The 65,328-nt window shown below is 44.2% G+C and overlaps 1 protein-coding gene across 4 annotated transcripts; it reads left to right on the plus strand.

The window, feature by feature from the left end:
• The first annotated feature begins 8,254 nt into the window (after window positions 1–8,254).
• On the plus strand, window positions 8,255–60,460 carry TSPAN2 (tetraspanin 2). Of its 4 annotated transcripts, XR_002889317.3 has the most exons (9): window positions 8,266–8,760; window positions 19,513–19,615; window positions 44,904–45,001; window positions 45,492–45,566; window positions 46,195–46,293; window positions 48,491–48,562; window positions 49,579–49,662; window positions 51,935–52,130; window positions 55,185–57,045. XR_002889317.3 is itself a non-coding variant. In XM_024108286.3 (8 exons), exons 1-8 carry the CDS (start codon window positions 8,692–8,694, stop codon window positions 55,281–55,283), a joined length of 699 nt encoding a protein of 232 aa, XP_023964054.2. In that variant the 5' UTR covers window positions 8,255–8,691; the 3' UTR covers window positions 55,284–57,045. The 4 variants fall into 4 exon arrangements, 3 of the variants coding, with proteins under 3 accessions (XP_023964054.2, XP_008169896.2, XP_008169895.2); XM_024108286.3 differs by lacking the exon at window positions 51,935–52,130 and having other exon boundaries at window positions 8,255–8,760; XM_008171674.4 differs by lacking the exons at window positions 51,935–52,130; window positions 55,185–57,045 and adding an exon at window positions 58,802–60,460 and having other exon boundaries at window positions 8,257–8,760.
• Window positions 60,461–65,328: the final 4,868 nt, after the last annotated feature.

Raw genomic sequence — 65,328 nt, forward strand, 5'->3', positions numbered from 1 at the left:
TGTTCCAAGATTTGCTGCTGGTTTAGGTGTCCAAAGGGGCATTCAGTTCCCTTGAAGGGCTTATTCTACTGCCTAATCCATCTAACTGTCAGGAAGATTTTCTTAATATTCAAACTAATTTACCTTTTATAAATTAAATGCCTATTTGGTAGAATCATGATAAGCATATATTGAGGCTTTCTAAACAAATGATTATTTTTTACATGATACATTATTGGGGTAAATGCCATTTCTGTGGACACTATTAGCCAGGATGGGTAAGGAATGTTGTCCCTAGGCTCTGTTTGTCAGAGGGTGGAGATGGACGGCAGGAGAGAGATCACTTGATCATTACCTGTTAGATTCACTCCCTCTGGGGCACCTGGCATTGGCCATTGTCGGTAGACAGGATACTGGGCTAGATGGACCTTTGGTCTGACACAGTACTGCCGTTCTTATGTTCTTACATAACATAATGGACCTGGTAGGCCAAAAGAATTTAGCAAAGAGGAAGGCAATGTTGTTCTCTACCGTGATACTGAAAGCATACATTCTTCAACATCAAAACACTGCTCTTCATGATGCAAAGCTGTGATGAGGAGCTCATTAATAAACAGTTTTGGACTCAGTCACACACATCTTCAGAAGTGCCTGATCTGGAGATGAAATGAGGCCGTATGCAATAAATATCCTTAATCCTGCGAAGATCAGTCAGAGTGATTGTATCACGTACATTCACTGACCCTTTTTTCCATTGCATCACATTCAAACTTCTTGTTCTCAAAGTCCTTCATAACTGCCTCTCCTTAGTTATCCATTCTTGTCTTGTTACATTAACCCCACACCCTCTCCTCTCTACCAGCGGTGTCAGCCTCATTGGCCCATTGTCTGCTTTTCCCAAAAGTGTCTTCATAGTTTCTTCCCATGCCATCCTTTACATATGGAATGCCTTTTCTGAATTAATCTACATGGCCACTACTTGTTCCCTCAAATTTTTCCTCAAGACCCATTTCTGCCTTGATGCTTATGGGAACTCTGCTAACTATGGCTAGGGTAAGAGGCAATCCACAATCGCTTATATTTATTATGATTCAGAGCCATCAAGTTGTGCACAAAGCTAGCCTGTATAGCTGTGTGTTACTCTCATCCTCCCTCCTCCTTCCGTACTGTTGGTTGTATCACTCACTCGTCACGGCTTGTCTTAAATTAGGTCCTGATCCGAAGCTCACTGTAGTCAATGAGAGTCTTTCTCTTGACTTCAGTGGCCACTAGATCAGGATGTTAGACTGTAAGTTCTTGGGGGCTGGGGCTGTGTCTTCCTGTTTGTCCTGATTGGGGCATCCTAAATTATATATATGTCCTAAATTATAACAACATAAACTTGATCTAAAAACATGCCTCTACGCTCAACCTTGTGCATCCACTTAAAACATGCCTCTAAAATCAACCTTTGTGCATCCACTTATCAAGTTGGCAAAATTTGACATTCAAAAGAAGCCCTTACAGAAGACAGACATACTGTAGTGCTGGGAGGTGCCTCTCTAGGGTGCACAGTATCAGAGCTTAACAAATAAATAAGTACGAACAATAATGTCCTTTGTACAGACTGCATCTTTCTAGTGGCAGGACATGCTCCCTCTTGCTCTATTAGACCTTTCACGAGACAGGTGTCTAGTCTTCCTTCTGCAAGGAAAAACTTGGGAAAATTAGAGAAAGAGAGGCAGTTATTGTAGCAGCAAACACAATAAAGAACAGAGCTGCTGTGAGTTCAGACTGTAAGATAGAGACATTAGCTTTTTTTCATTGCTCGCCTGAGCAATCCACCAGGTGTGTTGCTATGAAACACTGGGCCCTAGGACTGTTTTCCAACATCGGCTTCTTCTCAGCATATTCATAGCTTAGAGGCACCTCTCTGCTCAAGCCAAGTAACTACAACTCAGATGAGAAGTGTGGTGTAATTGCTAACATCCAAAGTATCAAAGCCAAAGACTTAGTTATAGTCACTGAAAAGGAGTTTCCTATTATGACTCAAAAAGTTCATCCCTGACTTGTAACAATGAATAAAGACACAAAGCACTCTGGGTATGTTTAAATTTAGTGTTGTCGATCAGACTGCAATGGAATCTGTTCTATAAATATCAGATAAAGGAACTTGTCGAATGCATGTGTTAACTGTAAACAATCTACAGCCAGAGGAAAATGAGGCTTTCCTCCTCGAGGAAATCATGAACTTTATCATTTCATCTGGATGTTTCTCTTCCTCAGCCTGTGTTTGAGTGGGATGGGTATGATCTCTCTCTCAGAATACAGGAAACTAGCCCAAGCAAACCTTTGGCAAACAATGGAACAAGGAAGAAAATGAAAACAGAGCCAGTTGTTGGTAGTGTCCTTTTCATTAGTGAGATGGGTATGAGCCCTGCATCAGAACAGAATTACCACTCATCCTGCAGCAACAAAAACTGTGGCTGCACAGGATTAAAATTCTCCAGGGCAATGGAATTGGGCCCACAAAATCAGAGCTGAATGTGGCCCCACCTTTCCATCTTGTATAGCATGCAGCAGTGTTACTAGGTGCTGAATCTTTGGGTTTGTCTACACTTGCCAGAGGATCAACTTTGCGGCGATTGGTGCATCAGCAGTCAATTTAGTGAGTCTAGTGAAGACCTGCTAAATCAACTGCCGATCACTCTCCCGTCGACTTCTGTACTCCATCTGATTGAGAAGAATAAGGGCAGTCGATGGGAGAGCGTCTCCTGTCGACGTCACGTATTGTGGACCCTGTGGTAAGTAGATATAACCTATGTTGATATGAGTTACGCTGTTCACATAACTCAAATTGCGTAGCTTAGATCGACTTTTCCCTTTAGTGTAGACAAGGCCTAGGTCTAAACAAGAAAGACGTGACATTTCCATTAGTTCCCATCAGGACTGGTAGTACAAAGGAGACGCTGGTTTTACCCAGCAGAAGCTCCCGTCTGCTCAGGTCCTTCCTTGCTCATATATAGGGCCCTACCAAATTCATGGTCATGAAAAACATGTCATGGACCATGAAATCTGGTCTTCCCCTGTGAAAACTGGTCTTTTGTGTGCTTTTACCTTATACTATACAGATTTCACAGGGGAGACCAGCATTTCTCAAACTGGGGGTCCTGACCCAAAAGGGAATTGCAGGGGGGGGGGTCACAAGGTTATTTTAGGCCGCAATATATTAGCCACCACTCTCCAGCTGCCCAGCTCTGAAGGCAGTACCGCCTCCAGCAGCAACACAGAAGTAAGGGTAGCAGTACCACAACGCCCCCTACAATAACCTTGCAAGTTGCAACCCCACACACACAACTCTTTTTTGGGTCAGGACCCCTACAATTTCAACACTGTGAAATTTCAGATTTAAATAGCTGAAATCATGAATTTACGATTTTTAAAATCCTATGACCATGAAATTGACCAAAATGGACCATGAATTGAGTAGGGCCCTACTCATATGTGCTGTTTGTGCCACTCCTTGAGGCAGCAGCTGAGTATTCTTCCAGAGTTGAGAACCCTGAGTTGGGGTAGGGCTGGCATAGCCTCTCCTATCCCCTTCCTCTGGTGTTCTGGGTTAGGCTGGGGTCTTGTCAGAAGTGAGGGGGGGCAATGTAATGTGCTCCAGTGACCCTTGACAGCACAATAGCCTCTTGTTAGCTGATATTTGCTGACACAAGTTACGAAGCTACGCGAACTTGTGCCAAGGGCGGGTACAGCCTCCAGGATTGGGAAGTCCAAAAGATGGTGTGAAGCACTCGTGCCTCCCACACAAGGCATGCACCACAGAGCCACCTATGGTCCCCTCTCCAGCATGCATCGTAAAGATACCTCGGGCTCCAGAGGCACATTTGGGGATCTAGCCCTCGGCCACAAGCTTTAACCTGAGGAGAGAATTTTATTTTAGCCATTACTTCTCTCAGCCCAATATCAGTGCCAAAGGGATGTTCCTGGACCGCGGGTGAGCTGATAACCGAGGGATTCGGGAGTCTATGGAGCTGGGAACATTTTATTATTTGTAGTGCACAGCATGATGCAGAGGTGCTAGCACAGGCAGTAGCTCGTATGTTACTGTTTCAGAACTGTGCTGAAGAGCTGGCTGGAATGAGACCTGCCTTTGTTGCAATATATTTACCACATAAGCCTTTCACCACTGTCTTGGTCACAAGTTAAATGAGTTTGCTGGCTCTCATCCTATCCCTACCTGTGCGCATCACAAAACCATCAGACAATGTGGTGCATCTGGCAGAAGGCCAGGACAGAAACAGCTGGAGGGTTGAAACATGGGAAAAGCAGTGCAGGGCAGATTGGGTTCCAGAACTGAAATACGAAAGGGGGACTGCAGGTCAGGATCTACGTGTGATGGCAAAGCTGTGGGGGGATACAAGGATTGGCGTAAAGGATTTATATGGAATGGGACAAGTATCTTTTCTTTTTGCAAAGGGAGAGGAGATGAAAATACAAGATTCATCCCAAATAAAAATTCAAGAAAAACTCCAAAAGGAGCCGTATGACAGCTGCAGGACCCTCCCCCACTGGCAGTAACACCACAATGCTTGCCTGATAGCTGTAGTAAAGTGTAAACTACAGAGGCTTTGATTTAAAGGCATTGACTCTTTAATCCAGGTCCTTCTCCTATATCACAGAGCCCCTCTTTAATGTGTTCAATTTTTCAGTATTGTTCCATTAAATTTGCAGATATTGCACAAAATAAATTAAGCTTTTATTCATACTTCAGATGCTATTTTATTAATCCTCTCACCCAGCCTGCGCTTCAAGGAGAAAATCCAAGCCCCAGTGGGAAACTTCTGGGTAGGAAAGTGGACATTGAGTTCTAAGCATCAACATTACAATCACCACACAAGACTGTATGCAGCACGCAGTGAGAACTGTGTTAGTAGCTGGCAGCTGCCTTGATAGCTTTACTCTTGATGCCTATTAAGGTAAAGTGTAACTGACTTAGTTCATGGAAAGTTTTCAGCACAACCTTCTTTCACAATACTTTTTTAGAGAAACAAGTATTAGTCTTTTTGCTGTGCACGACTTAATTCTTTCACGAAGCTGAAACATGGAGCATTTATCACCAGAATGATTTTATATTTATGTTTTCATTTATGCATTGCTTAAGCAGACAGAATCATCTTGTATAACTGAGTCTTTTTTATTATCTGAAAGGCTTCTGCTTCTCTACATCAGAATCTTAAAGGAAATGAATGATGATAAGCTGAATTAAGGCAGCAAATCACTTAAGCACATGCTTAATTTTGAGCATGAGTAGTCCCGTAGGCTTCAATGGGGCTATTCACATGCTCAAAATTAAGCCCATGCTGAAGTGCTTTGCTGGATCAGGTCATAAGATATGTCTGGGGTCAGACACAATCAAAAAGAAGGAAAGTTGTGAGTAAGACTGAAACTTCCTCCTTAATTGCCTTGTTTTTAATAGTGACAGAAACTCTCCTGGACCAACCCTGCCATGGGTCACTTCTTGGTCACTTAGAGCAGCAGAGGGAGGTCATGTGCTTTTTTTCTTTTTGTGTCACAAACTATATTGGATGTTTTAATGAGATTTTGTTTTAATTCTGTGTCTGCTTCATTGCTAATGAAACAGCAGATCCCTGATCAAATGTCTGCAGTCACAATTCAAATCAGAGGAAGGGTTTCCCTAGATAGTTGCCAGGGTCTAAAGTAGCCAAAATAAACACTGAAAAATAGTAAAAACAGAAACCAAACCCCAGAATCCATCCCTAGGTTGTCATGTCACAAAACAGGTTTATTGCATTCAGTACACACACAAGTAAACAGGCCCTTGTTTCCCCCATTATCTCTCATTTGTACATAAGTTCCATATCTCTCTGTCTTGAGAAGCTACACTACATTAACCTCTCGAGGGATCTCAGCAGGGAGGCATCTCAGAAATGGAGGCACTAAATGCAAAAGCAAACTAGATGGGTGAAGTCTCCCTATAAAACTATTTTATTACAACATGAAATGGAAAATAAACACTTGACACATTAAATGTTTGGATAAAATGTTTAATATTAAGGATCCTATTCTCAAAAACGTCTGCCTCACCTTGTGGCCTCTGGCAGATGTCCACAAAGCAGTCTCAGTCTCTGACATGTTCCTTCTCAAAGCTGCTGTGGGTGACGGAATGGCTGCTGAAAAGCCTGTCAGAGCCACATGGAAGAGACTTGAACAATATACCATACATGCACTGTAATCAGAGGAGAACCACACATGTATTACACTTAGGAAGGAATAAGCAATTGCACAAAAATACAAAAATGGGAAATGACTGCCTTGGAAGGAATACTGCAGAAAAGGATCTGGAGTTATAATGGATCACCACAAACAGCATCAAGAATGTAATACTGCTCAAAAAAAGCACTTCATTCTGGGCTGTATTAGCAGGAGTGTTGTAAGCTAATCAGAAGTAATTATTCTACTCTACTCACTGATAAGGCCTCAGCTAGAGTACTGTGTCCAGCTCTGTGCACCACACTGTGGGAAAGATGTGGACAAACTGGAGAAAGTCCAGAAGAGAGCAACAAAAATGATTGACGTTCTAGAAAACGTGACTCATGAGGAAAGATTGAAAAAAATGGGTTTGTTTAGTCTGGAGAAGACAAGACTGAGGGGAGACATGATAACAGTCTTCAAGTATATAAAGGGAAGGGTGATAAATTGTTCTCCTTATCCAATGAGGCCAGGGCAAGAAGTAATGGATTTAAATTGCAGCAAGGGAGATTGAGGACAGACATTAGGAAAAATTTCCTGTCAGGGTAGTTAAACACTGGAACAAATTACCTAAGAAGGTTGTGGAATCTCCATCATTGGAGGTTTTTAAGACTAGGTTAGACAAACACCTGTCAAGGATAGTCAAGATCAGAAGTTCTCAAACTAGGGGTAGGCCCCCCTGGGGGGGCACGGAATGTATTCTGGGAGGGCATAAGACGCTTTAGGGGAAAAAACCTTATTCTCCCTTTTTACCCACAGCAATGAATAACTAGCAAAGTGAATTCCTCCGAACGTATGAGGTCCTCAGCGCTGTGTATTTTGATGGATTTCTGCTAAGCTTGTGTAGCATTATTCAAAGTTGTTGCCATCTATATTTTGATGCAGTTGCTATGACGAAGTGTGCAAATTTACTTGTAAGCATCGACCACAATCGCAGTTTTGCTTTTGTTCTTATTATAATTGATAATTGGCTCCGTTTGAATCAATGCCTTATTGTTTTTAATATTTAGTAACAGCTGCATGTTGATTTTTTTAATTGGTATATTTACTTATGTGGCAGGTGGGGGCATTAACTCCTACAGTTGCAAAGAAGGAAGGGTGAGAACCACTGGTCTAGATCGGGGTAGGCAACTTATGGCACGCGTGCCGCTGATTTTCAGTGACCCTCACACTACCTGGGTCCTGGCCACCGGTCCGGGGGACTCTGCATTTTAATTTAATTTTAAATGAAGCTTCTTAAACATTTTAAAAACCTTATTTACTTTACATACAACAATAGTGTAGTTATATATTATAGACTTATAGAAAAAGACCTTCTAAAAACATTAAGTGTATGACTGGCACGCAAAACCTTAAATCAGAGTGAATAAATGAAAACTCGGCACATCACTTCTGAAAGGTTGCCGACCCCTGGTCTAGATAATAGTTTGAGACTGGACTAGATGACCTACTGAGGTCCCTTCCAGTCCCACATTTCTATGACTCTATGTCATGGCCCATTAAGGCTCCATCCCTATATAAGCCTCTTCTTTCCCCCTTACTATGTGTACAACTCCTGGATCCTTGACACTGAACGTTGCATTTTCATGCAAATCCCAGAAAGCAAAAGTCTGAGCAGCTAGGATTGGGAAAGTATCTTTAACATTTCCCCCTTTAGAAATGTTCTGTTCTTGAGTTTCATGGAGTGAACTCCCCCAGCAACAAAGCACAACCACCCCCCTCACCATCTCTGCTCCAAGTGCGGGGCACCCTTCTCCGCGTAGGGTGACCAGATGTCCCAATTTTATAGGGACAGTCCCACTTTCTGAGTCTTTTTCTTTTATAGCCTTCTATTACCCCCCACCCCCGTCCCGATTTTTCACACTTGCTGTCTGGTCACCCTATCTCCGCGTGCCCTCTCTGCTAGGAACACAGAGCAGCGTATGGCTTAAAAACAAAACGCCCTCCCTGCCTAACCACCATCTGGGGCGCACACACTGCTCCCCCGGAGGTCAGACGGCATTAAGGACATGCACAAGCTCCGGCCACCGCCAGGATATGTCAGGGAGGCGCTGGGAGCCTGCAGTGAAGGAGGAAGGCGCAGCAGCCTAGAGAGAACCGGGGAGAAGGAAGGGGGCTGCTCAGGGAGTCCCTGGGAGCGTCCCCCAGCTGCCCGCCCGGACAGGCCAGTGGCTGAGAGGATGCAGATGGGAAGCTAGAGCCTTTTCTTTGCAATCCGGCCCAGGGCGGCCCCGGCTGCGGGCCAGGCTGGCTGCAGCCGCCGCGCACCGACAGGGGGGAGTCGCGGCAAAGCCCTAACCAGCCCCAGCACCGCCGCCGGCTGCACGGCACCAGGGGCGGGGTCTGCTCCTGCCCGCCCCCGCCGGGCCAGGCCCCCTCCTCCTTCCCCTGCACCTGCCTCCCGCCGCGCCCCGACTCGCCGGCAGCTCCCGGGGCGCGGAGCCGGAGCCCACCATGGGCCACCTGCGGGGCGGGATGCGCTGCATCAAGTTCCTGCTCTTCGCCTTCAACTTCGTCTTCTGGGTCAGTGGGGCCGGGCCGGGGGCCGCGCTGCCGCCAGAGCCTGGGGCTGCTCCGCGCTCCCCTGATGGCCACAGCAGGTTGGGGTGGGGGGCCCCTGCGGAGCTGGGGGGGGCGGGTCTCTGTGGGGCGGGAGCTGGGAGGCTGCGGCGGGGCTCGTGCTGCTCACCCTGCGGGCAGGACTGGCACCCCCCTCGGCTCGTCTGCTTCTCACAAACCCCCTGACCCGGGGAACCCCTTCCCGAGCTGCTCCCCCCCAACACCCCCTTCTCCAGGGACACCTACAAGCCATCAGCCAGGCGGGGAGGGGGTCGCTGGGATTTGCCCGCTGGAGCCTGCTGGATCGCTGACCTCCAGGTAGTTAATCAGAATGAAAAGGGAATGTACATTTGACTGTTATATGTTCTACTTGGTTTGGGGGGGGATCCCTTTCCTCCACCCTTCACATGGTTTTCACTGCCCCAGTCCCCAGGAGCAGATGCCACAGCTGTGCACCCATTGGGACACGTTTCAGCTTGGCCTTACCCTGGATTTTGGTTTGGTGCTTGCAATTTTGCAGGCACAAATAATTATGGATGCTGTTTACAGGTATTTAGGCATCTACAGATCAGGAGGAAATCTTGCCCATTCTATTTAAAGCATGCACCTGCACAGTAACATATTTGTAGGTATGTTCATTGGGGGGTGCTAAAATATTGTCTTTTAGAATGCAGTCTTCCTTCATAGAAACAACCCTTAATTTCAGCATCCCCACAATCACATGCTGAGGGAGTAGTCACCAAGCCCTAGGTGCAGTTTTGGGTACACAGGTTAACTAATAGGCTTGCATAGTGTCTTTGGCAGTTTGGCTTAAGCTTCTCAAACTCTGCTCTTGATCTTGTAAACATTCTGTTCTGTGAGGCTCATTAGCAAGAATATTTCTTCAGGAGTGATGTTAATCGCTGAACTCCAAAAAAAAAAAAAAAAAAGCCAAATTAATTTCTGATACTCTTTGCTTTTGACATAAAGCGCACACACTCTGCTCCTCCAGTTCTAAATACCTACCAGTGTTACCAGCAGCTAGAACAAAATATCTAGTGATCTGTAGTGAAAGAGTATATGTGGGGTTTTGCCCAACCATACAGCAATAGAAATAAATAACTTCATCTATACAGTAACGCCTCGCTTAACCTTGTAGTTATGTTCCTGAAAAATGCGACTTTAAGCAAAAGGATGTTAAGCGAATCCAATTTCCCCATAAGAATTAATGTAAAGGGGGGGGGGGTGTTAGGTTCCAGGGAAATTTTTTCACCGGACAAAAGACATACATATATACATGCACACACTGTAGAAGTTTTGAACAATTTAATACTGTACACAGCGATGATGATTGTGAAGCTTGGTTGAGGTGGTGAAGTCAGAGGGTGGAAGAGGGTGGGATATTTCCCAGGGAATGCCTCACTGCTGAATGATGAACTAGCTTTTGGCTGAGCCCTCAGGGGTTAACCCATTGTTGTTAATGTAGCCTCACACTCTACAAGGCAGCAGGAATGGAGGGAGGGGAGACAGCATGGCAGACAGAGACACATACCCTGTGTGTGTGTGAGAGAGAGAGAGAGATGGGCATTGTTCCTTTAAGTACGCTGGCTGCACTCTAAGTACATTGCCTTGTTAAGTAGATCAGCAAGTTGAGACAGCAGCTGCTCCCAGGAAGCTCCCTCCATCCTGAGCCTTGTCATATTCCCCCCAGCCCCCTGGAGATGGGATAAGCGGGGTGCAGGAGCAGTGGAGAGGGGGACACCCTGACATTAGCCCCCCCCCTTTCCTCCCTCCCCCTCACAGCAAGCAGGAGGCTCCCAGGAGCAGCACAGGGCAGTGGTGGGAGCGACAACTGAACTGCTGGACAACTGGTAGCCTGCAGGGTGGTTGCTGCACAGGGAACTTAGGGGAGTGGGGAGCTGATAGGGGGGCTGCCGGTCCACCCTGGTTCCAAGCCCCCACCAGCTAGCTGCAAAGGGCTGCCCTTCCTGCAAGCAGTGGACAAAGTAGGCGGCTGCGACGTTATAAGGGAGCATTGCACAACCTTAAACAAGCATGTTCCCTAATTGATCAGCAACGTAACAATGAAACAACATTAACCGGGACGACTTTAAGTGAGGAGTTACTGTCCATATTGGTTTAACAAAAATCATAGGAGCTGTTTATTCCTTGGAATCTGGAAATTGGTATTTTCCCAGTACTGTGCTGGTATCTGGGCTTGGGCAGTGCTGATAATCATGAATCGAAAGGGAAACAAAACCATCCATTGTTGGAAACCATGGTTCTAAATCTGGAAATATTTCCATAATTATGTAAAATTGCTTATTTGGATGTTTTGTCCAGTGTAGTTCTCATGTGGAGCTTTATTAAGCCTCCATGTTAGACTGTGAGAGCGTGGACCTGTGGCCTTCCAGCTGATACACCTTGTCTTGGTGATGTGGTAATAGGAGATGCTCTTGTTTTACACATAACCAAGACAGGAAAGAAGGATAAGTATCTCACTCAGTTGCAACAGTCACAGGATATGTTTGTTTCAGCACTGTGACTTTGCTGTAACATTGTGGGAAGCAAACTTCTTGGCAGTGCACATATATATCAAAAGAAAGCTATATAATTTATGTATTACTTCAAATTTAACTTTTAAAATACAGTATGCCTATCCAGTGCTCTGGGCTTCTTCTTTTTTGTTGTTGTTGTTTTTGTTTTTTATAAACCTTAGGAAACGCCTCATCACGGAATAAAAAATTCTTGATACAAAGAGAGGCAGAACTCAGCTGAGACAGCATTTTTCTTTAAAAATATAAAATGGACATAGTTAACTTTCAGAGGTGCCCAGTTCCCCCCAGTCAAAGAGTAAATCCACAAGCCAAGACATCACACGCATTCCAGCACCAAGCTCTCGTGATCTGAGCCTATGAACCTGTCATCTGCTGCTTTTTCAGGTTCACCTTATGCAGTGATGAGCTCCCAAAATCCTAATAACCGGTTCCCTACCGGGTCCTCGGCGGCAATTCAGCGGCGGGTCCTTCACCCGGAGTGAGTGAAGACACACACACACACCCCGCCGCCGAAGACCCGGTAGGGAGCTGTGCGGTGAGTACAAGCCCCACGTGCCTGTCTCTTTCCCCCCCGCCCCCCCATCCGACCCCAACCCACTTCCTGCCCCTGACTGCCCCCCTCAGAACCTGCAACCCATCAACCCCCCCGCTCCTTGTCCCCTGACCACCCCCTCCCGAGACCCTCCACCCTAACTGCCCCCCAGGACCCCACCCCCTACCCAACTCACCCTGCTCCCTGTCCCCTGACTGCCCCGACCCCATCCACCACCACCTCGACAGCCCCCCGGAACTCCCATGCCTACCCAACCCCCCCCCGTTCCCCATCCCCTGACCGCCCCCCCAGAACCTCCACCCCCTCCAACTGCTCCCTGCCCCTTATCCAACCCCTCCTCCCAGCCCCAGCCCCCTTACCATGCTGCTCAAAGCTGCAGGAGCTGCAGAGCTGCCCAGAGCGCTGGCGCCAGAGGTGCGGCGTGCTGGGGCTCGGGGAGGGGAGCGGGGGAGGGGCCGGGGGAGCCTACACAGTTGGGAGCTCAGGCGGGCCGGACAGGACGGTCCCACGGGCCGGAGTTTGCCCACCCACTGGCCCCTTTACAACTGGTTCTACACCGGCTTGTAAATTTAACAACCGGTTCTTGCGAACCGGCTCCAGCTCACCACTGACCTTATGAGACAAATGCTTTCCATCACAGTGTGGTCAGTTCATTGAACAACATCCTGATATGGTGATGAAACATCATTCCATTGCAGCACCATACTGATATGGGATGATGTTGCACCAGCCCTCAAAACTTGAGACCCTCTAATGATCACTGGAAGGAAAGAATAGCACAGTCTGAATTCTCGGGGCCTGCTCAAAATTAGAAGGCCCAGCTATGAGCAGGCTCCTTCAGTGTACAGATATGTGTACATACCTACCGTGTTTGCTCACTAGGGGTGACTAGGCATTCAGGGACTTCTCTACATGCACACACAAACACGCTCCGTGTATCATCGATGAGAGTAATTGGGCTTCCCATACATACATTCCATTTCATATAGGTACTTTTTAGTGCCCTCATCACCATAGTATGTGAGTGCCTTCCAGTAATGCATTAGATGGTGAGACTAGTATCCGTCATCTGTGCTTCATTCCATCTCCCCATCACACAGCACAAAGAATAAATAATAATAATGTGTGTCAGGGCAGAGCCCAGGAGCCCCCGGCATGGACCAGGACCCCATCGAGCTAGGTGCTGTACAAACACAGAACAAAAAAAGGTCCCTGCCCCAAGGAGCTTACTGCCTAAGTAAAGACAGGAGACAACAGGTGGATACAGACAGATGTGAATAAAAGGAAACAATGAGACAGTATTGGTCAGTATGACAGGCAGTGGTCTCAGCACATCTGCATGAGAGCAACCTGATGCTCTTCAGATGCACACTCAGTTCACACCATATGCTGCCAGTTGAGTTTTGGTCACTTCCGATAGTAATCAAAACATCAGATGGTTCATCTAAAGTTATAGAAGATAAATATGTTCCCTTAATACTTGTGTGTACTTTAAACATCACTGGCTTTTTAAGTGCTTTATTCAGTGGCTTGTAAGTTTCTAGCAAAATTATCTTTTGGGCTGAATTTTCTCATTTTTCTTTTCAGTGGTTCTTTTAAAATTATTATGCAGGTATTTTGGAATGGAGTGAGGGGGATTTCTGCTCTTTTAAAGATAAAATCCTACTCATGCCTTTCTCTGCCGGTATAACTCAAAGCCAGTTTGGATTAAAGTTGCCATCTATGTCATCCTGTGCACCCACATAGCACAAGTGCAGATGTTCTAGAGATGCAATAGATACATAGATTAGATAGAGAGGGGTGTGGGTTTGCTAAGTCTGCAAAAAAACAAAAACAGCTTCAAAGATAAAGAAGTTACAAACAGGTGAAAACACCACCCACTGGTACATGAGGGATGCTATGTCATTTGCCTACCAGAAAAGGCAGGGCAGTTTTCCACATACAGTCAAACATTGCAAGAGACTTAAAGTACCCCAAAGTACTGCCAAACATACTAATAAAATTCTGCTCCCCATGTATTACTAAGACCTTCTGTTTAGCAACAGATCATTGTCAGTCACTGGAGTGGTCTTTTCAGGCTGGGTATGTACAGGGTCCTCGAGAGTCTTTGCATACACCAGACGTGGCAAGAGTTCCCCTGTCTTTGAGATGGCCGTGTAAGGAGCACGGTTGGGTTTGGAGTCTTTCTGGATGTCAGTGCTCTAGAGGTCATGGAGTGGGACTCTGAAGCAAACGTGCAATGTAACAATGCATGTTGGGGCTTGCTGTTAGTGCCGCTTCCAAGGCTGAGGTTTTATTTGCGCAGAAGTCAGGAAATACAAGGAGCTGGTTCCCACAAATGTACTTCAGCTGCGAGGGGGCTTAGTTATTGTTGCTGTGGGAGCCGTCACCTTGAATCCCTGCCTTTAGTGTGTTTAATATCTTATCCTTATTGCATCAGCCTAGTTTTTGCCTTTAATATAATTTTCTTAGCAGGAGTTTGTGCAGGGTGCCAGTGCACAATTTAAGACACACAGTGTGGTATCTATCATAGTTTTAACAACAGGGCCAGTTCTGGTGATGTCTAGTTGAATACGAGCTAAAGGAAACTCTGTAATAATACAGCTATTAGTGATAGTATTAGGCTGAAAGGCCCTTTCCCAGGGCACCCTTTGACCTCTCAGCCAGAATCACACCTGTTGCTCATTGCCACAGTGTCCAATAGCCCAGGAGCCACACCTCTCTCTCACTCCCCCAGTGCCCAGGTCCTGCCCTGCTTGGGGGCTGCACCTGTCACTTATCCTAGGTACATCCTGGCCTGTTGGCTGTGCAGGGAGCCAGTAACCCATTTCCTTTCTCTGTGCTAATCCTCCTTGGAGCTGCCACTTGAGCAGAAGGAGGTTATAATGTTGGTTAGTGCTAGGATTGCTTTGATATTTACAAACACAAGATGGCTTAGATTTTCCACCGCTGGAAAGCAGGGAGAGGAATCAAAGTCTGGTAACCAACACCATGGCTTAACAACTTCTGACAGCCTCTGGAGATGTTGGCTATACACACAGGACCTCAGCTCCCATAATTGCAAAACAATACAGCAGGGTTTAATGGTGGTGTTAATAGGGATGTAACTACCATGTAAAAAGCTAACCGTTTAAACAAAATATTTTTAGCTGTTTAACGGTTAACTAATTAAAGCAGCGGTGGCTGGGCCTGATCCGGTCGCTGGGGTTGGGGCCGCTCCGGCTGGCGCGGGGCTGCTGGGGCCAGCCAGCCGGCCTGGGGGTTAACGGTTAAGGCGCATTAACTGGTAAGACTAATGTTAACATTTTACATCCCTAGTTGTTATCAACAGTGTAGTTACAGCTCTTTGCCAGATATCCAAGCTCTCAGGGAGAGCTGCTCTGGATAAAATTGCCTGAGGTAATATTTATTTTCCAGTTTGATTAGTGATAATATAAAAGGATTTCTTTGCCATCAGCAATTTCTGTCTCTTGTAGGCAGATGATTTCCTAGAATTATACCATTAGCGTGACCTGCATGTTGTAAAAGTGTTCAGTACGACAGGGCAGGGCCATTGGGTACCTAGAGAAGTGATTTTAGGAAGCCGTTGTATATTTGTAGCCTTTAATGTGAGAAGTGTTTGTCCATTTAAAAAAAAAAATAGTCACAGAGGCTGTTCCAGCTCCGCATTTCATATCTCCTCACATCCACTATGTTTCTCAGCTGGAAACAAGAAGGAGAACCAGCACCAGGTCACCCGACAGCTCTCTGTGGACCCAAGTTTGGGAACCTCGGACACAGGACACTTCAATTGCACTTTGAATAATTAAATGAAAGTTACTTTCTGCTGAGAATGTATGTGATATTGTAACACTGACCCTATATAAAACCCATTCATAGCTCCCTGCCTCTGTACACTAGGGGAGAGAATGCTAAATAGGACACAATTCTCTATGTTCTCGCCTTCTGCTAACTCTCCAAGTCTGCAGAGCTTTCTTGTGACTGAAGTTCTAGCCAGTATGAAACATGCCATTGTCAGTACAGAAAATATTTGATCTCATTCAATCAGCCTTCTGCCTCTTTAGCAGTTCAGTGGGGCTTGCCCAGAGCTACCTCCATCAGTACCTAGTAGAAAATGTGTATATATAATACTTTGGATTCAGAATACTTGTAATTTTCCCCATGAATTTATGTTGTAAATAACCCCTCCTAGGTTATTCTGACAGAAGGGCTGTAACCTGTTAGTCAGCTGATCGGTATGTATCCTTGTACCTTCTCCTCTGGTACTGCTTAAAAGCCTTCTGGAAACACAGACTTGCTCTGATCACTGCTTTGTGTCCTGAGCAGGGAGATTCAGACTAAATATGGTCAGAAGGGTGCAGACTATGCAACCCAAGCTTGTTAAACAACTAAAGGATAATAAAGGCATTTTCTTTCATAGTATCGCTTTTTGGGGGGCAGTCTTGCTATCACTGTATTTACGTCTCACACCTAACAGTCCCCCTTCGGTGAGGTTTCCCATAAAGGAAGGAAAGAAGAAATCTGTTGTGACTGATGGAGCCACACTGGCAACTAAATGATACAGCTTTGGCTGGCAGGCACGCTTAAAGGGAATATCTGAGTTTGCCTGTAGTAGCTCTCCTATTGAAATTGCTTCTCAGTTAAGAGCCTTTACAGTCGTACTCAATGAAAGACATGCAACCCAGTCTGACTGGATGAATGTTTCCTAGGCAAGTCTGGGGTCCCTTCAGCCAGCTATGGGTCACTTAGGAAAAGTTGATTCCACAGAGACATTTCTACCATATTTGCAGTTTCATACTTTGCAGTTTTCCTGAAGTATATTTAACTACTGAAAGTCTAGCAGGCCCAATTCATGGCATAAATGACACCGAAAACACACATTTCCAGGGCAATACATTAACATCTTAATAGAATTATTTAAAAGGACACACATACTTTTTAAATAGCTTTTCACTCTTTCCCCCTTCTTTTGCATACTCTGTCAGAAGCTGACAGTTTCAACCTTTTCTTTTAGGCAAATGTAGGTGGGGTATTTTCCCTTTTACCTTGTAGGTTTTGAATAAGGTTAAACTGAACACAGCTCCTTTTTTGTTTAAGTGCCACAGTTCCGATGTGCACAGTGCACTGGGAGTGCTGTTACCCAGCTGCAGCTGTGAATCCAACAGGACCAGTACAAAGCTTTGTGTTATGTGATTTCATGAAAATAATGGCTATTGTGTCTTGTTTAATGTATTGAGAAAGAAGACAGGTTTCAATCTCTCTGTTCCTGATTGGCTGGGAAGTTGCTTTACATGCACACAGCTCTGACACTATCAAAACTTGGCTGAACCTAGAAGGCACATGTAGCCCAAGTAAACCTGAATTTCCCAATAACGCCTACTGGTGACCCTAATAATCCTAAGGCTAGCCCATGAGTCTGGCTCTGGAGTCTCTAGCAGTATGATCGGGGCACTGGGGGACGCTTGGCTTGTGTACAGTGATGAAGTTCACTCCAGTCCATTTGCTTAGGGAAGGCTGTCACTGTGTAGGTAGAGTTAAGCCAGGCCCCAGAGCCAGGCCAACAGTTTGCTTTCTTGCCCTGTTGCTCCCTTTCAGCCCATCCCCTCAAGTGCTGCTTTCAGTCTGTGCTGAATTCACTTGCACCAGTACTGAACAGGTGCCCAGTAGGACGAGAGAGACCCAGACAGACCCATCTTTGGCATCTACTGTCCGTTAGATGCCAAAGATGTGATGAAGCAGTGGGCTCCCCCACCCTCCTCCAGGTTGGGCAGCGGCTGCAGATTTTGGCGCTGGACTCTGTCAACAGCGTTTGTTCTGTTCTGTGTTGGCTTCATCTTTACCTAAATTAGCTTTGTGGGATGAAAGCTGTTGGTATTGGCCCTGAGCTCTGGTTTGCAGGATCATTCTGAAGCAGCCTCCAGTCCCCACATTGGTGGAACCCTGGCAGAATTTCCCTTAACAGCCAGGCTGATGTCTATGGTTTTCATGGTCCTCTTTGAAGTGTCTGGATTTGATCCATGCTGATGTGACCGGTTCAGACGGATAACCTAGAAGGTATTTTTGCCCCTATCTACCATAGGAGTGTCCTTTGCGGAGCACCAGGAAATCGGCCATTTCTGCATTGACAGTGCACTTAAATGCTCTGCACTCAATTCCTCTAGGGGAGGATTGGGTCTGATTCTGCAAAGTGCTGAACACCTATACCCCAATAACATTAGTGGGAGCCGGGGGACTCCTCAGCTCCCAGAAGAGGCTTAGCACTTTGCAGAACTGGGCTCATTATCTAAACATTTCTCCTGAGCTGACATCCCATTGCACTGGGTTTGTATTTGTATCAAATGGGATTCTTCTTGATGTTTGAAAAAACGGATACCTTCTTTGCTAGACACGCGTATGGTCAGCGTGTCCCTAACTCCCTGCTGGGGCTCTCAGTTCAGTAGTGAAGACTGTCCTGTACTAAAAGGCCACTATTACTCCCTGCAGCACTAGGGTTGTCCTTGGTGGCCTCCCCTCCAAGGGCTGCTCAGGCCTAGCCCTGCTTAACTTCAGCACATTCCCCCCAGTGAAGTATAATCCTTTTTCTGAATCTTTTTTTCCTGGTTTGAACGTGCCCCTAATCAGAATCTGGCGTGTCTCATGTGGACAATGCCATTTAGCAGCTGGACCTCCTGAAACAGAGAGACTGTCGTTTATAACCGAGGTGCGGGAGGAGTGTGTGCCCTGACCTCATCTTCCTCAGAGATTCAGAGCAACCACTGTATCCGTGCTCCGCCTGACCATGCAGCAGGGCCAGCGACACACTGGCAGGGGACTCGCCCGGCTCTAGTGTCTATTTATTCAGCTTCACAACGGCCACAAGATTTTGGTTGAAAAACAGTCAGTGAAGTTATTCCTCTCCCAGTAGCTCTGTCTGTGTGATGCCAGCGTGGGCCGGCACCACCATCTCAGCTCCTGGACATGCACCAATTCCAGAGACCTCAGACTTATGTTCTGGGCTTAGAGTAAGCTGGGTTGGCCTGCCTTCAAATTCCGTCGGTTGGGTAACTGTGGTGGTCAGGAGCAGAATGGGGAGTGGCTGTGGGGCTAGGAGGGAATGAAGACAGAAGAGAGGAAAATGAGATTTTCCCATTAGGGAACTTTCCAATCGGTGTTTGTACACCACCAGGATACACCCAAGTAACAGCACATTGGGCGAATTCTCCAAATTCTGCCTGTTTGGACTTGCGGGAACTAGCTGTGGCAGCCTGAGCACTGGCGCCCTTCCCCTATGCCTCTGTTTGGGCCCTATCATTTTGTGTGGCACTCAGAACCTACAAGGCTGTTTGGGGCCATTTTGATGAATGAATGAGGTTGGTTCTTTATAATGTTTGAAAGTCATGTTTGAAATGGGTTGAAAAGCACTGTGGTGTTAAAGAATCAGAGGAGAGGATAAGGCCAGTTGTTCTGTAACAGAAATTCATTGGTATCCAATATTGGGAGGGGCCTGCTGAGTTCTGCAACTTTATAATCCTGCAGTTTTGGAGTTTCCAGGAAGCACAAGGAGTCACCCGTTGCAACTCTTTGGCATGTTCCAGCTCTTTCCGGCCCTTTGCAGTTCAGTTATTAACTGGCCTGTTTGCTTTCCAGCTGGCAGGGTTGGCTGTCGTTGCCTTTGGACTATGGCTGCGATTTGGTGGGGTCCTGGGAGACTTAACTTCGGAGGAAAAATCCCCAGAGTACTTCTACATGGGTAAGTTAAGGCGCTTAGACTTTGGCTGTATCTCCAACCTCAGTTTCACCAGCAGGTACGATCCCAAACACTACTTTACGTGATACATATAAAAATGGTGCTTAAAAGGTCTGACAGGTGAATGGCACGAACCTTGTCTCCTGCCCTTCCATGCCACATCAAGTGACAGCCTCTCTCAATTCTCTCCTAGGCAACAAATTTTGCAGACCTGAATTAATTCCTAAATATGATTTCATAGTTGAATTTTTCTGTAATGCTGGTGCTTATGAAACAGAAACTGGGAAGATGTAATTTTTCCAGAGTTCCAGATGTGCTTTTCAAGCACTGTTGGGGTGTTCTAGGGGCTCCAGATGTTACATGTATATTATGTGCCTAATTGGTTATTGTGCATTGGCTGCCTGTGGTTTCATACTTCCCATTTCTTCATCCATCCATTGTCAATTGTGAGACGTCTCCCATGCCCTTGATTTGTTTCCCCTTTCCTCTCTGATCACATTAGGAGAAGTCAGATTCAGTCTATTTTAAGCCTTAAGCGGGTTCATTCAATGTAATCTGATTTTCACAGTCATTTCATCCTTGTCCAATGCCAAGTGCAGAACAGCAGCTGAGGAGCTCCAGAGAGAGAGAAAATCCTGGCTGCTAGTGTAAGAGTATTAAATATGTATCACTGGAGGAGTTGAATGCCTGCCAGAAGTGAAAGCTGACCCAGAGGCAGTGCACGGCACCAGTTATTTCTACCCTGGAATCTTAGTCCAAGTTTAACCCTTTCTCCAGTTACTGTTAAATGTCCATTGTACAGTTAAGAATTGACCCTAACCCCAGTCTCTTGGTGGGTCAAATGACACTATATCTGTCATTTAGAAGTTACTTGACCGTAGTGCTCCTGCAAGTGAGGGCCTCAAGGTTTTGCCTACAGGCATCTTGCAAACTTCACTTGCTCAACTCTCCTAATGCACATCCATCCTGGCCTGTAGAACTCTTGCTACTCCAGTCCTGGGCCCCATTCATCTCAGTTCTGATCCATAGCAATTCTGTCTTAAACAATGCAGCCAGAGGCTCACAGCTCACTATGCAATAGTTTAGAAACAGGAAGGGAGGAATACTGTGTCCTGTTAAAACCGAAGTGGACATTTAAGGAGGCAGACTGCAATTATTCAGATTGGAATTTGGCCAGGACACCAGGTCAACACCCCTTCACTGCAAAATGTCCCACAGGATTTTAATGAATTGATCTCTCCTACAAAAGATGTTAGCTCCAGCAGAACATACTCTTTGCAGCATGCTGGGGCATCATTCTGAGCCCGTTGTGAAATGATACCTGGTGAATTGCCCACACCATGTCCTGGAGGTCTTCCCCTCCCCATGTGTTTCTGAAAGGCCTAAGAGACCTGAGGAGAGACAAAGTTATTCTGTTCATCACAATCAATTACTGCTGGTTCATTTATAGCCAGGATGAAATGGATAGATGGCTAAACCCTGACAAACAGCCTGTGATATGCATTAAGGGATGCAGTGATGTTCACAACCTCTTAATATCAGAGGGGTAGCCGTGTTAGTCTGTATCCACAAAAACAATGAGGAGTCCAGTGGCACCTGAAAGACTAACAGATTTATTTGGGCATAAGCTCCCTTGGGTTAAAAACCCACTTCAGATGCGTGGAGTGAAAATTACAGATACAGGCATAAATATATATTGACACAAGAAGTAGAGTGCCTGGCTCACTACAAAGGCAATTTTCCCTCTCTTGGTATTGACACTTCCTCATCAATTATTGGGAGTGAACCACATCCACCCTGACTAAATTGGCCTTCAACATTGGTTCTCCACTTGTAAGGTAACTCCCTTCCCTTCATGTGCCAAAATAAACCTCTTAATGTAGATTCCATCATCCTTGCTATGCAAAAAGTCGTTTCCTCTGGCGAATGCCTAGTGGGATCTCTGAAAAGTTTAAGCTGCTGCTGTAGCCTTAAATGGAAATGCCGAGTGTTTAGATTTTGATCTTTTGAACAGAGGCTTTGAGAATGTCCTTGTAAAAGTTCAGCCGTATCTCCTGATCCAAAACTGGATTTAATTTCTGCCATGCTAATTTTCTTTGTCTGGGTATCTGTAGAACCCTTACACTGCAGAATCTATCTGCTAAGAGGGGAAGTTGAGGAACAGGACAGAAATGTACTGGGAAACCCTTTGAACCTACATTATTGACTACACAGTGTCCAGTCAAATCCCAGCTGAATAGTACTGTGGCCTTTGGGCAGTTTGGCAGGACTGTGCTATTAGCAAAGATGTTAGCACCTTCTACATCATGAAGAGCTAGGAAGAGAGTCAGTGTTTCTCTGTGCAGCAGGTTGTTCTGTTCAGGTGCTTGAACCTCACCCATTGCTGAGGGTGCCCCAAGCACTTGACTCTCATGACTGTCAGGTATGAGTCACCGCACCCATTTTGTCCACTGGGGCCTATTCAGAGAGATTCCAGGAGTCTCATTTTTCCAGGGAGTGCACAGGAGCTGTGTATGTATCTTCTGTTCCAGACAAACTAGCCCCTTCGGGCTGACAGCCAGGATTTTACAGCACCGAGTCCTAGTGCAGTGTGTGTTTGTGCTATGGAAGGGACTGCCGCTCAAGGGCACTGCTGTCATCAATGTGACAGGGAGATATAAATATGTTTGGTTATATTAAAAATCTTTCCTCCAGCCTGTTTATAATGGCAGCTCTGCAGCCACTTTCTCCAAGCCTCAGGATCCAGATCCTCACGTGTAATCATATCCACTCAGAGGCAGTGCTGGGGCCTGCATTAGAGCTGCTTTCAGAGTCTGCTTTGTAGCTATGTTGGAGGTAGCTTTTGCACCATTCTGTCCTTTTGGCATGCTCCACGTGGCTGGGAAAGGTGAGCAGCAAGGAACAGCTTAGCAATATGCACACTTGACATAGGGGAGACTCTAGAGAACCAGGAAGAGAAAACAATCTATTCTACTGAAAAGGATAAGAAGACCAAGAGGAAAGCATTAGAGCAGTGAGTATAACATCTGCTGTGGGACATCCTGGGAGAGTTCCTGGGGACCCCAGTCTGATCAGCATAGGACTGTTCTACACTCCTTGTTTGTACCACTAAAACTATATCAGTTTAGAAAGAGGGATGGCTAAAGCGGTGCAACTCGCTAGTGTGGACAGTCATACTGGCATAAAGGTGCTTCAAAATGAACTATACTGATAAAAGGACCTTTACACTTGTATAACTGCATCCACACTAGGGAGCTACACTGCTTTCAACCATTTCCAAACCAGTTTATAGAAGTAAAAAAATGGGGTGTAGACCAGCTCATAAACTTGGTCATGGGATTCATGTTGAACTTGGCTGCGTGAGGCTTGTTCTCTGAGGAGATATCTGCCACAGAAGAGAAGGGTTGTGCAGAGGGAGTGATACACTTAGTTTTAGGGCACTGGCTGTAATCTCCTTCTGGAGGAGCATGGATTGAAGGACGTGGTTAAAACCGGGCAGATGGGATGTAGTTAACAGGCCGAATGGACTGTGCTGTGGTGGGTTCTAAGGCCACTCAGACTGGCCTTCAACATTGGTTCTCCACTTGTAAGGTAACTCCCTTCTCTTCATGTGCTAAAGGGAGACACATTCTGCTCATATGGTACCTGATTTGAACTGGTTTCCCTCTCACACTTATTTATGGTGGGTTTTTTTCCTGCATCTGAAATATTTTTTACTTTAACATGATTGATAATTATATAATTATACCCCTGTATTTTCCATTTGGCTGGCATGAACCACCCCAATAGCTTTGTCCCTCACCAGCAATCAGGCATCTTCTTTGCCACCTGGATTTAGTTCTGGCTGCACTTGCCAAGCAGTCCAGCCAACTTTTCCACTCACTGAAATATTCCTCTTAGTTGGAGACCGACTGGGAATTTTGACATAGGCCGATTTCTGTGTCAGAGGCTCAGGGCCATCTCTGGTTTGGCTTTTTGTTGGTGTTTCAGGTTCCTCATTACAGTTCACAAGAGCAGGATTGGCAGGAAGGGTATATTTTAGCACCATAGTAATCAAATCCTTTGACCCCTGCAGTCTCTCACCCCATATCAGTGGGTGTGACACATGCTGAAATTGAGGTTAAGGTTCCAACTGTTTATAAATGTATACACCGAGCAAGAGGAGGCAGCCATCCTAAGCCTTAGCGAACTGCACACACTGCCTAAACTGAGGTTCTCACACCTGATAGCAGAAATGCCAGTGCCTCTGTTTTACACCATTTAACAGCATGTGTTTTATGTCTCTGCTGTAAGCAGTGAGATATAATGGCAGCATTTGCTCCAGCTGTGATTATGCTCTCAAACAGTGATTTTTTTCCCATTAGATTTCATGATGAATCTTCAAAGTCTCTTTCCTTTAATTATCTTCTTTCTGGGATATGGTTACAGTGCTGGGCTGCTACTATGTAGACACATCTCGTTTGTGATGTCTGCGCTGGTCGAAGGGAACAAAGATCTGCAGGAAGAGGGAACTCCTTTTGATTGTTTCTTTCCTGAGACCATCATGCCAAGAAATCTGAAATTAAGTGGCTTGCTTTCTTTGGGAAGGAAAGTGAGCCTGGTTCATGTGCCACACTCTAAAGGGGATAGTGACACCTGGGTGAACCCAACATTTTAGTTGAGTGCATTTCATTGTCTCTGTTTGGTAATTTCCCATTCCTGAATGAACTTCTCATGCTGGTAGGGATGTTACCTGTGGGGCCGCTGCTTTTAAATTTAAAATGCTAAAGCCCAAAATGAAGACAATATGATCCTGTCAAACAGGACGTTAAGTTTGTGATGTGAGAACTGACATGGGGAAGCTTCTATAGCAGGGAGTTAAGCAACAATATGTGACACTCCAGCACAAGGGCTCCCAGACCAGCCCTCTCATCCGCCCGCAGAGTCAAGTTAGAATTCCCTGTGTGGCGCTCTGAGGAATCTCTCTTCCCTGTGGCAGTTGGGGTGTTCAGCCTCACGGGTCCTAGACTTTCCCAGGTGGGGGCTGGGAACAGAGCCTTCTCCTAGGCTCTGGACGTCACTTCTCCACTTGTCTGTTAGAACTTGAGTCTGTTGGTGTTTATGGGACAGTTCAAGACCCAGCCCTTTCCTCCAGCATTGGCTGGGCAGAAGGGGAAGGTCTGTGTTCTGGCCCCACAGAGCAGGCTGAAGGGCACTCACTGTATATCTCCTAGCAAGTAAAATATTAAACCACAGCATTGTCAGTTTCAGTTTATATTTTACTGTATGTAGCCAGTCCATGTTGCCTTGAAATGTACTAGGAAAACTGATCTGTGTGAATGAATCAGCCTACATGATAGCTCCCTGCAGCACACTTGGCTCAGAAGCGCAGCACTCCCTTCACATTACAAGTTCTTCACCACTTTATTACGTTGTACTTTCTCCACCCCAGTTATATAATCTGATGGTTTGTGGGGGCTAGAGTGGCTGTGGTTGGAAATACAGTGAAGGCTGGGGCTCTCCTTTCAGATCACTGAGGAGGCTGAACGATCCTGCTAGCTTTGAGTGGCTATAACGAGACAGTGCATGCTTTAGGATATGAAGTCATGTCTGCAGCAGAAGGATATTAGCAGCTTTTCTCCATAGTGGTGGGTGCCCACGCAAACAGGAGCAGCCCAGCAGTATGACACCATATGAACTGCAGCTGTCTACTCCTGTGCTCAGACCATTTTCAGTGCCACCTAGATGTGTGTTTTGGGTCAGGCACCATATCCTGAGTCAGCACTTTAAAAAGTCCTGTTCAGTCTCTTCCGAATCCACAAGCCCATCAAATTCCAGCAGGCCTTTAAAATTAGAACTGGAGGCAAAAGCAGCGTCTGCACAGAAAGGCACAATTCCACACCTGACACCTTCTGCCCAGGGACTGGGAATTGCTGGTGGCAATAATGCCATTGCACATCAACCCTTACCTTGCAGATACTTTTAACCCCCACCTTAGATTCAGGTGGTAAAGTCGACTCTCTCTTCTCCTGCAGTCAGAGGAAGGTTTGTATAGAAAGGACCCTGAGTGGAAAATGAAAGCTACTGTACTGAAAGCCATTAAAGGAAAAACTGATTCAAAACTGAAACTGTTAGAAGCTCCTCACCTTGCACTGGCTTTTATCACCTTCCGAGAGCTCCTGAGAGCCAGGACCCTTCCTGTGCTGGCATGGGGAGATCAGGTAACCATGAAATAAGAGTTCAGACAACAAAAAGCTGTTTAAACACATTGATCATAGAATCATGGAACTGTAGGGCTGGAAGATCAAGTCCACCCCGCATGTGATGGGGCAGGACCAAGTAAACCTAGACCATCGCTGACCGATGTTTGTCTAATGTGTTCTTAAAAACCTCCTGTGATGAGGATTTTGCAACCACCCTTGGAACCTATTCTAGAGCTTAATACCTTTTATAGTTGGAAATTTCTTCCTAATCTCTAATTTAAATCTCCCTTGCTGCAGATTAAGCCCCATTACTTCATATCCTTCCTCCAGTAGATCTGGAGAACAATTGATCCCCATCCTTTTTATAACAGCCCTTAACATATTTGAAGACTGTTCTCAGATCCCCTCTCAGCCTTCTGTCCTCAAGGCTAAACATGTCCAATCTTTTTAACCTTTCTTCAGAGGTCAGGTTTTCTAAACCTTGGATCACTTTTGTTGCTGTCCTCTGGACTGTATCAATTTATTCACCTTTTTGCCAGGAATTGTATGCAGTACTCCAGCTGAGGCTTCCCCAGTGCCAAGGGGAGTGAGACAATTACCTCCTCTGTCTTACATGGGATATTCCAGTTAATACACCCCAGAATGATGATAGTCCTCTTTTTGCAACTGTATCACCTACTCGACTCATTCAATTTATGATCCACTCTAATCCCCAGGTCCTTTTCACCAATACTGCTAGACAGTTATTCCCTATTTTGTAGTTGTGCATTTGATTTTTTCCTTCTAAGTGTCGTACTTTGCACTTACCTTTTATTGAATTTTGTCTTGTTGATTTCAGACCTATTCTCCAATTTGTCAAGGTCATTTTGAATTCTAATCCTGTTCTCCAAAGTGCTTGCAACCACTTCCAGTTCGGTATCATCTGCCAATTTTATAAGCATACTGTCCACTCCATTATCCAAGTCATTAAGGAAAATATTGAAAAGTACCAGACCCAGAACTGACCATGTGTGACCCCACGTAGATACACCCCCAAGCTTGACAGTGCTGTTTCTTCTTGGGTTTTACATTTTCCATATACTCCGAATCAGGAGGCATTTAATGAGTATAATGAGCCCTTTAACCAAGAAAATACATTTTAAAACTGATTTCTTTGTCTCTTGAAGAGATGCTGGGTGATGAATCTGCCTTCACTTTTCTTCTCTTTCCTTGCGTGGAGTTGCCATTTCTTGTAGGTCTCCCCCCTGCAGCAGCAGCTGTTTAACTTAGTTTCATTAATGCACCTGCTCTTTAACTCTGTAACTATGAATGACACATTCCCCTCCCCAGGCCTATGACTCTTTTATATAAAGCACTTACAGATCACCTTGGCACCTGCCATTGTGTTTGTTGCTCTCCCCTATGACAACACCATTTAGCAACAGGCTGTCTGGGTCCCAACTGCCCTACCCCTCTGTGATTCACTGAGCTGATTGAAAACTGATTCTGGGGTCAGGATCTAGTCAGACTACCAGAAGTTAGACTCCTAGCTGTACGGTTGTTCCTAGTCCAGACCCTGTCATCAAGACAATACTTGCCTTAATTCTAGAAGCAGACACCCTAAAGCACGTAATTCAGTTGACTGGGGATAATAAATTCCTGGTTGGCTATTAACAAATGAACATTTTGCTGCGACATTGCATGATAATACCTAAAGCCCAGGCACATATAGGTTTCTTAAATTAGATCCCTTATACTTCACACACCCTCTTCTATTTAGAATATCCCAGTTTTAGAATCAGCTCTCTAAAAAGGGATAGAAAATGGCTTATAGAAAAAGGAACACAATCAGTTTTTTTGTGCTATCATGTGGAAAGTGTCCTACCCTGTGTTACATTCTAACAGAGCTGGAAACACTCACAATGGGACTATCCACTGGGAGTATCAAGAGGAGATTTTAATGGACACTATAAAGAAGCCAGAATCCTCTCTAGCTTCTGCCCCATCTCAAATGATTCTGAGCACCAGGAGCGGCGCCAGAGTTTTTGCCGCCCTAGGCGGCAGCATTCCTCTGAGCATTCGGCGGCGGGGGTCCTTCTGCTCCGCGTCTTCAGGGCACTTTGGCGGCGGGTCTCGGAGCGAGTGAAGGACCCGCCGCTGAATTTCCGCTGAAGACCTGGAGCGGAAGGACCCCCCGCCGCCGAATTTCCGCCGAGGACGGCAAAATGCCGTCCCCCAAATCCTGCCTAGGACCGCCTATGGTCACCTAGTGGAAGCGCCGGCCCTGCTGAGCACAGATAAGACAGATTTGGAGCAGAGACATGTTACGGCTGCAGATATTAAACTAGCAATTTATGCCAAAATCTTATAATTTCTCATCTGCCCAGTATGAGCTGTACTGCCAAGTTTATTAATGGACTGTATATATCAACAGTTTTACACGTGCTCCAAAAGCCAAGGTTGAGGCAGTTGATTTAAACAACCTTGAAGGGGGATGGTCCTCATTATTCTCTTCACTGTTGTGCACTTGCACCCAGAAATTCTCCATGTTTGCATTCAAACATCACGAGGGCAGTACACTTCGTAGTGCTCACATAACTACAGGTGTTGGGAGATAAACCTTTGAAGAGATTTACACAGCGCTAGGGAATATAACTTTTCTGTCACTAATCAAGCCGCATGTAATCTTGAAGTCTGCTGGGACTGTTGAAGCTCCATTAAAAATTGTCTATCAGGTCTAATAGACTAGCATACACTGGTACTTTATTTAGATATTAGCTCAGTGTTTTATAGCACATGCTCCCTGCATGCTACCTCCATGTTCTGGCATGGACAATGGCTGCACTATGTTAGTTTGTACATTCTTGCAACATAATTATTTAGGGTTGTGAAAGTGATTTAAGATGGGGGAATAAGCAACAGTAGTAGGCGAATTCTACTCTGAGCGTGTGTTGTATAATGCCTAGCTAATGGGCCTCTAGACTCTGATGCAAATAAAAGAAACAAAGATTCTGTTTTCATGGAAATATCCTAACTAAGGGGGCGGAAATGCAGGATGGGCGGTTACATTGTAGTGGTGCTTACATTATAATTTCTGAATTTAATCCTAAAATATCAACAGAAGTACATGTACGGGTTGCTATTTGGAACACTCAAGTGATTCTGAAATCAGCAGCTCTACAGTGCAACTTGAAATCACCATTTGGAGTGTGATAATCTCTTGTCAGTTACTCTCAACAATATCACAAAAAGCTTCATTTGCTTTAAATAGCTGTCTAAATATAACATATTTGACAGTTACATTTTAAAAAGTTGCAGGAAGGAAAAAAGGTAAATTAGGCAAATATTACAAAGAAGTCGTCAAATCTGTCCTATCACTTTGTCAGTTGAAAGCAAACCTCATAACCACAGAGTAACTATTAACTTCACAGGAGTTACAGGGTGTGGTTATGGTTATCTGCTGTGCTGTGCTGCTAGGAAGTTGTGAGTTCCATCTCCCTCTGTTTGTAAATCCATAATTTCATTTCTCTCCAGTTGCTAACAGCAGTTGGTTGCTCTCCAGTTTTGTAAACCTATTGGATAAGAATATTTATAGTAAAAATCTGTGCACACCGAATAATGGGGCCAGATCCTCAGCTGTTGTAAATCGGTGTAGCTCTTTTGGAGACAATGGCACTTTGCCAGTTTACACCAGCTGAGAATCTGGCCCATGATTTCCAACAACAGCTGGGATGTTTCTGGTACTGTGGGATTTCTGACATTAAGAACTGGTCACACACGCAAGCAATCTTCCATTGAGGTTAATTAGTGTGAAGTGGTGTTGTTTGTAGATTTGCATGGGTGTATAAGGGCTCAGAGGCAGCAGAGGAGCAGATCTCTCACAGAGCCTTTCATTCTGTCTCAGAAATGGGGGCCGTCTCTTGCCCCCAACACATGCTCAAACATGCCCCAGTTTGCAGCTGTAAAGTTCTGTCCTTTTCTTTTTCCTAAACAATTCAGGGTGATAGAATTCTGCAGTCAGTGCTTAGGACAAATGTTCCACTCAGTTGTGGGTGCTGCACAAAATGCCCTTTATCCTTGTTACTAGATGCTGTTTCAGGTTGGGTAGCTGTTGCCTCCTACCCATTCCAAAATAGAGTATGTATCCTTATAGCCAAGGGAAAGAAAAAGAAATAGCATCCTGTCCCAGAGCTTTATATCAGTAGCCAGGGAAGATTAATTTGCCCATTCCCATGCCTGAGCAGGACACATGCACTAGCGAGGAAGGCTAGAAAGTGCAAATTAAAGTGATTCTGTCTTGTGTGGGGTTTTTCCTCAGGCCACACAATATTGTGGAGCTCCATGCTGTGAACATGTGGGGATCTAAACCTTACATCTGCATTTGCCCTCCTTCCCTGCTGGTGGCTGTAGGCCTCTCTGTCTGAGATTGCCATTGGCTCATTGTCGGTTGCCCTCATTAAGTGGGAATTGTCATTGGAAAAATCCCCATTTGAAATCTTCCAATTGGGAAATAATGGTTTTCCTATAGGAAAATTTGTACAGTTAAGGAAGTGGGGTCCAAACTACTTCTCCCCATGTCTTTTCAGTTTTGCAGCTTTTGCCAGTTGGAAAAGTCTAAAAAGTGTCTTCTTTTCCATTTTCTCCCACCTTCTCTTTTCTAACTGACAAAGAAGTCGAAGTGTTGTGTTGTTTTCTCACTTAAAGAGGAAGAATGTTATTGCTAAAAATGAAAGTGTTACTTCCTGTTTTTAACTTTAACATTTTTACCCACTTTTTTTTTTAAGGGAAAGAACACAAAACAGTGAGGTGAGCATTTCCCCACAATTTCAAACTGAAAAATCTCCAAAAATATTGAAAAACTTGAAGGGTTCCCCCCCCAAAAAAAAGTTGTTAAAAAATGTAGTCAAAAATTAGATTTTTTCACAAAAATAATTGTCTTAGATGAGACCCCATTTTTTACCAGCTCTACTGCAAAGTGACACTTCTCCCCAGATCCTTCACAGCCAGCTCTCTACCTAATAGTGATAGACTCAAGGAGCTCACTTTGTCTGGCTTAACAAAGAGAAGGTTAAGGGCAGAGTGGATTTGATTTAAATCACTAGTCAGGAAGACTCGATTTAATCATGGATTTCTACATAAAAGTGCATTCTTGTTGGTTGTTATAATCTTAATACATATTCTTCACAACTCAGAGAAAGATGTAGGTTTCATTTTTAGAAGGTACACACTATACATTTTTTAAGTGATTGTGATGGGGCAAGGCCAGATGGCTACAGTAAAGTAGTGAGGAACAGGTATGTTAGCCCCAGGCTAAACAAATCCTTGGCACCATGGTAACTAACTGGCAGTTGCTCCAGGTTAATCAAGACACCTGGGGCCAATTAAGATCCTTCTAGAAGGCAGGAGAGACAGCTAGATTGATTGAGACACCTGAAGCCAAGTAAGGACTGGCTGGAACTAGTTAAAAGCCTCTCGGTTAGTCAGTGCGGTGTGGGTGTCAGGAGCTATACGAGGGAGCTGTGCTGTTGGAGGAACGAAGTACTACGAAGCCATATCAGGTGAAAGAAAGGAGGCCCTGAGGTAATTGTGAAGAAGATATTGAGTGGGGGCTGCTGTGGGGAAGTAGCCCAGGGAATTGTACATGCCGTATTTCCAAAAAGTCAGCTTCCATAGCTGCTAAGTTTAGGGTCCCTGGGCTGGAGCCCGGGGTAGAGGGCAGGCCCGGGCTCCCCCCTCCCCTCCCTGATTAATCACTGATACCGGGAGACAACAGAGACTGTGTGAGGGAGGGTTGTTTCTCCTCACCTCCCCTGCTGGCTTATTATGAAAATGGCTCAGTAGACTGTGACCCTTGTCTCTAGAGAGAGAAGGGCTATGTGGAGGGTCACAGTGAGCCTCTGAAGCTAGAAAAATCCGTCAGGAAACGCAGGACCCACGAAGTCAAGGACAGAACTTTGTCACATGATTTATTTTGAAAACTTTTCAGATTAGTTTTACAGCTATATCAGACAATGATCGATTGTTTGGTTATTTCATTTACCAAAGGTAATTAAAGCAGATAGTTCACCTCCCACTGACTTCAAAAATATCTCCAATTCAACAGGTTGATCATTAATATTTGGAGGATTTTCTTGACGTGCTGTATTAGGAGGAGAACATCACCAGACAGACATTTAAATTATTTTATTTAACTAAAACAACAACATTATATATTCTGGATTTTTTCTTCAACAGCAAACATATAATATTTTAACAAAACAAGCATATGAATGTAGTTAAGCATATAGTTAAACATTCAAGTTTTTTATATCAGGTTTGTTTTTGTTAAAATTGTTTTTAACTAAAATAGTTAAATGAAATATTTATTTAAAAAAAACAAAAATTAAATCAACTATATCAGCCAGGTCAACATGAGAAACTTTAAATATTGGCTTCTGTAGCTAACTCAGTTGTCTTCACCTTAATTTTCCTGTTTGTTCATAATGTGGAAAAGAAAAACAAGCTTTCCTGCTTTTTCAGGTCCCAAACGATTTCTCAGTTTGGAATGAATTAGTCCCAAGGAAGAAAATATTCTTTCTACACTGAAAGAAGAAGCTACTGCTGTTAAAAGTGAGATTATCACTTCATCAGTCTCTGAATCCAAGTGCTTAAGTCACTTCCACCAGTTCACTGGTGTGACTTTCTTTAAAACATATCAGCAAACATATATTTCTTGAATGGTTCACCCTTAGCTCTGAAGTTTATTATAGTTGGCATTATGGAGGGATGATTGCTGGATGTCCATGTCATAGCCAACTCCTCTTCTTCATCAGTTAAGGTTTGACTCTGGTACCGAGTATTGAGAATATTTGCAAGAAAATGAGCTGGAGATAGTGCTTGTCCCATTCATTTTTTTTTAATGCTTGTAATTTAAATTTTCATTGCTTATTTCTCTTTTTAAGATCTCACTCAGTTCCTTCCAAATTTCAACAAGATCAGCAATAAAACAGCTATTTCCCTGCATTTTGTTCAAGGCTACAGAAATAGGCTTTAGGGCACTCTACAGGTGTTCAACATTTCTCTTAAGCCCAGTGTTGAGAACTTTGGCTGTGACAGGGCTATCTATTTTTTCACTATTTCGTTCACAAACTGTCGTCATATTAGGACCGTTTTTGATATAGTGCTCAAAACAGTCCACTCCTGAGTTCCACTGCACATCTTGTGGGAGAATGAGCTTGGTTCTTCCCACTTTTTTCAGAGCAGCTGCTGCAAAGTGGTTGTTACGGAAGTATTTTGCAATTTCAACAACATTAGACTTTATTTCTGGAACACTGAAATCTTTGGCTAGGAGGTGCATCAAATGAGCACTGCAGCCGTATGTTATTAGCTTAGAATTCTCTTCACTCTCTTCTAAATAATTTCTTCTCACCTTGCATACATTTGCAACGTTGTCTGTGACAAAGCTGCATACTAGACATTTGAAATTTTTTTCAATTTGTTATAGCTTTTACTGCTACTACTTGTAAGTATTCTGCAGTGTGTGCATTTCCTGATGTATCCATTGTTTCTATAAGGAAGACATTCCCTTCTTCTGTTGTCACACAAGCACATACAACAGGATCGTTGTGGACATTGCTCCACCCATCAAGACTCAGGTTAACAATTTCACCCTCTAGACCTTTTGCACATTGCTCAATTTCTCTTTTGTATGCTTTGTCCAGCAATTTGCCTGTGACATCTGCTCTGTTGGGTGGATAGTATCCTGGTCTTAATGACTGATCCATGTTAATGAAATGTGGGTTCTCAATCCTATGGAAAGGAGAGTTTGTTACATAAACAAAGGGGGCAGTTTTTTTCATCAATTACCTGTTTTTGTAATCTGCTGGTTCTTATCACAAACTTATCTATGGTTGTTTCTGGATGATGGAGATTTGTTTTTCTTTTTGCTACAGGTGATATACTGTGGCTATGTGACATACATGATGTGACTGAAACACTATTATTGGCAGATAACTCTGAAACTATAGAAAATTATGGTGATCTTGAAGGTGGATAGTCTTCAGAATCCTGTAGGTTGAGGGTGGATTCTCCTAAATAAAATAAGGCAGTGCAGTTATTTAATTATTATTACCATACTGCTTATTTAGTATTACTCATTGCATTCACTGTCACTCAGTACTACTTTAAAGGTGAAATTGTAAAAGGAAGATCTGCCTATTTCAGCTATTTATTTTTTTTATCACAACTGCATCTAAAATGATAGTACCATAGAGTAACAACTATATATATTTTTGCTCAAACATGGGAATTCAAAAATAGTCCAGAAGGAAAACAGGCAGTCCTTAAGAAAGAAGTATGAAATAAAAAAGTTTACCAACCTGAAGATCCTGCATGTTCAGACATGTTCCTTTCATCATCTTCAACGCAGCTTCCTCCTGAAAAGGAAAACTTCTTATGATGTTGTTTCATTTGGGCAACCAGGCCTTGCATTTCTTTGTTGCACTGTTTGCATTTTGCATGCATGCCTGTCTTACCTACAGGTAGAGGAACTTCATTAAAATATTCCCAAACTTGGTCTCTTTTACGGCCTGCTGCCATTATAGGGTTTTTCTTCTAGTGAGATAATGGTATGGTAGATCTCAAATCGATGAAGGCTACACTCAGAAAGACCTCAAGACTTCTGGAATATGCTGCTCAAACAGTTTCACTTTTGTTTCTACTGCCTATCCCTCCCTTCTCACAATTATCTCCAGACTTCTCCTTGTCCAGATCTATTTTGCCCCCAACAATCTTCTGTTCATTGAATTTTTTGAAACTTTGCACTTTTAGAGAGAGGTAAGGGATTGACTGTGTACTCAAATTTGCAGAGGGACAATAGGGTTGAGGTCTGTTATATCTCACCTCTATAAATTATGTATTTATTTATTTTAAAACATTTTTGCTGTTAACAAGCATGTTATCTCTGGAGACACAAATCCACAGTTTTAGAACTGCAAAACTAAGCATCTCTGTTGGTATCTTCTAGACTGAGCACTGAGTCCCATTGGGTAGATAGAAAGATTAACCTAAATAATCTATACAGAAGCCCCTGGAACCCTATGAGATTGGTCCGTAATCCATGAACTATTGGATCTCATTTACAAAACTTTTCTTAAACATTACATGAATATATTGTCTCATACTATAGAATTTTTATAATCCCTATTCCATGAGGTGGTATCTTTGAGCTATAATGTAGTTTTAATTAAAACTATCTTTAGATAGGTTTTTTTCCTCAAAAAGCATTTTATCAAAAAAATCCAATTTTTTAGATTTTTTTTATTTTTTTTATTTTTAAATCCTTGATTTTTATCCACCCTGGTTAAGGGTGACTTGATCACAGTCTATAAGTACCCACAGAGTACCTAGCAGAGAATGGTATCACACAATCCAATAGCTGAAGCTAGACAAATTCAGAGTGGAAATAAGGTGTATATTTGTAATGGTGAGAGTAATTAACCATTGGACCAATTTACCAAGTGTCATGGTGGATTTTCCATCAGTGACCATGTTTAAATCAAGATTAGATGTTTTTCTAAAAGGACAATTTTCTAGGAATTATTTTGGGGAAGTTCTGTGGCCTGTGTTATACAGGAGGTCAAACTAGAAGATCACAGTGGTCCCTTCTGGGCTTAAAATCTAAAAATATATGAATGTCCTTTTTGCCATAAAATCACACTAAGTAGTTTGTCTGTTAGGATTGTCCATATTGGGTTCAGTTACATGGGAGGTGCCTCATCATCCTGTCCCCAATGTATGGGCCGAGTGTACATGGTGGGTTGCTTTGCTAAATTGGAATGCATGAGGAGTTTGATGTGGTGAACTCCTAAGCTGTGAGGAGCTGCAGGCTGGGCCATTCAAATAGAAATTTTCTCCAAGTCTGTAATGAGGTCCTAGATTTGGCCTTCACACTCAATGTCACATTAACATGGCCATATTCAGTACTTTCTCTTCATGCACGCATCTGCCCCCAGCATCCAAGGTAAAGCACTGAAGTGTACCATTGCACTGAACAAACAGCAAGGGACTCAAACCAGCGTGTGGACAGATCTGACCTTTCTGTCCCCAAAGCACTGATAGAGATTAGGGAACCAGAATATGTGTAGTTGCAAGAGGAGGTGGTGTGAACAGCCTGTCCTTGGAGTCCAAATAGGGTGAGCAGATAGCAACTGTGGGAAAAAAAACAGGACAGGGGGTGGGGGGTAATAGGCGCCTATATAAGAAAAAGTCCCAAAAAGGGTGACCAGATGTCCCGTTTTTAAAGGGACAGTCCCGTAAGTCCAAACAAAAGCTCTCGCTTACAGAACCCAAATAATGCTGGGTTCCTTTCCACCTGCAGTAGGGTAACCATATTTTCCAAAGGGAAAACGGGACACTATGTGGGGTTAGTCCGAGCCCTCACCCCTTCCCCCATGCGAGACTGCCCACTTTTGTCAAAAAAAGTCCTGGCTGTCCTGACAGGGCTTAAAACAGGAGATATGGTCATCCTAACCTGTAGAGACCGTACTCAGCTGCAAACAAAAGGTATTTGTGGGAAGAGAAGTAGCTAAAACTTGTCAGACTGAAACTGGCCCCTTTTGCCTTGATCTGCCACTCTCTTTTCACTTGCACCAGATTATTATTAAGAGGCTCTTTGCCTCAGTGTCTGTGATAATCAAACACCCACCCCATGCACACATGCTCATGGTTTTTGCTCTACCTCCTGCTCTGATGTGGGTGCCAAATTAGTGACCTCCAGAGTTTTGTGGCTCACAAGGGAAACAGCTCAGAGGCAGAAAACAGGGCCAGATTAACCCATAGGCTAATAAGGCTATAGATTTAGGGCCTCCTATTTTAGGCACTACTGTCGGCCCTCCGTTCCATATTGAAGTAAGAGTTGAGCAACGGTAGTGGGGCATTAAGAATTTTTTTGTCTCATTAGATATTGCTTTGTACAAATTAATCCATCAAGATTGTGAATTCAATTTATGGTGGTTGTGATTTTGTCTTTGCGGGCTAAGTAAGTGTTTGTGGGTCCAAGCAATATTGAACTTCATACACGGTAGGCTTGCACTGGACAATAGAAACCATCTCGAAAAAAGGAGGATGGCAGAAATTGAAGGAGGCCAAAGAAAGACGGAAAAGACAAGATGTAGTGCTAGAAGGTACTCCTTCTCTCCTAACGTTTTTTCCTCCTGCTAAGTCTGGTGGTGAGGAAGTCTTGGTGAATACCAACCCAAGTGAACCTGCTGTGCCTGCACCTGATGAAAAGGAGCAACCTCCTGTGACCTCTCTAACTGCAGTCTCACCCCACTCCTCTGAACACTTTCCCAGTGATAATAATACAAAAATATCCTTCTCCAATGATCCAGGCGAGTAGGACATGACTTCTCAAGATCTCATTGCATATTGGACTGAGAAGGACCCGCAGAAATGACAGAATCTAGATGCTGATTTTTCATTGACAAAGCGAGAGTACACCAATCAGAATCCTTATCTGATCAAATCAATGTTTGAATATGTGAAGCCTAGCAAACAGATTGGCAAGCGAGAATGGCTCATCTATTTGCCTTCTAAGAAGAAAGTGTACTGTTTTTATTGCTGCCTGTTTTCTGATACCAAAAAGTGGGGAATGTTCTGTGAAGACTTCAGTGATTGGAAGAATACTGCATACATTACCAATCATGCAACGAGTGAGCAGTATACATTGTCAGTTAGCAGCTATCATGCCCAAAAGAAAGTTAGTGACAGAATTGATACCCACATGGAAAATCAGTTTTTGGAAGCTCGTGCTTATTGGAAGAACGTTCTCAGACACGTAGTTGAAACCATAGTTTTTCTTGCTGAGCATGGTCTGCCATTCCGTGGCTCAGATGAGACTGTTTGATCGAAACACAATGGCAATTACCTTGGTGTTCTAGAGCTAATCACTAAGTTCGACCCTTTCTTAGCTCAACACATCAATGAACATGCAAATCGTGGAAAAGGCCATACATTGTATCTATCAAAGATTATTTGTGATGAATTTATTGCACTGCTAGCAAAGAAGACACTATCCGCCATTGTAGATGAGATTAAAGATGCGGGATATTTTTCAGTGTCTGTTGATTCAACACCAGATGTGTCACGTAGGTCAGCTGACTGTCATCTTGCGTTATGTGCTACCCAGTGGACCAGTTGAGCATGTCATGATCTTCATAAACATCACCAGCCACACAGGGGAGAAACTTACCTATACCTACTCATTTTCGGTGAGGAAATCGGGATTGACATCAGCCTTTGTCATGGGCAAAGCTCTGACAATGCAAGGAATATGAGTGGCAAATATTCAGGGATGCAGGCAAAGATAAAAGAGCGCAGTGCTTTGGTTGATTACATACCATGTGCTGCACACTCACTCAACCTTGCTGGCCAGTCTGCTATGGATTGTTGTGTTGAAACAGTTTCTTTTTTTTTTTTGATTTGTCCAAGAATTGTACAGTTTTTTTTTTCTCTGCATCAACCAGTTGTCGGATGATTCTTAGAGATTCACTACCAAAGGGATGCCCAGTGCCCAAATCGTTCTCAGGGACACGGTGGAGTGCCAGCGCTGAAGCTGTGAATGCAGTTGTTCTGGGATACCCCAACATCCTTGAAGCGCTAGAGAGCATCAAGGATGATGAACCTCAAAAATCAGCAACAAGAAAAGATGCGAAGATCCTGAGTGATGCAATGCGCACGTTGGAAACTGGTATTTTTTGTGAGCTCTGGAATGATATACTTCAGCCTTTCTAAGCTTGCAAAGTGCTCAGATTGATCTTTCCACTGCTGTAAACCTAATGAGGAGTCTTGGAGCTGTTCTTCAACAAATGCGGGATAGTTTTGAGGAGTATGAAATTCAGGGGGCTGCAAGGACTGCTAACCGTGAGTATAAGTCAGTCAAACACCACAAAAGACAAGACATGTGACGATGCAACTGCCCACTCATTCAGCGACAAGGAGGCCTTCAGAGTTAATACCTTCATCACAATCATCAACAAACTGAAGAGTTCATTAGAGGCTCGAGGCTTACAAAAATATTGACAAAACCTTTAGTGTACTGACCATTTTTTCGCCTAACATTTTAAGTTCCAAAATCAGTGAAGGAATCAAACGTCTGTGTCAGAATTACCCAGATGATCTCCCAGTAGATTTTACTAAAGAATTTCTTCAATTTGTTGAATTCATATCACCGTCAGATATAGAGAGAAAAGATGGCAAAAGCAAATCTATTTGGATGTACCAAGTTATCACTGAATCCAATATGACAGAATGTTTCCCAAATGTTGAAACTGCTTTACGGCTGTATTTGTCACTAATGATTACTAACTGTAGTGGAGAATGTTCCTTCTCTCTTCTAACAAGGGTCAAAAATGACCTCCGATCCACCATGACTCAAGAGCATCTCAGTGCTTTGTCCCTCTTGAGCATTGAGAATGAAATCGTCAGGTCTTTGAATTACGATGACATCATTCATTACTTTACCTCAGTTAAAGCTAGAAAAAAAAATTGGTTGTTTTGAAGAATTGAGTGTAGTGAGAGTAGAATAAACTTGTTAATTTTACATAAATAATATGTAAATATGTATGGAGATAAATGTTTGATGACTACGTAATTTTTTTTTGCAATATGTAGTTCATACTTAGGCCCTTCCCTCCCATTAGCTTTAGGCCCCTTCTAACCCTAATCCGGCCCTGGCAGTAAGAGCTGAAGATGGAGGTGGTTCCCCATGCCTCCCAGCCTCTTTGAAGGGAATGAGCCTAACACAGGCCTCTGACTCTGGAGTTTAGGTTACTGATGACCCAGGGCTCCATGTTAGCGATTGTATTAGGTTGACTGGAACGGATCCCTCATTGATCTTGTATGGGCCTAACTCCATTGAGTTCAGAGGGGATACTCCTGGTTATATCAAAGAAGATCTGAGTCAGAACCTGTGTCTCTACGCAGGGTTGTGAGGGGGATGGGGTCCGTACAATGCTATTTCCCATACTGCCAGTTGATTCAGTGGCAGCAGCTATCACATTCCCACACTCTCCCGCTGTCCTTCTACTTCACACAGAGTTCTTCTGCCTTGCTTTTTAGTGGAAATCTATTTCTGAGCTTGAGGCGGCCTCGCCCTCATACTTCTTTGTGTTTGGTGCAGGGACATATCTCTGTCTCCATTTCCATCACTTAGTCATAGGAAGGCACATCCTGTTCAGAGGAAAGGACCAGGTAACGAGTTTGTTTTCAGGCAGTTTTTAGACTCATAGACTTTAAGGCCAGAAAGGACCATTGTGATCATCTACTCTGCCTGCCTGCATATCGCAGGCCACAGAACCTCCCCCCACCCACTCCTCCATCCTGTAACGAAAGATTTGGTGTCTGTGCGCATGTGAGTTTGAAGAAGACATTTAAAACCTATTTCAGTTTTGGCTTTTTAAAAATCTCTCTTATTCATATTTTCCAGCTAGAGGCAGCAGTGTGTGTCGGGCATCAGCAATCCCTGAAAGAGCAGGGATGGGTTCTGGGATCTCTTGAATGGGAGATGTATGAAGGTGACTTTTTTTGATTGGCACAGCCCCTTGCAGCCACCAGACCAGGCAGCCCAATCTGGGAGCTAACAGGTTTATTTAGCGAGTGCAGTGAGAGGCACTTCCTATAACACGCCTTAAAAGGGACGCTTCGATGAGCGGTAGCAGTTTAGCTATGAGTCATGTGAGTAAAATGCTAAAAGCCTTTGCCACTGAAGCAAGAGCAAATCCAAATGCAATTAGGACTCTTCAAAGTGGTCAGAGCCCCAGGCCCCAAAGAACCTCATCTGATCTAGCTAGAAGCAACATGAAGGGAAATAGGAAAGACTCTAGCCAAGATATTCAATAACCGATGAACGAGGAGGCAGAAGGTAACATACAGAGCAAAGTCCAGGAAATTTGCATCACTATTTACACTGCACTCATCACCATGGGAGCTGAGTGCCCCCTCAGAAAATGGCAGACGTGACATTGGGCGACATGATGAAAGATGTTCTTGAGGCATGTCAGATAATATGATTTACCCTCCTCATCCTATGCATGGAGATGAACTCTGATTCAGACCCATGTACATCCCCACCTTAAACCCAGTCAAAAACCTCTTGCAACGTGCATTTACAATGGCATGAATTATGCTAAGACTCTAGGTAAATACTAAGCTGCATGGTGCTAAGATGCTGGTAAATTCAGAATCTTTGAACTGCAAGCACGTTCAGGAAATCCAACTTCTCTGGTGTAACAGCTGGTGCAGCTGCTCCTCCATTAACATTTCAGTCATTACCACAAAAATAACCTGCTTACTAGCTTTTAGCAGGATTTATATTGCACCAATTCTTGGTATTGATACACCTCTACCCCGATATAATGCGAATTTGGATATAATGCGGTAAAGCAGAGCTCCGGGGGACGGGGCTGCTTTACCTCGTTATATCCGAATTCATGTTACTGCAAGCGGTTCCTCTGCGCCCCCCCGTTACTTGCTGTGGCCCTCCCCAGGGCCCCCCACCCCGCCCCAGCTCACCTCCGTTCCACCTCCTCCCACGTGCGCACTGCAGCTCAGCTTCTCCCCCCTCCCTCCCAGGCTTGCCGTGCCAATCAGCTGTTTTGCGCGGCAAGCCTGGTAGGGAGGAGAAGCGGGGCTGAGCGGCGCGCTCGTGGGAGGAGGCGGTGGAGCGGAGGTGAGCTGGGGCGGGGAGCGGTTCCTCTGCACCCCCCCCCACTTGCTGTGGCCCCCCTGCCCAAGCTTACCTCTGCCTCCTCCCACAAGCGCGCCGCTCCGCTTCTCCTCCCTTCCAGGCTTGCTGCGCAAAACAGCTGATTGGCGTGGCAAGCCTTGGAGGGAGGGGGGGAAGCGGAGCTGTGGCGCACTCGTGGGAGGAGACGGAACAGAGGTAAGCTGTGGCAGGGGGGGCCGGGGAGGGCCGCAGCAAGTAATGGGGGTGCGCAGAGGAACCATTCCCCGCTCCAGCTCATCTCCGCCTCCTCCCCTGAGCACGCCGCCGCCGCTTCACTTCCTCCCCCCCTTCCAGGCTTGCCAGGCCAAACAGCTGATTGGCATGGCAAGCCGGGAGGTGGGAAGCTGGGGCGGGGAGCAGTAAAAGCGGTTCCTCTCTCTACCCGGATGTAATGCGATCTCACCTATAACACGGTGAGATTTTTTGGCTCCCGAGGACCGCGTTCTATCGGGGTAGAAGTGTATTACAGAGGGAGAGGGACAGAAAAGCCATTGGGATTTTGGACCCTCCAGTGTGGCACTTTAATGACAGCAGTGGCATGGCAGTGAGATCGTCCCTTGCTACTGGACAAGCGAGCGGGAACTCTGCCATGGTTTGAGTAAACTGCAGTTCTGAGGCTGTCAGTATTGTAATAAGATTATGATGATATCTTATGGGACTGGATGAAAGTTTTTGTTAACCTATAACTATTTTCTGTAGAATTTTTGAAGAAATATTTTCTGTTTCTCGACTAGCTCTGCTATTTTGCCTAGCATCCCTGTGTGCTGAATATATTGTGCACAAATGCAGAGAGAGCCCCAAAGAACTTGTCCTCCAAAAGAGAGATGCCACGATGCACTGGGGAATGCAGAGGTTTTAATTATTTCCCTCTCAATTATTCCTACACCCTTCTGTGGGGTCTCTGTGCAGATTTGGATGCTGCAGGGCCTAGTGCGTATTCAATGCTGGCAGCTATATGAATGATATAGATTCGGGTCAATTTTAAAAAATAAAATGTTTAACATTAGAAAATAATAAAAGTATGAAAACGTACAGTGTACAGTTGACTCTGAAAGCAGGGCTGACTGTGCCCTCTAGTGGGACAACCGACCTTAGCATCCCCATCCCCCACATGCTAGTGGGATGGAAAGTGCTGCAGGCTCATTTTAGCATTTGATATGCATTAAGTATGTCTGAGTTCCCAGCCCCCATGCAAAGATGGCAAAGGCTGGAGTAGTAGGGTGCTGTGCCGGACAGCAGGCCTGTTTGTGGTCAGTGCTGTACCTGAAGACAAGGCATCATAGATTCCATTGAGTAATGCGCACCCTCCTTGCGCTCTGACTGAAAGCCTGCAGCCAGGCTGAATTATTATCCATTCATCATTAAACAATTTACAAATAAAATAAGATGTGATCTCTGCCTGGAAGAGGCAGCCCCCACCTGTCTCCTCTCCCCCAGATAAAGTCTAGAACACACAACCATGCAAGTGACCTCATGTCACTTAGAAGTGCACAGAGATGCTGGAGATGGCAAAAGCTGAATAGCTCTCAGAGTGGGTCAGAAATGATCACTACAATATTTTCTATAGTACTGTACTTTGGCCAGTCTAGTTTTAAATGTATGGAGGTTCCAAGCCTGTGTCCCTCAGTGCTAGGGGCCTTTCTGTGGTCTCCCCCCTCTTCTCCTCTCCCACCTGATCAGGCTCACCCCAGCCTGCTCCTGAGACACCTTGCAGTATCCACTAATACATTATATTTTATGATTGTCACTGTTTCTGACCAGTCTTCATGCCATACAAATTCTGTACAGGCAAACCTCCTTTGGCCAGATGGCCCCAAGCTCTTCTGGGAACAAGTCCAAGAGAGAGGTTAGCCAGAGTTTCTGGACAGTACCCACCACTCCCAAGTTATCTCTGAAGCACTTAGCTGTGAACAGCCAGCCAGACTATGGAGGCAGTTCACAGTGTTCCCACCAGCTACTGCAGGGTCACTCGGACCATGTCTGATGAAATCGAGGGCAAGATGAAATCTGGCTGGAGGCAACAGGCCCTGCAGGAGGTGCTGCCTGCAGCTCCTATGAGAATCTTGGACTGTGAGTTTTAGGCTGCTTGCCCCTTTCATACATAGCCACTTTACCAGACCATCTGACCATGGTTTGTCTCTTTCTTTGACACTGCCTAGTATAACACATGCTGCTTGTGCTGGCAGCTTCTGTGGAAGAAAGTCCCTGGCCTTATGCTGATAACATGAGCCCCTCTCCGCTCTTGGTGTCTGACATTTTGGCATCTGTATCAGTATGCTATAAGGGCATGTGTTGTGCTTCATATGATAGTTAACGGATCTGGAGTGTGCCTAAGTGGCCCTGCTACTTATTCCACAGGAAAGAAGCCACGCTCCAAATAGAGAAGCATCTCATGTATCCAGTGACCTACTGAGAGATGCCCCGTCTCTGTGAAAGTAGAGCTCACCATTGGGATTCACAGTGGCTGACCCTTAGCAGCTCCTTAGGGAACGTTGACTTTTTATTGCCAGTCTTTGTCCACAGGAGTTGTAATGTGATGGTCTCACTCCATTTCTCCTGAGGCATCAGTTTTCCAATAGGCCCCACACCTCGTTTCCAGTAGCCAGCAGCATCCTCCAAAGCTGAAATACTGCTGCCATGGACAGCACCATGCAATAGAGCCTGTGCCTTCCCTTCTGGAGGAGACAGAGTGTCGTTAGCACGGTGCCCAGCCATCCCAGCAGCATGGTTCCGTGGGGCTTCCCAAACTCACCCCCTGCACAGCAATCCAGTGTGTTTCCCAACCACCCACTGGGCCAGCTGGCAAAACCAAGCCCATAAGCTTTAGAAAAGCTATGGAGGTTTCTATGAGATGGGTCCCATTAGAGGCCAGGACAGGTGCTTCAGTGTCACAGGAATTCCGTGTGGCAAAGGCTTTCTCCTCCACAGAGAACGTACACTCCAGGGAGACGTGATCCTGAGCAGTGCTGACTTTAGAGGATTGTATTTCCTGCTCCTTGTTCTGTGGTGACTAGCTAGAAGACAATTCTATATGATGTGATGTATAAAACACGGTCCCTATTGGTGGGCAGTAGAATTCTTGCTGGACTTCGCAGGTTTCCATACAGGAGACCTGACAGATGGAACTCTTTTCATGCTGGCCTTTGTGGAGCTTCCTTAGGAGATCTAAGGAGGTGACTGGTTCCCTTTGGGGGACACAGCAGCCCTGCTGAGGAGCTGTAGAGATAGAGGGGACTGTCCCCTGGGGCACAAACACAGGACTGAGAATGGATGACAGGCTTCTTCCTGCCAAGAAAAGTGATGTAATGCCTGAAAGGCTGTTCTGGTTGAACTCTTCTGAGACTGACTGGTTCTGGTTTCCCCACAGGGCTGTATGTGCTCGTGGGAGCAGGGGCGTTGATGATGACAGTTGGATTTTTTGGGTGCTGTGGAGCAGTGCGGGAATCTCAGTGCCTGCTTGGAGCGGTAAGTAACAGGCTTGATGGACCATCTCTCTGCTGGAGGTTATTCTGATGGTGCACCTCTGAAGGAGATTTCTATTTCATCACTGGTGGGAACAGCTCGTGGGTCAGAGATCAGTAACTTGATTTTACTCCTCATAATGAGCAGATACTTTATTAACCCAACATCTCCAGCAGGTCCCATTCAAGAGCTTCCATGTGTGAAATTATCCCCTTGCTAGCTTGACTCAGTTGCTGCCTCCTGGGACTGCCTCCTCTGTCACTTCCACCATCTGGAGCCACCTCCTGGGGTCTATTTCTACCTCATCTGCCCTTTATCTCATTGAAAATCTAATCTGAAAAGACCACTCCTTCCCCCTTGCCTCTGCCTGCTAACACCTTCCTCCCTCTGCTGTTGTGTGTTATTGAGCCTTGTGGAATGATTTGGGATGCATAGTTTGTATAAAGGGCCTTATGTAAAATAAACTAGTACCAATTCTGTTTCTCCTCTGCAGTTTTTTGCCTGCTTGCTGGTGATATTTGCTGCTGAAGTCACTGCTGGAGTGTTTGCATTTATAGGCAAAAAAGCGGTGAGTAGCAAGGTGATTCTGATGTTATGGACTGGGTTTGGATTCCTGCTGCTTACTGATCTGAAGAGGTCAGGGAAAGACCACATTTTAGGGAAGGATTCCACAGAAACAGGAGGACTCTGTGACCCTCTAGACACAGAGAGCTCATGTTGTCATGAGCCTGAGAAGCTGTGCTTCAGAATGGGACAGTCTCCACTCCCACATATGAACAGAAAATCCAAATGTATAAATAATCCCTGTATGTGAGAGTAACATCGACTTCAGAACTGCCTGGAGAGCTGTAGGGGAGTGGGTGACACTCTGGGGAGTTGTACATAATCAAAACAATGAACATCTCTTGTTAGTGAACGTCTCCTGGGTTCTGAGTGCCTGGCAGACATATAGTAAACAAGTGCTGTAGGGTTCTGCCCAAGTTCTCATTAGCCCCCAAGAGCCTGCTCTCCCAGAGCATCTCTATTACTATTTCAATCCACCAGATCGCTAGGGATAAAATAATGTAGAGGAGTCGCTCATGACTCTAGGGGCTGGAGAGGGAAGCCAGGGATCTATATTGGATTTGGAGTAGGATCTGTTAGGCTCCCAGTTGTCTCCAATTCAGTATCTCACTGGACTTGTCTGATTTCTGCAGGCAGTACAGGAGGTCCAGACCATCTATAAAGAAGCTTATGATGACTATGTGATGGACGTGGGGAAGAGCAACAAAACTCTCATTCAGTTCCACACAGTTGTGAGTAACCCATGTGAGCTTAAACAGTGCTCACCGTGGTGGCGTCCTTCAAAAATCAAATGCCAGGGTTTGCAGAAGGGTGACTGCTTCCCACTGTCTGCGCCCTAAGGGAGTAGAATTGAGGGGTTTGTTTAAAGGTGACCTGGTGGCTCAAGTGTATGCTGCTTGCTTTAGGTGCCAGAAGTCCTGGGCTCAAATTGCAGGTAAGTACTAACCCTGGAAGTGAAAACTGCTAGACCTTCAATTTCTGAGTGAAATTCTGTGGGCTGCTTTATACAGGAGGTCAGACTAGATGACCATAATGATCCCTTGTGGCTTTAAAATCTATAAATATGCAAATATAAATATGAAAAAATCAGAATGGGCAGGAAATTTCTGAATCAAACTGCATTTAAAGGGCTGCATCAGCCCCAAAGGGCTCTCTTCAGCACCAGCTATCAAAGGGATTTTCTACGTGGGGAGTTAATTAGGATTAACTGTTGCTAACTGTCATGCGTGGACAAGCCTTAAGGCCAAACTGGCCCCATGCCTCATTCACATACTTGAGGAAAGAATACCCTGTCGTGACAATACTGTGGCCTCCTGCCCCCCAAAGCAAGGAATGTTCCCTGTCAGTTTCTGAAGTTATGTTTGGGCCAAGTTCTCCCTAGAGAAACTAATGGTGAATTAATAATGTCATCACCAGGGATCTGGACAATGACATTTGTTACCATAGAAATGAAGAGGCCACAACCAGGAGTGCAGTGCCAATGATTTCTCTTGTACTTCAGTTTATCAGTGTGTTTCCTCCAGCACAACATTACACATGCCCTTCCCCATCCATCCTGTTCCTTATAGCCATAGTGCTGAGTAACTCCAGTAACACACAACAGGGCACAGGCTTAAGAATAATCTGAGGGCAGTGGACTCCATTCGCCTGAGTCCTGGGCAAATCTGGTCCCCAGTGCACTCGAGGTGTCATTTGCCCAACTAGAAAACAATCCGCAAAAGAATCTACAACAACCAGCTTTGGCTTCTCCAGCAGGGTCCACTCCAGCTCAACAAAGAGGCCTTTTTCCCGCGCAATGCATCGTCACCTCTCTCTGTCAGACACCTGGGACAGTTAGCCCTCATGTCCCTTGCTCAAGAACTGGATGAGTTTGTGAGTGTCCCTTAAACTTAGCTGAACAGTAGCTGTACAGACACTAACTAATTACTCCCTTGTGAGAGCTCGTAAACCCGTCATGGTGGGGACTGAGTTCACCTCTGTCTGTATAGTGCCTAGCACAACGTCCTGCCCAGGGCCCCCACGCCCTACTGTGATGTAAACAGTATTAAAGGTAGGTCCTGTCATCATTCCCATTGTACAGCCAGGGAATCTGAAGCACAGAATGAGAGACTTGTCCCAGGCCACACAGCAAGTCAGCGACCAAGCCAAGATCAGAACTTAGAGTCCTACTTGTGCCCAAGTCTGTGTTCATTTCGTCAAGCCATGCTGCCTCCCATAGAGATCAAACCCTTTCTTTTGTCACTGTTATATCATTCCAGCATTCTTCATAACTAACATTTCACAACCTCTGAACCTCTTGTCCTTCTCCCATGCCTGTTAATTATGACTCAAAGAGGAATTCCAAGCATTTTCTCAGAGATGTGTCAACGGGAAAAACAAACCCACTGAAACATTCTGCTGATTTATCACTGGCCACAAACCCAACAGCATATTCTGTCTGTAATAAAGATTCTAGCGTATTCTGCTGCAGCTTCAGCATGGTGCCCACATTTCTACACATGCCGCTTGAACTATTTGTGTTTTCCTGGATAAAGGGATTTAGACACTGCTAGGCCCTCCATGGCAGAGATTTGTATTGCCTTGAACAGTCTGGTCTGTTTGTCAGACTATCTGAACTGGGCCATAAAGTCCCTTCCAGGAGCCTTTTTTTATGTACATGTTTCTGGATGTTGGTATTTACTTGTCCATTGAGAATTGAGACATTTGAAATTAAAGGAATTTTGAGAATTTGGGCCACATTCAATGTACATGAAAATCTAGTCAAGGGAGTGGAGTTACCAAAGAGGGATAAATTTGTGCCCCTGTCTCTAGTCTTTCCTTTTAGTTACTGGCCCACTTGCTGCCATTGAATGCAGAGTCTCAGTAGGAAACTAGCCTGTAGTTTCTCCCTTTTTTGACTTTCTCTCTCTCTCTCTTTCAACTGCGTAGCTTCAGTGCTGTGGTAAAGAAAGTGAGATTCAGGTGAAGCCCACCTGTCCAGAGGGCATCCAGATGCCCAAGGTAAGTGTCTTCTGCGCTGATTGTTTTAATTACCTCTCACCACAGATATGTCCGTTTGAAACAGAAGTTTCTCTGACACACAAGGAGCAAAAATAGCACTAATGATGACACTGGGACTGACTGAGGTTTATAGCCCAGAGGACCTAGCTGGGGAAAGACTATGTCCACAGTCAGATCAGCCGGCTTCAGATGATTCAAATATCCTTTGTCCATATCAGAGTTATTTAAGAAGAAATTGAAGAAATGTACAAGTAGAATCATATTTCAGGAAAGTCAGAGCTGCTATCTGCCTTGAATAGGCTCCAGCACCCTCTCAGCCATGGGAAGCTCTGTGCAGCTGAACAGCATGGAGGCAGAGGAGAGTGAGGGGTCAGAAATGTGAACACCTCTTGCTCTTGTTGTCTGCAGCCTCCCTACCACCTCCCCAGGTAGCTGTGGCAGTAATGTCACAGAGTCTGAAGAGCAGGGGCACTTAGATGTTGGTGTCTAGGAGTCTGAATGAAAGGCCCGATGAAGGTTGAATTATGGCGTGTGCCTGTCTTCACTGTGCTCAGAGGACCCTGGCTAGGAATGTGGCCAATTAAAATGAGGGAAACACTCTCATTTCTAGTTTTTTGTGGCACCTGCCTGCAGTTGCATCATTATCCCAAAAGGCCATATTCCCCTGATTTAGTGTATCCAGACACATAGCTGGCTTTAACTTCTGGGGAAGCTATTAATGAAAAACCCACATGTGAATGCCGTTGAGATGGCACCTGGGTATACAAAGGAGTATGGTGAGGACAACAAAGGAGATTATTCCTGGCAGTGTAAAGCCTATTGATGGCTCAGATGAGGGGAGAGTAAGCTACCTAGTAGCAAGAAATGTCCAGGAGGGCACAAGGCATAGAGAGGCAGGTTAGCAGACAGGTCACTGTGTTAGCCTTTCTCTATGTGCATGAAGGCAGAGGTTCAGGGAAATTATCTAGAAATATTTATCTAGGAGCTAAGTGGAACTTTCATTCTGTTTTTAATAGAACTGCCTGGATGAAATCCAGAATGTAATTAACTCTAATCTGCAGTTAGTTGGAATCGTTGGAATTGGAATTGCTGGCATCACAGTGAGTAAATACATAATATCATTGTCTTTTCTGTCTATATGAAATCCCTGCACCCTCCCCTGAGTCCATATTTCCTGGGAGATGCTCTGCAGTAGCTGCTGGGGAGATTTCCATATGATACCAACTTTCCCTGACACTTTCGATGAGTCTTTTCTCTGAGAGTCACTCTACTCTCCACATACATTTTGGAGAGTCCCAGTTTTACCAGTTTATTTTTCATCCTCATAGAGTGAATACAGACTATCTAGGAGAAATTCCACTTTGTTACTGTTGTAAATAAATATAAATTAATAACTTCAGCCAAAAAGGCTGAGTGTACTGAAAAGCAACCAGCTATCCTAAGATTTCACCCATTCCAACCCATTGTCGGCACTGGTGTTGTTTGTCCCTAAATATTTGGATCCAAGCTGTACACTCATAATGGATCTGAACATGAAGGAAGATGTGTGATTTAACCAGTTGCTTGTAAGGAACTGATTTTCCCAGGTCACGCACACTAACAATCTGGTGAAGGAAAACCTGTGATATTGTGATAGATGTTCATGGCTTACCTGGAAGCTAGAAATCAGCACATCCTCATTCCTAGTCCCATTGCTTTAACAGAACTGAATTTAAACTAGGCAGGTGGCTTCAGGATATATCCCTCTTCTAACTGTTAGGTATCCAGATTAAACAACACCATGTTGTCAGTGACTGATTCATCTAATCGTATCCCCAAAGCTTCTCACTTCACTTGTTTTAAACTCCATCTTCTCTTGCAAAGTCTGCTTTGCCATTTCCAAAAATCTGCGAGTTCATAATTGAGCTGTGTGGCCACTAGATGTCACACTAGTGCACGAATCCAGCAGGAAGACCCATCAAACTGACAGGCTTGGAGATTAAAGCATTTTCCAGCCTGCATCTGCTGCGATCTGCTCCAGATTCAGCAGCCAATGACCGCCTGAAGACATAGGATGAAACCAGATTTCTGAGGAATTACACTCCCACCTGCTCTCTGGAGGAGGAAGTTAATGGAGTTACCTGGACTTTCCAAAGCTCACTGAGTTCAGATGTGGAGGGAGGGTTCATATATTTCAAACTGAAGAGCATAGTAATATGGTCACTACACCTGACCTGTGGGGATGGAGAGAGGCAGGGGGGTTTAAACATTCTCAGAAATATGGGGCGGTCATAACATCCAGTTAGCCACAGGCAACCTGAAATGTGACTTTTCTAAAATATAATGGCATACATGGAAAATATGGCAAAGCAATCCAGATGGGACAGGGTCTCAATAACCAGGCTGTTCAGTGCCTAAGAGTGTGTGTACACTGCATATAGGGATCTAAACTTCATAACTTCCCATTGAGATGGGCACAGATACGGTAAGAGAGGATGTCAGATGCCACGCACTTGGGGTCCTGCATTAACTTGACAACTCTCAGGTATCTGGGCTGGAAGGAGAAGCAAGTGCTAGTCCGTTCCTCCCATGTGGTAAGACTGGCCAGCTGTCGCCCTTTGTTCCTGGGGGAGGGATTCAATGGTATCGCTTGCCTGTTTCTCATGACCATGGATGAAGTCTTTGCTTATTGCCTGTAAACTCTGTTCTGGAGGTAAAAACTGTGACTAGGAGGAATTACTAGAGACTCTAGCACCCTCCATTGGATTCCACTTTAACCTTCCCCTGCAGTTTCCTGTGCTTTAAGACTATGGATTCTACTTGCATGCAATTTATAAACTTGCCTCATGTACAGTAATTATTAAGAGTTTAGGTTTCTCTCTAAACCCACAGTATCCTGCAGCAATCCCATACGTTAGCCTGTCTTTACACCCAGAGCTCAGCTCTGCTCTTATTCAGAAGTACACATGATACTCCATGAACAGAGACCTCCTATAACCACGTTTCTGTGCTAGACTGAAATTCAAGTCCTCTGTTGCAGTGCTGGATTTGATACCAGTGATAGTGCTGATCTTGTGTCAGTGCAGACGACGTATCATTAATAGTATTAATGATCTCCCCAGTGATATTTGGGAAGGGGATTATGCTTACAGAGCATTTAAAACATCTATGACACTGCTATGGTCGTATCATCTTAGCTCTGAGTAATGGTGATGTCTCTTGCATGTTAACTGTCTTCTTTCCTGAGACTTGTAGAGAGGAACAGTCATCTGTGCCCACTACCCCTCTGTGAAGATCATTAGATTGTTCTGAAATGACAGTTTTATAACTACGCCTACTTTTGTAAGAGGGGCATCTCATGGAAATCTCTAAATCACATTCCTTCTCTTTTAGATCTTTGGCATGATATTCAGCATGGTTCTCTGCTGTGCTATCCGCAATACAAGAGACATGCTCTAAAACTCACTGCACAATTTCTATGCTCCGGGACTTCCAGACTAAACTTTACAAGATGCATTCTCTGAGTTTAATAATTGTAATATATTTTTGATTAGTGTTTTAACCAACTGGGAGGAAAAGGCCCCATTTGGTGAGTGTGACTTGCATTAACTGTGTTCAAACTTTTAAGTCAGAAAACTGAAATGAGTAAAATGAGGGTTTAAAATGTACTTTCTTAAAATGAAAAGGCAAAGGTGGTACCTAAAATTAAATTGTTTTTAAATATTTTTGCATATATACGGCTGAGTGCCTGCGTATCTATATACATTGGGTAAGCACCTGCCTGTCTCCACATACGGATCTGCAAGAGTGCACAAGTACAGATATCTGTGTATCTATAGTATATTGTGTGGGTGAATGCATGCATATGACATATGTTGTGCGGGCACATGTTTGCATGCACATTCCTGCACTTTCCCCACTCTGTGAGAGTGTGCATACAGCCCTGGCATATATCCAGGTTGAAACCCTTTCATAGTGAACCCTGTTGGCTAATAATCAGTGTAGGAGCAACTGCCATTTTTAAAATAAAACCTTTAATGTAGTTTTATCCAATCTCCCCAAAACTAAAAGGAAATACAATTAATAAATTGGATTTATTCAAATGAGCTGATATCTAAGGGCCTGTTCCTGGAAGTATGTACTCCATGTGAGTAGTCCTGTTGACTTCAGTGTCACATGCAGGAGTGTTGGTAGGATTGGGACCTACATCTGAACAAAGAAGGCTTCTTGGGGAGTCCTAGGACCAGGCAAAAATTGGAGGGTTAAGAGAGAGATGGGAGGCTGATGGGTAATGCAGAGTCAGTTATACCAGGATAAATTGTGCCTTGGCTTCCCAACCCAGTCTGTGTGACAAAATCACAGTTATGAGTTTGAAAGGTCTCTAAAATCCGATTAATTTTTAAAGCAGAGATTTCAAAAGAAAGGGCGGAAGAGAGCTGAAGCTGACAGTCCCACGCTGGGAGCAGCTAGCATGGACGTATACCTGTACAAAGGCCGATTGACCCCAGAACTCCACACAGCACAGAGGCTAGTGCAGGATTGGAGCCTTTATCCAGAAAAGCAGCAAAGTTGTGGGAGATCTTGTGGCCAAAGGCTGTGGCGAGCTGTGCTGTAGGAGACACATAAATCATGAAGACTGTTAGGGAGAAACAAAAGTGGCACTTTAATACCTTAATTTCTGCCTCTGCTCTGAACTACTGCGACTATCACCACTTCAGCAGGGCTTTTACCTCAAATCTCTCGCCCTCTCCTTTGGGTATAAGGGGAGGAAGTAAAGGCAGGACATTTTTACAATCATAAAGAGTCATTTTCTTATTCGCAATTATGCTTTGCGGGTAAGAGATGTAAGAATTACACTGTATCCTTGAAATACCTCATGGCTTGAGTTTACATAGCTTGCTTCCATATTTTTATTTTTCTTATTTATTCACAATAGAATGTTCCTTTTAAAACATTCAACAGCCTGGAAGTATTCTCTCCATAACGGGAAAATAAAGTATATGCGAGACTAAGGCTAGGCCTACACTACGGGGGATTGAGGGGTCGACCTAAGATACGCAACTTCAGCTACGCTATTCACATAGCTGAAGTTGCGTATTTTAGGTCGACTTACCTGGCTGTGAGGAAGGCGGCGAGTCAACCGCTGCCGCGCCGCCGTCAACTCCGCTTCCGCCTCTTGCCACGGTGGATTTCCGGAGTCGACGGCAGAGCCATCGGGGATCGATTATATTGCGCCTTCACTAGACGTGATAAGTCGATCCCCAATAGATCGATTGCTACCCGCCGATCCGGCGGGTAGCATGCCCTAAGAGTTTTATATTTTTGGCTCATTTCATTTGGGAAAGCAGTCTCTTCCCCCTCTTCCCCTCCCCCCAAATGTTTCAGAAAGGGGGCTGTGCTAGAGATGTGCATGAACTCATGTAGCAACCCTGCCTCTCTGTCTATCCTATCCAGCTTTCTAATGCAATTGTGATTTGGTTTTCCTGGGTTCCAAATTAGAGAGTAAGTATAATGGAGAAGGGCTCGTCTCAACTGATATCTGAATGAAATGATCCCTGCTCTCCAACAATATGGTGCATTCACTATAATAGAGTCTTTGTTCCATTGAAACATACTGGAAGGATATAGGACTTCAAGAAATATTTGCTATATCAGAGCATCTGCATGAACCTAAGTGCATGTGTTCGTATGTAATACATGTACCCCAGAGTGTGCTGCCCTCACAGTCCCAAGGAACCTCATATTTATACCACCTCAAGTTTATTTTGGTGGTGGAAATCATTCTAGTGTTATACCTTTTCTGCAATTCATTTAATAATATTTGAGTGTCAGACCTGCCTGTCCTTTACATTTGCCATTTGTGATTTCTCATGGGCAGCATTTGAATGGCCATTGATCTCCTAAGGCAGCTGTGTTCCACTAAAAGTAAAGCAGCTGGGCATGCAACACACTGCCATGCCAGGAATTTCTGGGCTTAGCCTCAGGCTCCCCAAGCCAACATGGAGACAGTGTAGCTGGCTCCAAGGAAGAGAGCTAGGTTTGCATCCTTCTGCAGTGACCTCACTGGAGGAGAGTCCTATGGAAACACCTTGTATAAAGGTAGGGACTGAGGGTACTGCACGAGCCAATGGCCAGAACTTCAGGGCCTGACAAAATAGTTCACTTTTAGGAGAGAGTCTGAGTCTCTAGACAAGGCATAGAGCCCTGTGGCAGTTATGTGGAGCTGGGAAATACCCTATCAAGAGAAGGCTGGCAAAAAATAGACATAGCTATACAGAAGCAGTTGTCTTAGCCTTTGCCGGTCAAATGAAAAGGTCTTTGCAGACCAGCAGGCTGTAAATAACACATTAGACAGACATGATGGCATTATTGATCTTTTATTAACTAAGACCTAACCTTATTGGCACTGTTCCTTTGTGAAAGGCCAATCTGTACTATCCTATCGGGTCTCATGGTCTGGATAGTACAGATAACTGTAATGTTCACTGCATCCCATGCGGGAGGGCATTTACCGTACAGGCAGATCCATCTCTCTCACGCACACACACAAACACCCTTGCCATTTTAAAAAAAAATCACTGAATCTTGTTTGGCACCAGAACAGTAATAAATAGCCAGAGTTTGCTTCCTTTTTCACTTACAGCAACATGGAGTCCGTCTGGAGATGCCCACTTCTGCTTTTGAGATGCACCAGTACAAGGACTGGTGCTTGCAGAAACCTTCCTTGCTTGTTTACCTCTAAGTGCCTTTTAGAAACAGAGAAGAGTGCCAGTAAGAAAATATATTTCAATAAATTCAGACTTGAATCATCTTGCTTTCTAATGAAATAGGTTTTTTTTTCTATACAGTGTGTTCATATTTATATACGTAACAGTTATGTGTACTCTGGGTTCCAGTGCTATCCAGGAATATTGGATGCACTTTGTACTGAAGATCAGGAACATAATGATACCAGTTTTATTAGTTTAATTCTCTGGATTATGATTGTGCATCAGGCCAGGAAGCAGCATATTTAAAATGTCTATCAGTGCCTTTAACAGTGTGGCCTTCCCATCTCGCCATTTCATGCTGTTGTTTTGTAGACAGTATATTACTGTATTAGTAACAGTTTCCTCTATCTTGTATTAGCATTTGAAGGACATTTTACCCTTATCCAGTGGTTACTAGCAACAGAAGGTGAAATTACTATTCTCTCTGCCCCTTATAATAATTATTAGGATTCTTCTGTAGTGCTTTACAAGCAATAACTAATTAGACCCTTCCTTGGCATTTCTGTGGCTGGACTGAGCAATCCTGTTTATAATTCAGTTGTGGTTGAGCTATAAATCCAACCCTGACATCTGGGAAGAAAAGTACCCACAGTTTCTGTGGAAATATTCCCCATTCATTGTGCTGCTTCCCCTTTGGTTTAAATCTGGCACTCTCATTTTATTCCCAAGCTCTGCACTTCTGCCAGATGGCCCAGCACTCTACCCAACATGCTCCATCTGGCTGTGAGAAGGAAACTTTCTATGGCATCTGAATCAAAACCACCAAAAAATATAGTCTGTGCTAGAAAATCAGCACATCAGGATTGAATTCACTCAACCCAATTCTGTCCTCAGATACATACATGCATGAGAACATCCAAGGCGCTGATAAAATCAGGGCTCCCACTAGACCAATATCCTGTCTCTGACAGTGGCCAGTACCAGCTACTTCAGAGGAAGGGGCCAGAAACATCTGTAGCAAGCAGCAGCCAGTAGGGGAAGTTTCTTCCTATTCCCATCAATTGGCTTATTATTCTCATTATTCATATAATTGTCTAACATTTTTTTAATTGTACTGAGCTCCTGAAATTCTCATTGACCTCTGTAGGAGCCACATGTGCATATTTGAGGGCAGAATTTGACTAGTTTTGGTAGCCTTGTGGGGCCAAGCAGGACCTGAGTGGAGTAGATCCCTGGAATATCCACGCAATAAAGAGCTGTGTTTCATTTCCAGTTGTCCTACTGGAAACAAGTGGGATTGTTTCATGGCAAAATCTATTCTATCCGTACTGAAAAAGAAACAGAACTGTTATCTGAACCCTTTTAAACCCACTTTTTGTGGCCTTTGGGAGACTAACTCCTTTAAATTTTATTCTTATTAAATGTACATTATAAACACAGCTCACCATCAAATCCTTTCCCCTTCTGTGTTGGTGCATTACAATGCTCCTCCCTGCTAGACCAGGATTGTCTGAGCCACCCATTTCCAATATCGAATGCTTCTTCCTGTATTCCAAGTGCTAACATTAGGCAGGACTGGGACATCATGTTATTGTTGTAGAGCCTATGAGGGCAAGAGCATTTGTCTATATGAGAGTTTCCCTGAGTTGTAAATGTTGGTCAGGTGATTGTGCTGTTGCTGAAACTAGTTTTCATTTGACATGTTCTGAACTGGCTTTTATCGACTTTTCTGTACTGAATTTAAAGATTCTAATAAAAAAATAACCTGAAATAAAAGAGAAGTGGAGGAAACAAGTCTTTGAAGTCCAAGTTTTTGTGGTCTCAGAGGAGTGCTAACTGGGCCTGTCATTCACATACACACAATATATATTTCACCCTGCTTGTGAAACTTCCAGCTGTGGGACCCCCACAGTTCTTGTGTGAAGGACAAAATTCCAAACACTGCTGCCAGTGATGCACTGGAAATAGCCCTCGCCACCACACTGAGACCCTTTGCCCTCATTCTATGAACCTTGCAAGCCAGAACATCCTATGCCTTGTTTCTCGGTAACAAATCAGACAGCAGTACACCAGCCCAGAACCCAAGACACTAAGCGCCAGCTCTGTATTTAACAGTGGTGGGGTGTCCGTCTAACTGCAAAGCATGTTTTTCTGCTGTAACCCAGCATCATAGTAACTGAAGGGCACAAAGATCTCTGGGGAAAAAAACTGCTGTGATAAACTCTCTTTGTCTTTATACACTTTTTCCTAGTTCTTTCCCTTCCCTTTCATATCCTGGCCCCATTCTCCAGGTCTTTCCACACTCACATTGGTTGCTAAACATTCCCATTCACTCTGTGATCCCCGTCCTATCTAGATCAAACCACAGCCCAATAAAGCTCCCATAGTTTGAACCATGCTCAATGGCTTTTCAGTATTGTAGATGAACACAAGGAACAAAGTTGTATAGGGAAGGGATATGTATTAAATAAATCCTGAAATTGAGGTCCATCTGAATTGAGCTCATTCTTTTCACACATTATTTGTATTACCACCATGCCTTAGTGATGTAGTAGGACCCCCATTATGCTAGGTGCTGTACAAACAGAACAAAAAGATAGGCCTTGGCCCAGAGAGTTTACAATCTAAGTATAAAACAGAAGGCAACAGAAGGATACAGACAGATGTAGGAGTACAAGGAAACAGTGAGACAATATTGGTTAGCATGCTAGGCAGGAGTATTCATTGTCAAGTGTTTTTGTAGCCAGCATTGCAAATGGAAGTTTTGAGGGATTTGGAGGGGGATAATGTGGTAGCTTTGCAGTGTTTACAGGTAGCTCCTCCCAAGCGTGAGGGGCAGAACGGGAGAAAGCATGAAGATGCTTGTTTGAAAAGATAAGAAATGGACAATGGGGATTGGCAATATTGGCCAGTTGGAAGTGGGAGTCAGCCTTCTTTCATGCCTCAGGAAGCTTGCTCTTCTCTAAACTCCCTGCAGTTTGTGGAGTATTCGATCATGTGGTGACCAGATCTGAATACAGTATACCAGGTGTGGTCGGTCACACTAGACCTGTATAAAGAAGGTCACCTCCCTGCTTCATGACAGGATGATTATGTATATGGCCCAAAATTGTTTGGGGCTTTTTTGCAACCATATCACATTGCAAACTCAGATCTAATTATGTGTCACTATCTCCCCTAGCTCCTCATCAGTATTGCTTTCCATGTTTTTCCCTCTCATTGAAATATGTATTTTGAATCATTTCCCTCCCCCCCCCCCATCCACTGTATTAGCTGCATTCATCCAAGGGGAGCCTGTGACCCTATCTGTATGTATCCCCATGCAAGAGGGCCAGGGGATCACTGCTGTTAGCGAGTTTCAGTTGTTCCAATTGATTGTCATAAACTGAATCGGATACATATCATGTAAGGTATCATTGGAAAACTAATAGCATACTGATCATTAATAGTCTTGTGTGGTATATGTATGGTAAATGCCCAAGGGACATACAAATATGAAGGAAGTGTGAAACTAAATATGTTTAGCAGACAAGTCAGGCAGGGTAAACTGGTTCCTCTCAGGCAAAGGACAAGCTGACACCTCCAGCAGATGTAACCACAGTTGATTAGCAATGACATGTCAAGTGGCCATTTATTTGCATCAGAGAGGGTAGGAACAGATCAATTTGCATTTTAGCAAATACCAGCAGAGGAAGAAACCAGCATGGAACTTCCTTCACCACCAAACTCCATGTTGAACTTGAATAAACTTTATTTTGGGGGGGCAACTTTCAGAAGAATCCATTTCAAAAGTTCACGGAACTATAAAAGAAAGAAGCAAAGAACCCAAGTTATCTTTCACCTATGAAGATAAGGGGAACCAGCACCCTGTGCATCTGTGGAAGACCCTGACTGAGAGACAGTCAACCATGCTGGACCAAGAGTGATTGGTGAATGAAACCATCTTAAACAAAGGCTGTACTTTGCTAGATTGTTTTAGACTTTTAGAAGCATGTTTTTTGCTTTTATTTGCTTGTAATCTTCTCTACCTTTATTTCTTTTACTTGACATGACTTACCCTATGTCCTGTTATTAATAAACTTATTAATATGCTGTATATGAATTGAAGTGATTGTTAACGCCAGTTAATGTGGCAAGCTGTTGGGTACTGACTTTTTAAAGGTGCAAACAAACCTTATTATGCTTCTGAATGGTCCAGGAAAGGATTGGACATTTCAGGGCACATGGTTTGGGGAAAATTCAGGACTGGAAGTGTGTTTGAAGTTACTTGGATAGTAGTAACCGAGGCTGGTGGATACCAGTATGGCTGGGATGTAACAACAGCTCCCTGAGTCTAGCAGCCTGCTTAGCACACAGACTCTTAGTAGTCGCTTGTCTAATGGCTATCGGTGTCCTGGTGTCCAGGCTGTGAGTCACAGCAGGAGAACATTGAAGGCACCTAGCTCCTCACTGGTCTGGATAGGACAGAACCTCCTAAAATTTTCTGCCCTCATGCCCTACTTATATTTTTACTCTCCTCATTAATATTTGTAACTTGTCCCAGTTCGGGATTATCTGTGAATTTCATTAGCATGCTGTTTAATTCCTTCACCAAATCCTTACTGAAGATATTATATAGGAATAGGCCTAACGTTAGTCCTTGTGGTACCCCAACACACAGTTCAATACTGACCTTTGTCATTTCACATTACCTTTTTTCCTTTTAAATAGGTTTTCATTCCCCTGAGTGTTCTTAGCCAAACCAGTCTGAATTCATTTGAAATTATATTTTAAGAGACAGTATCAAATGCTTTACTATTCAATTTTATGCTAAGGTTTAATTTTTAGAACATCCCTCCCCCAACACACACACCATGCTACTTATTGCTTAACATGTCATATGGCTGCTTCCCCACCAAACAACTCTCTGTACTGTATTCCATGTCACCCCTACACATGGAACACCTTTCCTCAGCTAGTCTGCGAGACCACCATTCTCCCCTCATTCAAATGCCTTCTGAGCCCCCTCTCCTCTCCACCCTGGTGATTTCAAGTGCTACAATGGTTTGGCTATATAGTTTCAGAACATGTGCATATATGTGTATAAATCATTATAGAAACTAACTAGTCTCATTAAAATTTGTGTTATCAGGACATGGACAATCATAACCTGGTCTCCTTACTAGTTGTTCCCACTTCCTCTAACTTCTGTATCCATTTACCCTTACTTTAGAGTGTTTGCTCTAAGTCTTCCAGTGTCTCATCAGTTGTTCATGATTTTTCAAAAGCAACCAAGGGTGCAATAAATTCGCTGGCTATTCCCCTTGCTATCCTAGGACATATATAATCTGGACAGGCAGATTTTTACAACTGTAATTTTACCAAGTATTCCCTTTTCTTCTCTTTATAGTTATTTTTACTGGACCTGCCCTACCAATTTTTCAAACTTCTTTATATTTTGTGTATTGTTAACTGCTCCTTTTTAAGTTGCGTTTCAGTATCAGCCATTATTGAGGTTTCCAATAATTTCATCCTCCCCCTTTACTAATTGAGCTTCATTCTCTTTAATATTGTAGAAGCTGTTCTTATTCCCCTTATAATTAAAAAGGTACCATTTTTTTGCAGCCTTGACTCACTATTTAAAAAATTTGGTTCTTAGAGTCAATCTTTCATGAAGCCAAACTGGCCACTTCTTGTTCCTTGAATGTTTCTTTTTCAGAGGATTTGTACCATAGTCTGTTATACCTTAATTATGGTGTCCTAAGCCTTATCCCATCATGGTGGTTTTTAATCCTGCGTACTACTGCACCTTACATGCTAGATTTGATGTCTTAACTCCCCACAATTTGCTTTTCTGAAATCATAATCTAAAAACATTCAAGTAACACAAAGAATATTCATCTGTGACACATGCACACATATGAAAACACTGTTGGAAGTGCACTGTTCTATCCTCCTCCCACTCCCCTTCATCCTTGTTCCTAACGCTTTTTCCTTTTTTCTGAACTGCTCTGTTGTGTGACCATTTCTGAAAATGATTCTGCTGGAAAGCCAAGCAATCATAGGCAACAATGCTATTATTCCTCCTCACCCTCAGTTCCCTGTAGAGGTTTCTCAGAGTTCACAGATCCAAACATGCAACACACTGTCGCACGCACTTCCTGCTGTAAAATGCCCACTTCTTAACGCCAACTTGTTCTGCCCCCTTTTAATCACAAACAAGCTTCAAAAGAACAACACGCACACAGGCCTGCCTCCAGCTTTTTTGCTGCCCCAAGCGGCGAAGGAAAAGAAGAAAAGGAGAAAAAAGATAAAGCCATGATCGGCAGCACTTTGGCGGCAACTGTATTGCGCCGCTCCGAGAGGGACTGAGGGACCCGCCGCTGAATTGCCCCTGAAGACCTGGCATGCCACCCCTTTCCTTTGGCTGCCCCAAGCACCTGCTTCCTGCGCTGGTGCCTGGAGCCGGCCCTGCACACACACACAAAATACTGTTAATTGGCAAATCGGGTCATTTTCTTTCTGAAATATGTTGAAATTCATCAGGATAAAGTACATTAAAGGGAAATGAAATGGTTTCGTAAATATGCTTCCCTCTCCCAAGACCAGGCCTGGGACACTGTGGTGAGGTTGCAGGGAGTTTGAGACTGTTTTAAAACATCTACTCTCCTAACAGTAAAGAAAAATTTGCATGTTTAATGAGTTTTTAATATGTCACATTCCCCAAACTGATTTTGGACTATCACTGGACTATCTAAGCAGTACGTGGAGGACCTGCAGCACTTTATGTCTCTGCTCTGCAATCCAGTGTCCCAGAACTAAGTCTCCCATTACTCCCCCAGCATCTGTGCTGCTAACATGCATCAGTCCTTTGGCGTCATAAATTGCCACTGTTAAGATAACTGACCTCTCTGTCATATTTTTTTTAGCCTCATTTTATAATCCCAGAAACTGACTATTTGGGTCAAATGCCTTAAAGTCACTTTCTGTTACTAGCAGTTTGTGTTTTAACAGTTATAAAGCTTTAACTTTTTGATTCTCAACCCCTATCCTGTCATTAAATATTTGTGTGATCTCTCCCATAATTTCCCACATGTGTAAAAATTTAAATCAATAAAAAATGCTTAAAATTTATACTTTTGCATAACTATGAAAATTTAAATAGATACAAATTTTAAAACTGCTTAAAATAAAATTAATGTCTATCAAAATTATTAAAAACATGAATTCTTCCAAGACTATTTCTACATGCCCCACACCAATCTACAGAGGCGCCACAAACATCAAACAGATAAACCTCCACACTTCACCACAACCTATTTCTGCCTGAACAAAACACTTCATTTACTTAGGGTGAAAAATATAGTCCCTATTTGACCTAACTAAATGAGCAACACTCACAAAAACTACTCCATTTCCAACCCTGTTAGGAATTGCAGGACCATTTATGCTATCATTCTCCCATCATACCTCGAGATTAGTTGCTTCCTCCCTTTCTGGTGGCTCAACCAATCTCTGCCCATTCAGGCCCAAGTATTTATAGTATTTTAACATCAACATCACCCTACAAAAACAATAGAATACTTCCTTTAGCCTGGAAAATCAGGAGATGGAGACTTGCCATTCATCCATGACTGCAGAGTAACTTTGTCATGGAAAACCTCAGGAGTAGTTTGTAACTGTTGACTATGGAATGAATTTAGACATAGACACGATCTACTAGATCAGCCTGTCTGTGCCACTTCAGGTTCAAGATACTGTCCTGCGACAGAGTGAATTGGGTATGGAATAAAAGAGTGAGTTTTAGGATATTTTGTTAGATTTGACCCTGTTAATGGCAAATGTATTTGTTATAAGTAATAAATCATTGTAAAAATAAGTTTTTACAAGCAGCCCCATTGGCTCCAGATTACTATTAATGATGTAGATAGCACCCTTACTGTTTGTTAGTTGTTGAGAATATGCTTGGCCCTGTACAATATACAGAGACCTGGTTCCCCTGCCTGAGCTGCCAAGAGCACACAGATACTAGGACTCTAAGCATAGAGAGAACCTCAGAAATGCAGTGAGGTGATGTAGCAATGGCATGAGATTGTGACATTTGGGAGCCTTGGGAAAGAACTGTGTTTTCAGAAGGATCTGAAAAGAAGGTGGGAACTGGTGCTAGGATAAGGACTGAACTCTTCGCAGAAGGATGAGCAGTGGTCTTTTACATATAAGACATTCCCTGCCCCAATGAGCTAAATTGAGCCTCTGTTTCCTAGATGATCCATGTACCATGTGTGCATATGACAGTAGCCCAGAGCCTGCATAGGGTAGCACCAGGGCTGGCTTCAGCGTTTTTGCCGCCCCAAGTGGCCAAAAAAAAAGAAGCCGCGATCGGCGGCACTTCGGCGGCAGCTCTACCGCCGCCGCTTCATTCTTCGGCAGCAGGTCCTTCCTTCCGAGAGAGACAGAGGGATCTGCCGCCGAAGAGCAGGGCGTGCCGTTCCTTTCCGTTGGCCACCCCAAGCACCTGCTTGCTGCGCTGGTGCCTGGAGCCGACCCTGGATAGCACCCTTGCCACAGGAGCAGCTGCAGTCAGTGTCATGCAGGACATGGAGTGCATTCAGTGAATCCTCAGCCAAGACAGCATGGCAGAGCATAGCCTCAGCAGCTGCTGGCTTCACAATGAACTGCTACCAAGTGGTCGTGCAAAAAGCAGAAATGGGTGCAAACTGGAAAGAATCAATGTCTAAACAAATGCCTGGGTGAATCAGAGAATCAGTGTTCAGCTGCATGAGTGAATCAGAAACAAGTGTGCAAATGAACAACTAGTCAGAGGGGGAGAGAATGAACATAAGAACAGCCATACTGAGTCAGACCAAAGGTCCATCTAGCCCAGTATCCTGTCTTCCAACAGTGGCCAATGCTAGGTGCCCCAGAGGGAATGAACAGAACAGGTGGTCATCAAGTGATCCATCCCATCGCTTATTCCCAGCTTCTGGCAAACAGAGACTAGGGACACCATCTCTGCCCATCCTGGCTAATAGCCATTGATGGGCCTATCCTCCATGAACTTATCTAGTTCTTTTTTTGAACCCTGTTCTAGTCTTGGCCTTCACATCATCCTCTGGCAAGGAGTTCCACAGATTGACCATGTGTTGTGTGAAAAAATACTTCCTTTTTTTTAAACCTGCTGCCTATTAATTTCATTTGCTGATCCCTAGTTCTTGTGTTATGAGGAGTAAAGAACACTTCTTTATTTATTTCTCCACACCAGTCATGATTTTATAGACCTCTATCATATCCCCCCTTAGTCGTCTCTTTTCCAAGTTGAAAAATCCCAGTCTTATTAATCTCTCCTCATATGGCAGCTGTTCCATGTCCCTGGTACACAGTATTCAAGATGTGGGCATACCATGGATTTATATAGTGGCAATATATTTTCTGTCTTATTTTCTATCCCTTTCTTAACAATTCCCAACATTCCATTCGCTTTTTTGACTGAGTGGATGTTTTCAGAGAACTAGCCACAATGACTCCAAGATCTCTTTCTTGAGTGTGTGAATAAGTCATAGGAACACAGGAATTGTCACACTGGGTCAGACCTATGGGCCATCTAGTGTAGTATTTTGTCTCTGAGACTAAACTACACTAGTTTCAGAGGAAGATACAATAGATACTCTGCATTGTACAAATTTGGGATATTCAGTCCCCTATGTTAGGTGTCCTCTAATAGTTAGAGATTGGCTTAAGCCTTGAAGCATGAGGGTGAACACCCCTTCCAAAATTGGTTAGCATCAACTACTGTAACTCTGGATATATGTTATCCATATAAATGTCCAATCTCTTTGAATCTCAGTTGGTTTCTGGCCTTGATAACTTCCTTTGACAATGAGTTCCACAGTTTAAGTATGCGCTGGGTGAAAAGTTATTTCATCCATTTTGATTTGTCTCGTTTCTGTTTGACTGTTCCCTTGTTCTTATATTAGGAGACAGAGAACAAGTTCCTGAGCTGCTTTCTGTAGACCAGGGGTTCTCAAACGTCATTGCACCACGACCCCCTTCTGACAACGAAAATTACTACATGACCCCAGGAGAGGGGGACTGAAGCCT

Source organism: Chrysemys picta, chromosome 4 (genome assembly GCF_011386835.1).
Source record: "Chrysemys picta bellii isolate R12L10 chromosome 4, ASM1138683v2, whole genome shotgun sequence".
Taxonomy (NCBI): Eukaryota; Metazoa; Chordata; order Testudines; family Emydidae; genus Chrysemys; species Chrysemys picta.

Bases quoted from the DNA above. Each gene is read 5' to 3' on its own strand.
- TSPAN2 (XM_024108286.3), top strand. From the start codon at position 8,692: ATGGGCCACCTGCGGGGCGGGATGCGCTGCATCAAGTTCCTGCTCTTC. The intron at 45,567-46,194 runs GTGAGTAGCAAG...TGATTTCTGCAG, and splicing joins CATTTATAGGCAAAAAAGCG to GCAGTACAGGAGGTCCAGAC. The intron at 48,563-49,578 runs GTAAGTGTCTTC...TGTTTTTAATAG, and splicing joins AGGGCATCCAGATGCCCAAG to AACTGCCTGGATGAAATCCA.